At 42.2% G+C, this 72,089-nt stretch overlaps 2 protein-coding genes across 5 annotated transcripts; one reads left to right on the top strand and one right to left on the bottom strand.

The window, feature by feature from the left end:
• The first annotated feature begins 947 nt into the window (after window positions 1–947).
• LOC124205773 (GATA-binding factor 2-like) lies at window positions 948–21,251 on the top strand. 4 transcript variants are annotated; one of them, XM_046603285.1, is made up of 6 exons: window positions 948–1,659; window positions 4,363–5,112; window positions 7,111–7,256; window positions 9,857–9,982; window positions 19,386–19,877; window positions 20,113–21,251. In XM_046603285.1, the coding sequence occupies exons 1-6, from the start codon at window positions 1,341–1,343 to the stop codon at window positions 20,140–20,142; spliced, it is 1,863 nt and encodes a 620-aa protein (XP_046459241.1). In that variant the 5' UTR covers window positions 948–1,340; the 3' UTR covers window positions 20,143–21,251. The 4 variants fall into 4 exon arrangements, with proteins under 4 accessions (XP_046459241.1, XP_046459238.1, XP_046459239.1 ...); XM_046603282.1 differs by having other exon boundaries at window positions 949–1,659; window positions 4,363–5,553; window positions 7,111–7,262; XM_046603283.1 differs by having other exon boundaries at window positions 949–1,659; window positions 4,363–5,553.
• Window positions 21,252–41,833: 20,582 nt separating this feature from the next.
• On the bottom strand, window positions 41,834–43,762 carry LOC124205774 (O-glucosyltransferase rumi homolog). The gene is made up of 5 exons (XM_046603286.1): window positions 43,451–43,762; window positions 43,166–43,337; window positions 42,744–42,945; window positions 42,397–42,675; window positions 41,834–42,308 (listed from the first exon to the last, which is right to left on the bottom strand). The coding sequence occupies exons 1-5, from the start codon at window positions 43,623–43,625 to the stop codon at window positions 41,889–41,891; spliced, it is 1,248 nt and encodes a 415-aa protein (XP_046459242.1). The 5' UTR covers window positions 43,626–43,762; the 3' UTR covers window positions 41,834–41,888.
• Between the last annotated feature and the right edge of the window lie 28,327 nt (window positions 43,763–72,089).

Here is a 72,089-nt window from a genome sequence, read left to right on the forward strand (position 1 = left end):
AAGAGATCATCCCAAGATAGATATCCTTTTTTATTTCAGCTTGGAGTGTTTTGTCGACTGGAATCTCCAAACAGTTTTTTGTGTGCGGCTATATAGACTCCATAAAGCGGCTGTATATCCAGCACAGAGCGTACTGAAGGCTTTATTATCGAGCATTCAATCGGGCTCTGCTCTTGTTTGTGTGTGTGTTTGCTCTTCATATTGATCGACACATCGCGGGGGCTATAGGGCCGCGCACAGTGCAGTTCAGCGCATCAGAAGTCCACACGAAAGAGAAAAAAATAAATGGAAGAACCATCAGAATGAGAATGGAGAGAAGAAGAAGAAATCTGATGTGTTTGTATGAATCTTCCGGGAAAACCCGACGGAATCGAATGGCAGAATCTGTAACGATGCAGATAAGAATCGCTGCTGCTGCTGCTGCTGGTTCTCTTCTCCCCTCTCCATCTCTTCAGCTTTATATAGCAAAAGACTCGACTCGTCGTTCTTCTAGTTCTAAGCAGCACTGAAACTTCTTTTTTCCTATCCCTTTTCCAAGGGATGAAGGATGGATAATATCCGTCCCGCTCTGTAGGAAGAAGGAGAAGAAGAAAAGCACCAGCTACGAAAGGGGAAGTAGAGGAAGGAAAATAAAATAAAAAAAAAATAAAGAGAGAAAAGTATAACCAACATGATGGGTCCCTCTTGTGTATAACGGAGAAGGAAGGAAGGCAAAAAAAATAAAAAATAAAATAAAATAAAATAAGAAAAACAGTAGGGACGACGGAGCGTTGCCATTGGGTAGGAGCGAAGCGAGTGGGTGTGACTTGGAGACTGATTGGGAGCCGGAGTAGGATAGTGGGGTTGGTTGTCTAGCCAAATCAGCCCCGCCCGGTGGTCAGGGTTGGGGCCAATGGCGGGAGGGCCGTCCATGGCCGTGCCAGGAGGCCGACTTGGTCCGATGGAGGCTGATCTGAGCTGGTCTCATCAGTTCGGCCATCGCTTCCGACAGCCGAGGAACGCACCGAAAGGAGCTCTCCCCATATTCTATCTCTCTCGACATATCCCAACAACAACATCAGCGCACAGTTAACCCTCTTGTTATCTCTCTCATTGCCACTCTTTTTTCACATCGTTTGACTTGATTCCATCATCTCCACATCTTCGGAGCAGTTACTTGATTTTGTGGCTCATTTTCAAATCGCTGCAGTTTATTGACATCTCTCAAATCTGGTGACTTTACTCTGGTGACTCCCGACCGACAAAATCGTGGTGATTCGCGCGAATTTTGATTATACTCGACGATCGTTGGGTTTTGAGTTTGTTTTTTTGTTCCGACTCGCCCGTCACCGCGCGGCAATATGGAGATGAACGCTGTGGACCAGCGTTCGTGGTACGAATTGGCTGCCTCGCAGTCGCGCCACCAACAGCAACAGCAAGACAGCGGGGCCAACGGAGGTGCCGGCAGCCTCCAGTCGCAGCAGCAACAGCAACAGGAGCAGCAGGAAGTGCAGGATATGTTTTTCCCGGTTGCTCTCGATTCGTCCGGGGCGGTCGGCTCGTCCGGCGCCAACAACGGCTCGCCGCAGCAGCGCGCCCGCCAACAATACTACCAGCAGGTTCACCATCACGCCGCACAGATGCATTCCGCCTACAACTCGGCAGCGGCCGCTTCTCACGGTACGTTCGTTCCCCTCCAACCAGCCGACAGCCCATCTTGCGTCATATTTCCTTTAAAAAAAGAAAACTGAAATCATTTTTAAGGTTTTTTTGTTCATTCTCTCTCATATGATCGATGTGTCTTGACGTGACTGATGTGCGCAACATCCCCCCTTCTCCCCTCCCCCACTCTATATAACTCACGTATCTAATTATAATGGGTTACATATTGATATGTGGACCACATCAAAAAAAGGAAGAAGATGAGGAATTCAGGGGGAGTCATGACACTTTGCGTTCACGTTTTGTTTTTTTCCTCCCCTGAAGGATTTGGGGAAGACACACACATCACGGTTTAGTGTTACTAGGCATCTCCACTATATGTAAGGGCCTGCTAGACCAGTTCGGTTCGGTTTATATAGTGTATAGAGTAATATATAGCCTATGGTCTTCACCCGACTTTTTCATTAGTGAATGGTACAAAAATGAAATAGAATTTTGACGCTCTATAATATAAGGCAGTTGAGGGAATTATAGAGGTTGCGTGTCGTTCGACATTCAACGAATAAAATGCGAGAGGAAAACAGAAAAGAAAAGAAAAAAAAAATACCCTAACCGAATAACCGGGACTGCGTTTTTTGGGTTGATGTCCGCGAGCTTTCAGCAGCCCAACGTTGGGTATCACGCACTCATAAAACCATGGCACCGTGTCTCTTCTAGCTTCGACGTTAGCCCCATCGTCAGTATAGACGAGAGAGAGACCATCACCCCGTGGATGATGACCGGGAGTTAAAAATGGGGGGACGACGAGGAAAGAAACTCGACCAAACAGCAACGCAACAAAATATTATACAAGAAAATAAAATAGTGGGCATATATATAATATAAATGAAAAAGAAGAAGAAAATATCGAGAGCCAGAGGAGAGATGTCGTATAAGTGTTTTTGTTTTGTTCCCCCCCCCCCCCCCTTCTTATTCTTCTTCCGAAAAAAGGAAAAAATATTACGACGATGGCGGACGAGAGCAATTCCGTCGGAGCGCCGCCGGCCGGTTTTCTATATGTCCTTCTCTCGGTTGCGCGTTGAGTCCCCACACATCTCTAAAGCCTATAAAAACATTATAAAAATTCCCTGTGCACCGCCGCCGCGCGCTTATATTCTCCGCTGTATGACATGGGAGAGAGAGCCTCTTTTCCTCCTATAGCTAGAGAAATAAGAGAGAGGACAACGCGCGATCAGTTTATATTATAGGGTTCGTCTCCGTCCGTCTCTCTCTCTCTAGACCTCCTAATAGATTAGATCTAACAGTCTATCAAATTGAAATGACAATGGAATTGAAATGCTCGTTTCATTATTTATTTCTCACCATCAAACAATTTGGCAACGCAACCTTGAAACTGCTGAAACGCTCAATACACATCAATTACAAAATAACGTGAAACGCTGGACAGGGAAAACAAAAAACAACAAACAAAAAAAAAACAATACCAAAAAACCAGTTTTTTGTTTTTTTTTGTTTTTTTTAGCTCAACAACTTTAGACGATGGCCAAACGCGAGCAAAACATATATAGACTATAGGCTATACGTACAGTGTCACAGGGCTATAACGATGATGAATAATCCAATGTCGCCCATTGGTGTCCAGTCCATTCGTCAATTCGTGATACAAATCATCAGACCATAAACTGCAACATCTCCAATCCCTTTCTGGTGTTTCTATCCCAACAACAACAAACAAAACAAAACGAAACAAAACGAAAAATCAAGTTGAATGTTCGAGACTCGCCCCGGTTTTCTTTATTTCTTGTTTTTTTTCTTGTGAGACCAAAATGAATTGTAAAGAAGAAAAAAGTATTAGGCAACGTGTATATATAGGGCTAGGTTGCTCTAGTATAAGTGCTGGGAGAGGGAAACAAAATAGGAGAGAAATTGAGAGCGAGGGAAATGCGGGCGCCTGTTGGTTCCGGCGGCGTCGTCATCGTCCGCTGCCGCCGTCAGTGTGTCACACGTTGTGTGTGTGTGTGTGAGTGTTGTCTCCGGCAGCAGCATTTCACATCGTGCAAGTCTACATGCAAGTGAAAGGGGGGGGGGGGGGGGAGTGAGACTCTTTTCCGGATAGAAGGGTGGATTGTATATGCATGGGACTATGTGTGTGAAATAATAGCCCGGCTGTATAAATTGTTGTTCCTCTTACTGCCGTTCAAAAGTGCGGAACAAAAAACACAAAATAAATCAACCTTAGTTCTTTCTCTCCATCTATAATATATACCACACAATACATATGTATCAGTAGTATATATAGGACTCGCATCATATCTAATACACAGAGTAGATACGCGTTGAATATCACGAGGAAGTTGAGAGGAAATCAAACTTCATTCCCAGCCGGAGATTCCATTTCCGCTCACGTCTCAGGCGCGGGGCTTTATAGCAACGGCATCTCTTCCGTCTCAATCCTCATTCATTTCCAAAATGCCCAGCTCTCTCTCCCTCTCTCATTCAGAAAGATCAGATGATCTTGTATATAAACGGCCATTCGCCGGTATAGTTCAGTCAGTCGTTCAGATTAATCTTAAAACATTTATTTGCGATGCGATAGTCAATTGGTTATCTGTACCATATTTAGTTTTAAATCTTATCATCACTATTATGTGCTCTAATTATTGTGTGTGTGTGTGTGTGTGTCTATTTGTGATGTTCATCGTTTATTATCAACATATCCAGCCGCCCGGATGTCGAGCAGCCAGATGTGCCGGCCACACTTTGGCGTGCCGGTGCCGACCCTGCCGTGGCTCACGCCACACCCGTCGCAAGCCGACGCCAAGTCCATGATGGCGCCACACCATCCGCATCACGCCCACCATCACCACCACCATCCAGCCCACCATCCGTCGGCTTGGTCGCCGTTCGCGGCCAGCGCCGTGGCCGCTCAGGCCGCCCAGCAGCAGCAGCAGCAATCGTCGACCTCCGGCGGATCCTCCTCTTCGTCGTCGAGCGGAACAGCCAAGCATCCGCACTCTAGTCCACACTTGCTGACCTTCCCGCCGACTCCGCCCGAAGACGCGGCCACCGAGTCGGCGGCCGCCGCTGCCGCCGCCGCCGCAGCCGCCGCAACGGCCGCTGCCAACCAGGAATTCCAGCAGCAACAGCAGCAGCAGCAGCAGCAGCAAGAGCGAAACGGCAACCATTCCGGCGCCGTGGCCATGGACCTGGCCGGCGGATCGGCCAGCCCAGTGGACAACAAATCCTCGCTATCCAGCTCGTTCTCCTGTTTCTCGTCGCCCAGCGACTTGAAAATGATGAGCGGATTCAACAATTCCGGCAGCGGCGACAACCACAAGTCGTCGGGTCAGCACGGAAGCGGCGGAAGCGGAGCCAACGCCAGCAGCGTTTCGGGACTGATGTTCGCCGCGGCCGGATTCGCCGCCGGATCTTCCTTTCCGGCCTGCTCGGTGGCCGGAAAGCCCCGCGAAGGTAGCCACAGTCCGGTCAATAGTAACAACAACAACAACAACGGCAACGCGTTCGCTATCCCGGCGTCTGCCTCCCCGGCCTCGTCCACCTCATCCGCCTCCTCTTCCTCCTGTTCCACTCCCGCCTTGCCCACCTCTTCGGCCTACGGTAGTTTGCCGCCGCCTCCACTGACTCCGCACCAATCCGGCGGAGGTCAGCAGCAGGGCTCCGGCGGCGCCAATAGCGCCGGCTCGTACTCGTACGGCGGATCGACGCCGACGGCGGCCGATTACTCCGCCGCTGCGGTGGCGGCCTACGGCGCCGCCGGATTCCATTCGGCCGTCCATCACCACTCGCATGCACACCACCAACAGTCCGGCTCCGTGTTCAGCGCCAAATCGCTCCACCACCACCACCACCACCAGTCGGCCCGTCCAAGAACCAAAACGCGTTCGTCCGCCGGTAAAAAATCAAACCAAAATCAAAACCCAAAAGCTAACACAAAAGATGACCGCCAAAGTCAATCAAAAAAATTATTTTAACCAACCAACTAATTTCACTCACTCCCAGCAATAGGCCTATTAAAAAATAATAATACAATAACACACATGGGCTCGTTGGCTTATTGATTTGGCTGATTCCGGCTGTTATATATATTAGGCCTTTGATATTTGTCTATACATTCCTGGTGGTGGATCGGTGCATGATGGCCTAACTCTTTGCCTTTTTATTCCAGTAACTTTTATTTGTGCTCACATCACTCCACTGCTAACACATTTACACTTATATAGCATCTCATTTAGGCCAGCTTATATCCGGAATAGCTAGTTTCTTCTTTCTCGCGCTTCCGGGGAATTTTCTCTCTTTCTCTTTCCGTTTGAGTCACATCCATCGTTAACTTCCAGATGGATGACCGAGAATATATATATCTGCAGTATTTCTTTCTTTTTTTTCTTTCTTTTTTGTGATGTTATTATTCGTTCAGCCCAGCGAGACAGAGCAGAAAACGAAGGGAGGGAGGGGGAAGTCTGGCTTGCGCCTCGCTCAATCGAGCCGAACGCCCCTGTTTTTGTTTCAAGCTATTGCGCAGTGCACTAGACATTGTGTGTGTAAGATACACACATTCGAGAGAGAGAGAGACAATGAGAAAATACAAGACAGACAGGCAGAGAGGGTTTAACTTCTTCTCCTCCCCCTCTTTCCTTCACGTTGTATAAACATCCAGAAGAAAAAAGAGAGAAGCAAATCATCCGCATCTCCCGCACGAAAATCCGAGCTATGCGCGGCCCCGTTATATAATTCCATCTTAATACCTATTTATTCCTTCTCTTTCTTCTTTTGTTTTCCCTAAATATTCTCATCAAAAATTCCTATTTTCTATATAATCGCACAACCGCATCAGGCCTAATAGGAATGTTCGAACTCGAATCATTTGGCATAGAATGAATCGAATTTTGATTGGCGTCTTTTCAGCTTTCTTTCGACATAGATCTTAATTCTTAACTATACGTAGCTTTTTAGAAGATGGAAGTGCTTCATTGCGCAATTTCACCTGATATTCCGGGGTGGGCTAAGTCTAAAACAGAGCCGGATAATACTTGACAGCAGCAAGCTATAAGGCAAATTTGCGCACGCGAGAGTTAGCAGCAGTGGCTCTCCTCTAACCCTTGATCCCCTGAACTCTATCTTGTCTGCTCTTCTAACCTGAGAGTGTGTGTGCTGGGACCCTTTGGCCTCTCTCTCTCTCGTCTCTCTCCTAACTGTGATGGCATCATAACCTTCCGCTTTGTGCATGGCCTTTGGAGTGTGCGTCCTGTGTGCTGTGTGTGGTCTCGGCTGTGTGTCGTACATCGTCTCTTTACATCTCCTTCTTTTCTATTTTATTGCTGCGTCCGCGCCATCATTGAAAGTGGTTTCGTGTTTTCCTCTTCTGGCTCGCATTTCAATTCTCTTATGGATTTTAATTTGGTTTTCTTTTCTTGTTTTTTTTTTTTTCTTGTTTGGTTGGAAAAACAAAAGAGGGTCGCGAGTGTGTCAACTGCGGAGCGACGTCGACGCCCCTGTGGAGGAGAGACGGCACCGGCCACTACTTGTGCAACGCTTGCGGACTTTACTACAAGATGAACGGGCAGAATCGACCCCTCATCAAGCCCAAGCGCAGACTGGTAAGTGTAAGTCAAGTCCATTACTTATTCTCTTTTTTTTAGTTAATAGTTAAATAGTTAAGTTCATATCTTCTATCTGTCGCCTTCTTTTTTTCTTATAGTAGCCTATCTCCTCCTACTAGTGCTCCTATCTCTTGTCGTTGTTGTTCAATTCAATTCCTCTCTTTATACATCAGATCGCGCCCACTCCAAATGAATTGCGTCGACACTTTGGGTTTTCCATTCAATTCCAATGGCAATGCGACTGCTTAATGGGTCGAGCAAACCCACGAATGCAAATGGGCAAAATCTGTGCACGCACAGCTAGGAGAAGAAAAAAAAAGAAAATGAAATAAGCTAAAATATATGTAGAAAGACGAAGCAAGTAGTAGAAAAACAGCAAGGATATAGCAGCAGCCGGGGCCTGGGTGATCGTTTCGACTTGATAAGCACATCCGCCGTGACAAGGCAACCAAAACTCTCAATCCCCCTCCCCCCTCCATGTCTCTGTCGTTTTTAAGTCTTTGGCAACGTTGTCGTTCATTCCCGTTGCTGTAATTCACGACGCTACGTTTGCTCGAACCGAAAAAAAAGAGGAAATCAGATGAAATGGGAAAGAAGAAGAAAAAAAAAAAGAAAAAAAAAGAGAACGAGGTACAAGCCAAACTAGACAACGGGAATGAGAAATACAAAAAAAGCTTGGCTTGGTCACAGACATCAGCAGACAGCTCGAAAACCCCAGTTAGGAACTATTTTTTTTCTCTCCGACTATTTAGCTGTCTGTCCGGCAACAAAGCCACCATTAAGGGCCGAGAGTTTGTTTATATTCCTGATTCCATATTCTGCACCTTTATATAAAACCGCCCACCTTTTCTTTGGCCGTGTAACCACTTGGCCGGTCCATATAGCAGAGCCCAACAACTCGATACGTATATAGAGCCATCTGTTACGGACTTGTCAAATGCGTGATGGTCTCCTATAGTGGGAACGGGAGTTGCGCTGCCATGTTTGTCGCGTCTACCTTTAAAATTAAAAAAAAAAAAAAAAAAAAAAACTCAACCAAAGCCTTTAACATGACAAACGCCCAACATGTGCGTAGCTAGTTAACAAAAACCCAACCAAAAAATGTGTTTGGAAGGGGCGGAACGAGACAATTTAAATATATAAAAGAAAAACAAAAAACCTGGCACCCGGAAAAAAAAAACCAAATCCAAAATCATTGTCTCCTTTTTATTTTGAAATTTATTTGAAAGTTGCCGGGCGACCGTAGCGAAACTTGTCCAGTAGGAAGGCGAAGGTCGGAGCGATTGCCGAATGACGGGCGAGCAGACGTGGAAACCGGAAAATAAAAACAAGAGGGGGGTTTGGCTGCTGTGTCAATGTATATTATGCCGTTTGTGTTTCAGCGGGAGGTATAGGTCAGGGGTCAAGTGACGTTAACGATATGCCCAGGCTCCAACCCCCGTCTACCTCCCCCCCTCTCAGTGGCCTATGCGCGGAGTCAAATGTTTCAACTATTTTCTAGTAGTTCCAACCCGTCCAGCAGAAGTGACTACCTGTACGTATATATGCCAGCATAGCTCACTTCTTTGGCTGTTTACCATATAGTATAGCTCCTTTCTCGTACACCTTTCGGGTGAGATTTGTGGGGGGGATTTGCCACTCTAGGCCGGCTGGACCCAGTGAGTTGTGTCAATATTCTTCCAGGTGGGTGGCGCTTGACTCTCACAGCAGAGCCCCAAAAAACGACCCCCCATCATCTATACCAGCGCTTGAGACGTTTGTTCCATGACCCTCTTGCTTGTTGTTTCTATTATACAGTCTCAGGAGAAAAGTCAAATTCAAACGCATTGAAACACAGCAGAAATCGACACGAAAAAGCGATGGACGTAATAATAAAACGAAAATAAAACAGGGGAAATTTTTTAGATACATTGAAGAACACCGGGGATATGTGTGTCGAGTTTTCCCGACGGGTTCCAACGATCAGATACCCCCCTCCGAGCTAATATTATTATATTTTCTATTTCCACAACTGACTTGTTATGTTTATACAGCATTTGATTTCTTTTATTTGATATTCTATATATCGGTATTACCCAAAACAACATCTTTCCGTTATTATTTGGCAATTGATATCATTCCAAATGCTGTCGAAAAACATAACAGGGCAAACCACCAAACTACTAGTTTGAGCCTATATCCCATTCCAACTTATTCCAGCATCACCGTCATTGTTTTGACGAGGGCATCAAGCTTTTTATACTGGGATAATACTTTGCCGGGCAAGCGGTGCTAATTGGATCGACACTGGCGACGCTTAACATCCCCATTGTTCCCCCTCCAGGGTGGACCATTCAATTTCCCTCTAAACGCCTTTCGTGTTTTTATATCTAACATATGTGATTAAACTAATTCGTTTGAATCGATAACGACTATGACTGATGTGGAGAGGCTTCAGGCGTGACTCTATCGCGTTCGTCTTCTACGAACCGGACCCGCGCTCTCCTCCTCCTTCAGACCTTCACTGTCGTAATCGATTAGTTTTTGTGAGCGCAATCATCTATTTTTAACTAACTAGAAAATGTTTTTTCTTTTCCTATTTTTCCTTTTCATTATAGTCGGCGGCCAGGAGAGCGGGTACAACATGCGCTAACTGCAAGACGACCATGACGACGCTCTGGCGACGCAACCACAACGGCGAACCCGTCTGCAACGCCTGTGGACTCTACTACAAACTCCACAACGTGAGTCTCCTCCGCAATCATTTCGTCATATCTCTTTTATTCCTTTTTTTTCCTTTTTTCTTTTTCAAATTCTGTACGTACTGGTTTTATATAGAAGAGACACACAATCGGAATTCAATTGACAGTAGACAGTATAACTCGCTATAGAGTTATCGTTAATGCGCATTAGAGATAGCGGCTGGATATCGCAGTCTATAACATCTCGGTAGTAGTAGTCGAAAGAATAGTCTACACAGCAGCGCTACTCTTGTCAATGCTGTATTTATTTATTTATTTGTAGTTAGAAAAAAAAAGGACGAAAGAATTGTACACACAAGAGTAGCCTCTCTCTAACGTCCTTATCTCATTTCGATAGAGATCGAGAGGGGGGGGGGGGTTGCGCCCCATGTCGCATTGTGGTCGATTAATTGCTATACAACCTCCCGGTATTTGTTGAATGGCTATATACTATATGTATACGTGAATGTATCGAGAGCTTGTGAAACATTCACCAGCGCTATTCAATCTCTCCAGAGAAGAGAGACAGTAGACACACACGAACCCTGCGGATTTTAGATTCTTGTGCCATTCAGCAACATTTTAGCCTCATAGTGGTAGTGGTGATATAGAGAGAGGACTCGATGAAGGGCTATAATAAAAGCGATCTGCGACGACATGGGTGACAATCGGCGTTAGATACACAAACCCTCCCTTTTGGCTGGGTTCTTTTTTTCTTCAATTGAACTCGCTGAATGCGAGGCCTATACAGTAAATATATATCCATACATACTTTGGCTATGGTCAATGGACGCTAGGGCCAATCAAAAGCCGTATGCAGTGGGGGGTGAGCCGGATAGCTTTTCTTCCGAGGCCTTCTTTGTCATTGTTGTCCGTGTACACACAATTTCAAGTGCGCTCGCGCCGGCCGGATCAGTCTATATATATGTTGTATACATATTGCCTTATTCTCTTATATACTACTACTACAAGTAGTAGCGGATGGTATAAACGACACATAGTTTACTGTATATATCTCGACGGGCTACCAGCTACCTATACGTCCTATTGTATGTGCGACGACTGCGACGTATTTTTCGGTTCAACTCATTTCCCCCCGTTATTTTGATCGAAACATTCGATTGTTTGTGCAACAAGCTTCCGAAAAACGGCCCGAGTCGGGTGGGAAACTTGGAGAGAAAAAAATAAATATCAGATAGTACAAAAAATAAAACGGGAACTAGCAGCTGTTGTTTGTTTGTGAGGGTAACTGGATGATATGACAAATCCAAAGTCGACATTCTTTGGTCGTACATCAATTACCAATATAGGCTTATCCCTAAACTTTTGATAGAAATTCAAACCAAAGTCTGAAAGTGTTTTTTTTTCTTTTCCCCTTGAGATTTCAAATCATTTTATTTTATTCATCGATTTCCCCTTTTGAAAAAGAAGAATATTTTGTTTTGTTTCAACTCTTTGAAAAACCAAAAACTCAAAAAGGAATTGAAAAGAAGTTTCAAACTGCGCGGGGGCCCGCGAACTGGATTCCCTTGTAAGTTTTACCCGACAAATTTAAAACAAAACAAAAAGGGAAGAAGGAAAAAAACACAACAACAACAACAACAACAACAGCCAGAAAAATATGTTTGGAATAGATACAAAGTTGCATTTCATGCTACACACACATGTATATATACAGATACAGTGGGTCGCGGCCTCGGTTTTTTGGTGTATTTCTCCTCTCTATCGTCTTCTTCTTTTCTATACATTCTTAATCGGGAAAGCTGCGTGAATCGCTGCCGCCGCCACCGTCGCTTCTCAGCCGCCGTGTGGGCCTGATTTATTCCGGCGAAATAAACAGAAGAGAGAGAAAAAACAGAGAGACCTCCTGAGGATTTTCGGTTCTTCTCTTTTGATTTTTTTTTCTTTCTTTCTTACCTTCTCTCAGCCAAGAAGAAGAAGAAGGTGCGCTTGCGCGCATCTGCGTTCTGATTTATTATTATTCGCTTGTAATATCTTTGAGACGTGATTTATAATGTAGCGCGCGCTTGATAGGCAGATATTCTATATAGACGCGAGCGAGCGCGCGCGCGCGCACAAACACTCTGCGTGCGCTATATAACCAAGACACGGCGGAGCAAAGGGCAGCACAAAATCAACCAACAAAAAAAATGTAGAAATTGAGTAAGAAAAAATAAAAGAGAGCGCGAGCGCGCAATCAAAATGACGCGACGCATTCCACGGAATGGTATTTTTTTTCCACCGTTCTTTTTTTTTATTATTTTTTGGTTTGAAATTATAGAAAAAATAAAGTTATATTACTCTTTTTTTCCCTCTCTTCTGCTATATCTCGTTTGGTGTTTTTATTTTATTTACACGGAAAGGGTCAAACATCCAGCCGAGTCAAATAAATAGAGTAGTAAGGCGAAACTATGCAGAATCGAAATACCTTGTAAAATAAGTAAAAAAGAACGAACCCAGGAAATTCCTCAAATCATTCGACCGCTAACTCGGGGAGGAACGCGGTGTGCGCTGGGGAAATGCCGGCAACAATTTGTATTATATAAAGAAAAGAGAGAGAGAAATAGAGAGAAACAGAAGAAAGGCAGCCAATCAGAACGGTGACTGCGTGACGTGACCGTTGTGAATATCAAATAAAAAAATGGGAAAATATTATTACGTATACACAGAGTCCTATACTATAGTACCGGTAGTAGTACGGACTACTAAATTACAAGATAGATAGGATCGCCATCCGGTTTCCGGCTTCACTTAATCCTCTGAAAATTGGGTTTTTGTCTTGTCAAAGAGAAAATTTTAGAGAGAAAAGGGACACAGTGCTGGAAACTTGGAACATCATTATGATGTGTATAGGAAATATACCGGTGAAGAGCCGGATTAATCCACTTTCGACGGTCTATCACTAATCCCAGCCAAACAATCGTTAAGGAAAAAAGGAAAAAGAATTGTTGGTTTTCTACTTTATTTAACGTCTTTCAAACAAAGAATTTCCATTCTCTCTTTCCTTTTATCTTTTTTGGCAACAATAATAACAATAAGAACCTATATGTACCTTCTTCTCAAAACAAAACCTCCCAATCCCAGTGGAATGCGTGTTCAAAAGGGAAAAAAATAATAAGAGCATCAAAATCAAGAGTTTGGATGTATTGAGAATAAGAGAGATAAAAGAAAAAAGGTTGACAGAGGTGGACAACATGGCGAGAGGAGAGAAGAAAAACACGAAATTAGGACCACTCACCTGAAGCTTTTCTCTTTTTTTTTTTTTTCTTTCAGTCCATCCACTCTTCTTCTTCTTCTGTCTCTTTAACATTTTATATTGTACTGTCAGAGTGGGAGGTATATATGTATGTATGTAGAGAGAGAGAGGGGGGGTCTGAGAGAGAATATCAAAAAAAGCAACTTGGAAGTGGATTGGCGCCAGTTGATACTTTGACCCCATGTATATATGTGTGCTGCTGCTATAGCCCCCGTGCCGGAGAGACCTCGTATAGTGTATACATCTATACGGCGCCTGCTGCTGGCATGGTCGTCGTCGTCGTTCCTCCCCTATGATAGTGTGTATATATATATATATTTTATTATTATTTAAAGCAGCAATGTCTGAGTCTTTCCTTCTCTCGACTTGGTTTCTTACTACCTATTTTTTCCTTTCTTTTTATGAAGCGTCATTTTCGTGAGCTGGGCACAGCGCACACTGCTATACACACGGAGAAATGTCAATTCATGCTTCAGCTGCGCCGGCGCCGAGCTCAGATATTCCCCCCTTGGCCTCCTCCTCCTTTTTATTTTTTTCTCTCTGCTGCTCACAGTGCATATAGTCGCTGCTTTATATAATATGTCTAAATGTATAACAAGGAACAGCGGAGGTAAGAAAAAAAAAGCAGCCTGGCGCCCTCATCATTAGCATCAGAGAAACGCATTAGATCGTATTTTGAACAGACATTAAAAATTGATGGTTGGTTGTTTCCTTCTGATGGCCATATAGACATTAGATATTTATTTTTTCTGGTGGTTTTCCTAGATAGATGTATAGGCCTTGTGTGTGTGTGTGTGTACAAACATGCATATTGAGATGTCGCCATTCCGTCTTGTTTTTAATACGGAACGAGACGGACAGCAGAGAGAAAATAAAAAAAGAGGACAACCAGCAAACGACGGCTGTCTGGTCTGGAGACCTTATTGACCCCCACTGGACCCTTTCTCCCAAATATTTTTTTCTTTTACAAAAAAAAGGCTATGTAGTAAATATTTCTTGTTACTTTTTTTCGGTAGCCCCCCGTCTCCCCCCTTTTTTTCTCTCGGCATGTCACTCTTGCTTACCACTGCATATATAGACACATACAGACTTGTCGTATGTCCCCCTTCACATTCATCAAGAATATCTAGGCCTAATGTTCCAAGTAGCTCAGCGACAGTGGCGATAATTAGCGCGCAAGCGAATTCTCTCGTCTGGGAATTCGTCTGGCCAGTTTTATTTTATTTTTAATTTTGTTTTCAAGTGGTGGTCATGTCCATCAAATTCCGATGGGGGATTTAACGGGGTAATGCCTGCTCAGACGTGTGTCTGTTATATTCTTTAAGGTTCGATGTCTAGGCCTTTTATTTCTTTAAAAAATAAGGCCCGGCGCTTCTATTATAGTAGACGATATAGCGTGAGGATTTCGGAAGTTGTGTGTGTGAGCTTCATTATATCATCCTCTCGCCTTTTTTTTTGGATGTTGTGTTGTGTTTCATTTTTATATTGCAACGCTTTTTAAACGCATCACAATGTGATTACGACTAGCGCGCGCGCACTTTGGTCCAGTGGTTCTTTGGGAAAAAGGCGAGAGAGGGGGGGTCAAGCGCCATCCAATTAGCGGGCCCAGCGGGTTGCGAGCGCCCACGGTCCGGGGACCCCGAGAGAACCCCAAATCAAGTAGGAAGAAGAAGAAGAAAAAAAAAATGAAACGAAGGCAACAAAATGTGTATAGGCATCTATACAAGAATGAGTCGCCAGCACTTCTCTTTAAAAAAAAAAAACAACCTTGTATAGCCATCAGCGGCCGACGTTATATTTCGTTTCATTTTTTGATTTTTTTTCTTTGTTTTATTACGAGAAAAAATTCAAAACTCTGGACAACAAAGAACTTTTGAAAAAAAATAAAATAAAAACATTTTAAGAGTTGCCCAATAGCTTTTAGGGTTCGCTTCTCTCGTGTTATCGGCCGTGAGGCGCGCGTGCTCAAATTCAAAAATCCCTCCCGATTTGAGACTGATGACCCCCTTGGGTTTCTTCTTCTATTTTGGAAGGAAAGAAGAAAAAAGGAAAAAAGAAAAAAAACTTCTGATTTATACAGTGAATGTATAGATTCCTAAGCGTCTCTGGAAATTGCTCACACCTCTCCTCGTTTCCTTCCTTCTTTGTGTGTTAACACCTATTAAAACAAAATCCAATCAAAACGGGGGGGAAAGTGTTTCTACCACAATGCAGGTTCCCACACACAGCAAGAAATCAGAAATTAAAACCAAATTTCTTTCTGAAAATGTTCACCTCTTTTTTTCTTGATATTTCATCAACAAACACGTATAAAATTATTTTCAAAAAGAAGAAGGGGTTGGACCTGAGCGTGTCGTTAAAAAAATGGCCGTGTGTTGTGGTCACATCTTTATTTTGATAGAAACAAGTGCAGGCACGCACATCTTCGAAAAGGCGTTGACACCACATTTGGCTTTGTTGGCCTCGTCGGTCAGCAGCGTGTAGCATTCCACTCACGTCCCGCATGATTGAAACTCGTTCGCATCCTCAACGTCCTCTCAGTCCTTAAAAACCTTCTATTAAGTTGTTCAAATGTTTCTTCTTTTAATTTTCACGATGAAAGAATCCGCGCAAACAATTTTCTGCTTCTCTTACAAGCCTCTGAAAATCAGCAGCTTTTTTCAATTCTAATAGAATCGTTTTTCTTCACTATACAAATGGCCACATGATATAATAATGATCAAATGAATTAAAAAGAGGGTACCAAAAAAAAACGAAAGAAATAGTTTAGCGATGTGTTTATAACCCGGTTGGGTCACGGGTCGAGTCACGCTCTTCCAGATATTTATTTATTCATTATGATTATTTTTCTCATTTTTTGATGGAGAAAATTCTCTTTCCGTTGTTTTACCCGGTTTCCCGCACTTTTTTTGATTTATGATGATTCCCCCCTCACTGCTGGCGAGACTAGACACACACACACACGTTTCGTAAAAGAATAAGAAAACAAAAAACAAAAGAGAAAATCCCAACTGCCGATTAATCCGGATGACTGCTGAATTTCTGTTTTTTTTTCTCTCTCCCCAGTTGGAGTATAACGTAGAGCACACAGGAGAGTAGAGAGAGGCCCCAGCTAGCTCGTTTGAATGTGTGTTGTGGTTATGACCGCGCGGCCACTGGCTCCTGGCTCCTGCGCTCTGGGTATATTTCCATTAGTTTGAGCGGCGGGAGGTCGCCACTGCCAGCTTCTCCAGACTTGCATATGTATAAATATATATATCTAGCAGCTAGAGAAAAAAAAAGAGTAGGGAATACATAGAAAAACAGGGAAAAGATAAATTTCGAAGAAAAGTAAGCCTTTTCTAAGCCATTGTACGTACAGGCCAAATAGTACCGGGGCAATAATAATCGAATCTTTATTGATTTCGTTGTCTCTTTTTTTCTTATTTGTTACATGGCCGTATCTATATATATCGTCGCGAAACCCCGCGCTCTATGTAAAACGATCGAATGCTCTCGGTTTGTGCTGATCAGCGCTGGGATTCGACCCACATTTTGTTTACCAAATTTCACTCAGACGAGACAGAGGCCATTGAATTTACGAATTCAATGACCCAGCAAGATGAGCCTATCAAACGCGAGATTTCTAGACGTTCGACTCTCTGTATAACTTGAATCCGTCAGCTATCGACAAGCTCTACTACGCTAAACCTAAACCGTCTGACTTATGAGGAAATGATGTAGAAAATGAAAGGCATATTACGAATCAGAAATTTGAAAAATAATTCGACGATTTCGTTTTTTCTTCTCTTTCGTCTCAGCGGGAGAGAAAGGTGAGAGTGCCACAGGGATGGCCTCGTATCATATCGAACTCAAATTATTATGCCAACCATCGGGGGCCATTGGTCTCTCTCTCTTTCTCCTGCCACCAACGTTGATACCGTTAAAATACATCCGACCAACCTCCAACGTTGGCGGGCCATTGACATTCAATTCAAATCGCGCGCGCTTGCGCTACACCAGCCAGATTCTTTCCCATTCCCATCAACCGTATTCGGTGTGGAGCTGGTGGGTGTGTGCCACGCCTTGAAATGCAATCGGAGCCAGCCAGTCTCTACCTGCTGCTGGTCCATAGCTCCTTATCTATACTATACGGGTCTGGCTTTTGATCTGTTTGGTTATTCAACCGATGTTCACGGGCGAAAAATGCAATAAGGTAGAAAGTGGGCGGGCTGACACTGAATGTCATACATCGTCGTTAAGGGCAAATGTTCACGTTGCGAAAGACTTTTTTTTTCCAACTCTTCGAGTGTCACCATTGGAGCTGGACAGACCACACACGCGCGTCGATTTTTTGGCCTGTAAATCGTATAGATATTCAAATTAAAACTGACGAGAGAAAATCAACCCCCAAAATAAGCGCAACACGGTCACCGAGTTTTTGTGCAACAAATTCGACATGACGTGCAACAACTTGGCCACGACCCACACAGCAGTGTGTGTCCTTTTGTTCCCTTGTGTAAGGGCTCTAATTGGTCCTCATCTCCCAATCATCTTTTGGCCGGACGATTATGATGTTGAAAGAAACGAGTCAAGAGCAGACTGAAATTTAGAATACGAAATACGTCAGGTGGAAATACCCGGAGAAGACTGGTCAAACAAGGTGGCAATTACTGGCGACACAAAGGCAAAAAGCATGCGGGAACAACCCAAAAGTTTTTTCCTTCTTCTTCTTCTTCTTCTTCTTCGTCTTCTTCTTCCTTGACGTTTTCAATGGGGGACACAGGGCAGCAGACGCCGTCGGAGAGGAACGGCGGCGAGCACCCGAGCAATCAAATTGCCTCTCATTCCAATTTCTCTCTCTCTCCTTCAATTCATTCTTCTCCCCTTTTTTTTTGTTGTTGTTGTGTTCCCCTTTTTTCTTTCTTTTTCTTTCCCCTCCGCGTAGGTTTAAATTATTTTGTGAAGAGAAGAGAAATAACACAACAGAAATGACTCTACACTTCACACAAGTCTTTCTCTCTTTCTCTCGGCAGCTCGGCAAAAGGCATTGGACAGCGGGGGAGATATAAACAAGTTTTTCCTCTATTTTATTCTATTTTTTTTTTGTTTTGTTCGTATTGGTTGACCTTGTTAACGCTCGGTTGAACCAATTAAGGGTTTTCATTCGTGTGGTGTATGGTGGGGGCGCAGCGTATATAGTGCGCCATATTCGTGTGTTACTCTTATTATATTCGTCGTGTTTTTGTTGTTGTTTCTTTTTAAACCTTTTATCCTCTCTCTCTCTATGCTCTTTGATATTTTTTTGTGTGCATTGTCTGCCAGCGGTTGGCAGTTGGTTTGTCGGCCATTTGGTTGACAAGTTCCAGTCGTGTGATTTCCAGTTCTAAAGCCCTCCCCTTTTTCGCTCCAACAGAAAAATCTTTGTGTAGATTTTATTATCGTTTTTTTCTCTCTCTCTTTCGGGGGGGAAAGGAGCCGGGGAACCATTTTTATTTCTCTTATCCCATTTTGCGTGCGTCTGGATTGTTGGCTGCTGTTCCCGTTGAACGACAGTCACGCCGCTGTCGGCTCCACCACGAGCCGTCGCTCTAACGCAGCCGACGCCCGCCGCAAGAGAACAAAAGAACCGATAGATACAAAACGATTAATTGATTTTTCAAGGGATCGCATTCATCTTACTCGTGCACAGCTCTTTTTTTTTTACATTATTCTCTCACGTTGGTTGTCCAGTTTTTTTGTTTTTTTTTTATCTTCCTTTTGACTTGTTATTTTCCAGCTGGGGCATTCCGGCAACCTTCTAAATGCTATTATATATTTATTTTTTCTTCTTCTTCTTTTCTTTCTTGACAACATAAAACAATGTGGATTCGACTCCAGTTGCCACGGCTTTTTATAGGTCACGCCGACTTTTCACGCATCAATGCATTCGGAATGGCTCCGACGTTGGGAAAAAAATGTCGACCACTTTTTTATTGTCAAAGAGAATTTTCTCTCTCAATTCTCATTGTTATTATCGGTGACATTCTACTAGATGGAATTTTATAAGAACAACTTCTTTATTAGGCGTCGATCTTTTTCCTTTCGTTGCTATACATCTCATTTTTGTATTTTGTTTTCATTTTCACGATGAATTGAAATTTAACGGTTGAATTTCTTCGAATCCCACAGGTCAATCGCCCGTTGACGATGAAGAAGGAAGGAATCCAAACTCGCAACCGGAAATTATCTTCCAAATCCAAGAAGAAGAAGGGATCGATCTCGTCTTCGGCCTCGGCCTCGGCTGGGTGTCACTTGAGCAGTTACCAGGACGTCATGTCCATGGGAGCGGGAAGCGCATTGGACAAGGCGGCCGTGGCGGCTGCCGCCGCCGCTGCCGCCGGATTTCCGGGATTCGCCGCGGCCGCGGCCGTCGCTTCGGCGGCTGGCGCCTCGTCGGCCATGTCGCACTACGCCGTCTACGCCGGCAACGGTCAGATGCACCACCCTGCCCACCACCATCCGCATCACGCCGGTCTGAACCACTCGGCGGCTGCGCAGATGGGAGGCTTCCATCATCACGGCAGCCCATCAGGTCCGCCTCCGGGATCCATGGCCATCCACCACTCGATGGGCGGCATTTCCTCCTCCGCCCTCGGCCTGGGCTCTACCTTTAATTCAATGGTACGTTGTAATCAAATGCGATTGCTCGTCACGCTCCCCCCCCCCCCCCTTAGTTTGATGTCTCCATTCAAACCAACCAGATTGCATAACGATATAAGTCTGTTGTCCAACATACAGCAGTTGTCCGATGTCGAAATTGGAGAGATGAAACCCTTTTTAATTAGAGTTCTATTGATTTTGAAACTATCGAACCTTTTCGATTAACCATTTCATTTTCTCTCTGTTGCAATTTTAGGCTTCCTGGCGGACGGATTTCAGCACTTAATTGCCCGGTGGATAACGCAACTCTCTGCTGTCAGCACTATGAAACCCACCAACCATTTTACTGGACGGACGGACGGACGGACGACGTCGCCCACAAAAAGAAACCTCCACCCTTTTTTTTTATTTTGATCGAATAATTCGCACATACCATAAATATAATGTTACTTTTTATTCCATTACACTACACACCGTATTCATCACGAGATTCGTCCTCCTCCTCTCTATACAAACAATAATGAAATAATAATAAAAAGAAATTAGAGTAATAACAAGCATTATCGATCGATGACTTAAAATGTCCTTCCTCCCCCGCGTGTAGAATTGTGCATAATATAATTCAATTAGTCCATCAGATTCGAAACAGACAAAAAAAAATTGAAAAAAAGATTAATGATGAGAACCATATACTATATAGTGGTCGGCTGTTTACAAAAAAAAAATCAACATGTAAAACAAAAACACACACACACAGACAAATGAAAGAAATACCAATTAAAAAATTTCAATCGTTTTAAATATATCCCGAATGTTTTTGGTTTCCTTTTTTTAGTTTGATGGAAAAATAATTGGTTTCGAAAAATCTTGCTGCGGTGTTAAAATCTTCCTCTTATTTGAAATTTGGCCTCCTCCGAAAAAAAATTTGTTTAATTTGATTGGCTTTATTTTATTTTATTTTTGGCTTTCCCATTTACTCCCCCATCCCCCTCCTTCACATATATATTATGATATATTCTTCATTTGTATACGTCACACCACGACATCGGCATCATCCTTCGGAGGACTCTGCTGCCGGTGCGCTCCTCTCTCTTATTCCTTTTTACCATCAACCATTATATTATTATTATGAATAAAGCCGTGTGTATGTACGTGTGTGTGTGTGTGTATCTCTGTGTGTATGCCTGTGCATATGTGTGTGTAATATAAACGTCAAGAGCTTATCGTTAGTGTCTGTTCGGATCCATCATTGTCGAATTAAATTCAATAACACTCAAATTATCAGCTGGTATAGTGTCGCAATTTTCGGCGTGACTGGGCAATCAACTTTGGGAGAAAGTGGAACGGACCAGGTGGGCACAATCGCAAATAAACGAAGGGAATGAAAAAAAAAAAGAAGTTGACAAAGAACTAACACGAAAGCTTGTCGAAACAAAAGAAATTGAAACCAAACAAAAAAGAAAAACCCATAGCTGATCATTATTTAATGGTAATCATTCGCTGGCACATACAGTATGCAGTATGCACGTTTGTTCTTTTAAAAGTGTGGCCGTGTGTGCATGATTTCCCCAAGGAGCCGCGCCCTTATGCCGTGCCCCACAGATGCAGAGTGGCAGCAGTACATAACTGCACGAACTTATTCACGTATAGCATTGCATTATAGATCAATACATATTCTGCGTGAATAGCAATGGTCATTCTTACACGTCGACGTTATTAATTTATAAGCCCGCATGTATATCGGTTTTTGGTTTCTATTCTTCGAATGCTATTATTACATTTTGATATTTCAACAGCTGCGACAAAATCTAATAACTTATTAGTAGGTTGCATATTAATAATATAAGAAACTCGACTTATTATGCAAATGCCAGAAGAAAAGGGGCGATGCCACCTGTTTGACTTTTTTAAAAAGTAGTCTCGTTAGAAGAGAATCATTCGTCATTCTGGATCAGCTGACGAACCAATTTAATATGTTACGACATTCCAACATGTTGCTGCAGTTGTCCCACCTACATAAACAGTTACAATCTAATTCATTCATACTTCTTCTTCTCCGTTCTTCTCATTTAAAAGCAACAATTTGAATACGGAATGAATATACGTCTGCACCTGCAAGTCCGCTTGTCGCTTTGTTAGCATACAAAAGAGCCAAAAAATCAGATAACCGATTGTGTGTGTGACTTTAAAATGTTCAGGGCTGATGTTCGTATAGTATATATCTCCGTGTATAGAGAGAGTACTTGAACGAGTGAAACGGCGACAGTTGACACCATCAACGACGCCATAGCTCAGCTCATAGCCGCTATCCAAACATACCATCGCCCAGCAAACCTCTCGATAATGGAAGTTTTCCAAGCTCTCGCAGACGTGAGTCACGGGCTTATTGTGACCAAAAAAAAAAAAAAAACTCGGGGGGGATAAAGAATCGATGGTGCCACATAGTATGCAATGCGACAATGACGATGTAAATACACTTGTCCCCGTGCCGCATGATTATGTAGAGAGCCGCTCTCACATTACACGGCACTGCGGGTATAGTTCCATTGGGTTTGGGAGAGAAAATGGAGATGGGCCGATGTTGTGCGGACACACCGACAGTTCATTACTCGTCGAGGGCTGTGCAAAGAAAAAGGAACGAAAAGAATTCCAATAGCAACAATAATACATCATACGACACATTTGGAATAATAAAAGAAAAGCAGCAGCGAAACGGTGCACCATTCAGAAGGGAAATAATAAAGAGTCGGCCGTGCATTATGTAAGCCAAGTTGACAATACGTCAGAGAGGCGCCTGTTTTCTCCACAAAGAAAATGTGTCTATAAAAACCCTCGAACGTCTAGTGTATGTAGATATCCTTATTCTCCACACATGAATATCTACCATAAGAAGGTGATTCCTCAAGTGCCATCGAGCAACAGGTCTTCGACGTCTTCGAGGAGGAATATATGCCATTCAAATGTAAATGTCGTCCGCTTTTATATTCTTCCCTTTTCTTTTCTTATACATATTTTCCCCACTTGTGCGTTGCTGTGGCTGTTTTTGTGGGTTGCTGGTACTATATATATAAATCGAATGGAACACGACCGCTGTGTTTTCTCCGAAAAACCTTTATTGTAACCAAAAGGGAGGAAGAAAGGAAAAATAAAGAAGTTCGGGTTCACTTTGGCTTTTGTAAAATGCAAAGGGTCTTCCAGTTATTTCACACAATGCACAGTCCATTATTTGGCGAGACATTACTTATGATCAGCAGGAGATGTATACAGCACCGCGAGCACCAACCTGTCACCCGGTGCCATTATGATACATTTTCTCGCCCTTTTTCGACATTGTTGTTGCTGTTGTTGTTGTTAGTGCGCGGCTTGCGGCGCACAGTTCCATTGTTTGCTGCGTTTCTTTTCTTATTTTCCGATCCGATATAGAAGTCCGACACACACACAAACCCACAACACGGAGCGCGACAGCGTCGATATAATCCGCTCTCTCCCTTATTTTGATTTAGATTTGAGAAGAAGAAAAATGAAGTGATGGAGACAAGAAATCGAAATGGAGATGTTATAAACTGATTTGGTGGAAAATACCAAAATAAAAATTTAGAAAAAGAACCCGGCGCGCTTAGAGATCTTTTCTCTCTTTTGGGTCGGGTCCCAATGCGCGTCATCTCGCGGCTCCTTCGTCGACATTCAAAGGAATGAGAGTTACGAGAGTTGCTTTTTCCCCCGAGATTCTAATCGACGTCGAAATGGTGTTGGAAATGGAAAGCAGTTGTTACACATTTATTCACACCTTGTAGGGCCCAACAGACTAAAGCGGCGCGCGGTTTGATAAACTCCCACACACCCCGTACGGTCTGGCCTGTGCTCTGTGTTGTATTTACAGACAGAGCGGAATCTGACACAATTTGGCGATGAATGAGCGAGATAGCAGATAACAAATGTACAGGTTCGAATTGTATAGAATACATTCCCGTAATCTTTAATGACCTGTTTTGTTGCGCGAAACTCAATCGCGATGCCAGGGCGATGCGGCTTATCTTATAAATTTTTCGAGTTCCCAACTTGGACGCAGAGGAAACAAGGGAAAGAAGAAGAAGAAGAATGAAAGCGGAAGTTGTTATTCTTCAAAGAAACTTTCTTCAACTTTTTTCGGCGACAGATTGAATGTCATCGCACTCCCGTTCTCCCCCCCCCCCTTCTTGGCCGTCTTCTGACAAGCAAATCCAACGCAACACAAGGCACCCGCCGTCCAAACGTATACAATATGGGCGACATATAAAAATAGAAAAGACGAGATGTCGCCATGTATTACTCGCCAGCAAGAAAAGCGCTGGTGCTGGTACTGTTTGGAAACGAGAGGAATTGTCACCGTCAAGAGCGAGTGCGTTATCTCTGCGGGTAGACGGCGACGACGTTCAATACAAGAAAGAAAAGAGGGAAATTGTATTGAGGGCCGGTTGGGTTGGTGTATATTGAAGACGGCGCCACAATCTTGAAATCTCTTCTTTATTTGGTGCTGAATCGACGCCAAGATCGCGGTAAATCGGTTACTACGCATATTTCGTCAATCCACCTTATTGCGCTTAACATTTAATCGATAAAATTAGGAGTGGAGACAAAGTATCAAAGTAATGAGATAAAATTGTAGGAAGATTTTCAAAGAGTCAGTTTGTTTTTTTGTCTTCTTTTTTAACCATTCATTAGTTTTTATCGCGATGAAATACTATAAAATGCATTATAATTTGGACAAATTTAATAAAATTGTCCTTAAAAAAAAAATAATCGTCACGTGCGTGTGCGTTATCTCCGTGGGTAGACGACGGACACAGAATCTCAGAAAGAAAAAAAAAAAAGTAAATTGAGAGTCGCGGTTGTTATTGAAGACGGCGCCAGCAATTTCTTCCCCTTTTGGCTTTCTTTTATTTGGTGGTAGTGCACAGCAGCGCACCGACGCCGTCATTTCTTCTCGGCTTCATCTTCATCTACTTGTTCTTCTTTTCTTATCGCATGTCGACCATACAGCAGCAGCAGCAGCAGCGGCAGAGGAAATTCGACACGAAGTGCTCCCCCTTTTTCCCTCCTCGTATCTTTACTTGTCTCGTCCTCTACACTCTTTTCATCATTTCTTTTCAATAGGTGCTGACTGCTGCTGGTTATAGCCCGTCTCCGTCCGTCCGTCCGCTGTGTCTCCTTGTGCTGAGCTCTTCGGGTCCCGGCCATTTGTTTCCAAACAAACACTGTGGCGCCATCAGCAAGTGTATACAGCTAAACAAGAATAACACACTGGCCCTCGTTATGACTTGTTGCGGGGGCTTTTTTTAAACAACATTTTTCGCCCTTCTTATTCTTTCCTTTATCATTTTTTTTCCATTTTCCTTTTTCCTTTTCTATTCGACCTCTTTGAGTCCATCTCAAATTCATTTCTCCACTTTGTGTTTAGCGAAGAAAGTCAGATAGAATATAGAACGGAATTGTGTATAGTCTATTTTCGACCGGCACGAGATGACAACACGACGCCAGTGTCCAAACAAGTGCGCCAGACGCCATAGTGTCGACGTCGTTTTGCGCCCATCCATTCACAGCATTTAGCACCACGCCGGCCTCTTCTTTTTTATTATTAACATCCCGCTGATGGCCCTACTACTCACTTTATATTATGGGCCACTATACAAAAGTAGCAGCAGCAGCAGCAGTCTGTTTGTGTTCCCAAAATATGACGCGCGCGTACCCGTCGACACGGATGCGTCAATTCTCCGATTAACTCCTCCTCTTTAGTCGTGCTCAATTAACTCGATTGATCCTCCTCCTACCGAATTTCGCAGACTGGCATGCGCTATAGAGTCCTTGTTAATGTATTATTTGTTATAGTGGCGTTGTTGTGTTACTTTTTCCTCGGCCATTATCGTCAGTCCCGATCAAAACACAACCTTTTTGAACGGACGAGCCTAAAATGGCCAGGAAAGATGATAAAATGGTATTATAATAAAAACGGAGAATAGTACGTGTATATACACACACACAAGCTAGACACAAAGCAAGTAATAGAGGGAAATCTGATGTCTCATTCACTTTAATGGCGATAACCGCATCATCGTCTTATATTTCTCGTGTGCTGTTCGGAGCGTCAAGAGCAGCGCTCTCTAGCACGACTTGGCCTTTTTTTTGTGTGTGTGTGTTGTGGCTGTGTTACCAAAGTTGAAAAGATATCTAATTATCTATCGATTATCGTGCCCAATTCATTCTCGCCCCGTCCATTCGTCCAAATCTACTGTATGCGCATAATTTTGGTTATTTCTATTTTTGAATTTTATTTAGCTTCCCTTTTTTTGTGTTGTGTTACATTTCGTGAGTAAACGTGAATGAAATAAATATTTTTCCAACCTATGGCGCCGTCCAATTTTTTAAAAAATTCTTTTTTCAAATCATGACTATGGCGGATTCATGCTGCGTAGTAATTCATTTTTTTTTCTTCTATACTTGTCGTAAATTTGAAAAAAAAAATTCTCGCGCAAGTTGTTGGCCAATCGTCCTCGGTAATCAAGACACGCGCGCGTCTCATCCAACTTAGATTTTGCAATAAATCTTTTTCTCGCCATTCTCTTGTTTCAACTTGAACTTGATTCATTTCGATTAGAGTGAGGGGGGGGGGCTGTACATATGTGCCTGTCACAACTTTATCGTGCGTGGAATGCGTCATCCGGTAATAAGATGCAGACCGATTGGGTGGCCGTGAGACCCCATCAGTTTTATTATTCGGCGCAGCCATGAAACTTTACAAAAAATTTAAAAATAAAACGGGATAATATGTACAACAGCCCAAAAAGAAATGAAATAATGGACGATGCGGTGTAGTAATAATCATCTTGTGTGTAGTAGACCAAAGGCTAGGCAGGTGGGCCCCCGTTCGGTCCAGAGGTCCCGACAGTTTGGGTCGTATTTTCCAACACGATCGTGGGGAGTTAAACGACCGATGGTACATATAACATACGGTTCCGATCGACACTATAGAAGGGGTGAGTATCCCATATTGAGAAGTGATTTGCATCATCCGAAAAAAAATACGAGGCTTCGAAAAGAGGTGTTATTTGTAACGAGCGAAGCCCACCACTGTGACGTTGATTGGGACTCTAATACATTAAGTGTGTCTTATTATTGCCTCCCCGTATATACATATATAACCAATCGTTTCCTTATTTTTCCCGGCTGGAAGAAGCTGCTGGCGTAATAGAAGGATATAACGACGCTCCGGGAATGTTTTTATTTAGGTTTGGCTATTTTGTCTTCCTTTTTCTAGCCTCAATCGAAATCCCGCGGTTTTCGGACGCGCACATCTCCTTTGCAGTAAACATAAAGCATAGCGCGTTGGTATGCAATAAATCTACGGAGGGAATAAACAGGAAAAATAATATCAGGTCAATCAACATCGTTCGTGAGAAACGTGTTGAGAAAGAAAAATCCGGCATCAGAAATTCCTCAATTTTGATTACGATGATCAGAATGAAATGTATAAAATAATCGCATAGTTGAGCTCCCAAAAACAAACAAAAACATCCCCGGAACATTTTTTTTTTTTTTCTTAAGTAGAGATGAAAATCACAGAGTAATCGTTTCACAAAGAATTATGGACAGAATAAATTGAAGTGATGAGAAAAAAAAAATAAAAAGTTCTTAAAATGAAAAAAAAATTAAACACAACTTGTAACCATTCATGTATCCTGCCGTGCTGGACAAGCGGAGGAGGAGACGGATTGTTGGACAAGCGAAGGGGGGATGGAGCGTGTGTCGCGCAGGCGGAGTCAGCCATCCGAAAACTGACTGATGAGGTGAGCCAAGGAACCCACCGACAAGTCCGATGGAAAAATAATAAAAAATCTTGGGAGAAGAAAAAGAAAAAAAACATACAGAAACCAGTAACATAACATTCGAAAAACATCATATTTGAAGAAGACGGTAAACAGAAATAACGACACACAAATCAAAATGGGAGAGAGAGAATAAGATACGAGGCAGCCAACAAGACGACAAGAAATAAGGCGAAAAGACAAGAGAAAAAAGAAGGGAAAAAAAAGGGAAAAATGTCCACGAAATGTCAAAAAAAGTAGGTAGTAGTAAAGGAAAAAAAAATAAGAAAAAGACAGAGAGAGTAGCCCCCGACTCCCGCTGATAGGGAAGCCATCAAAAGGAATATACGTAGCTGAGCGTCAACCGTATAAGGCACATATAGACAGACGCACACATAGGTTACAAGGTTCTTGGTTGGAGTCGATTTTTTTTTTGTTTTTAAGAGAGAGAGAGAGAGGCACATCGACACGAAAACGGACTTCCATCATCGGAGCGACCGGTCAATTAAGGTTAAGGGCGTGAGAAAAGATGGGCCCAACACGCCAACCCCCTACAACTACTATACACGGTAAACGAAAGGGCAGTGTACCCCCCTTTTTTTTCTCTTCTTTAGCCTCCCATTTTCTGTATGTACGTTCCATCGGTCCAACAACAACAACACGGGGCGAAACAAGAGGGAGAGAGAGAAAAGTCTGAAATACGTAGCACATGTATATTAGAACCTCCCGTTGTTCCAGCCCACCCCCGTGCTCCTATGGCTCCTAGATAGCTGCCGAGGCTACCTATAAGGTAGGCAGCAGCTAGACAAGCTCGGCCAGAGGTCTGCTCCGTCCCTTTCTCCTTCTTTCTTCTTCTTAGCCCTTCTCGCGCTGTGTGTGTTTTGATTTCGAAAGAAAAAATAAAACATTTTGGCTCTTTATTTCGCTGCGGAATTTCCATTAAAAACGCACAGAAGAGCAGACAAAAAAAAAAGACCTTTCTCTCTATGTTTTCCGTTTTATTTTATTGCTACTTGAAGACTGCACGCTGTTGTCCTTCTGGGCCCCCTCAAAGACGTTTTGGCTGCGCAGTTATTATTGTCGTTTCTGCTTCTATATGGGCGCTGGGGGGAGGTGAGAAGGGGCGACATTTTGCCAATAATATGTGTCTAGTGTGTAGATATCCCCCCCAACAGGCCAAAACCATCCATCATTCTGGGTTTTTATTTTTATAGTACGTCATTAATTCCCCCCTCCGCTTAACCATCGCTGATGAATCATCATTTCGGATAAGTGCGCTAGCTAGCTGCTGCTATAGAGCGCTCAGCTCGGAAAGAATTCCGGCCGCCTGGAATGCGTGGGCAGCCCGCCGTTTATGATGTCTCCGCGTTGGTATAAACATGTAACGCTGCAAAGTTTGAAACTCTCTCGTCGCGCATATAAAAACCTGCCTGGTGCCTATACAGACGACTTTTGGTGATCTTTCGCTTGTAAAACACGACAATAACAAAACACAAGTCACAGAGTGCTGCTGCTGCTGCAACTGTTTTGGGTTTTCTCATTGGATTTGGACTTTTTTTTTTCAAACGGCATTCAGTTAAAATTCTCGGGACAATAACAAAACCCAAGTCGCAATGCTGCAACGATTTTCTCATTTGGATTCTTTTCTTTTTCAACTCGGGGAAAAACTAACAAGGTAAAATTATGAATGTTTTCGGGGATGGATAAAACTGGTATAACACAGAAAGAAAAATAAAGGGCAGGTGCCAAATTACCTGGAGAATTTGGAAAGCGAATATTATTCAAAACTAGAAAGAGGGGAAAAAAAAGAAAAAATGATGGAAAAAGAAATAAATGTGCGCGGCTGCCGCCCAGCAGGTCAGTGCTGTGGTAAAGAAAACAAAAAGAGCCAGCGCGCTTCTATATACAAACATCATATCGGCGCATGATTGGATTGAGCGCATCCCCTCCATTCCATGTTAACCTGCCGCCTCATTAGTCGGCCGCTTTCGCTCCGACTCAACAAACAGATGAACACGCAGGATATGATTGCAGTTGCAGAGCCTATAGCCCAGCACTACGCTGGTTATATTGTACACAGCACAGTCTATTTACCACTATAGACTGTACGAGAGAGAGAGAGAATAAATAAATTTTTTAGGTTTCCTTTTTTTGCATGCGGCCATAATTCGCCTACATAGAAGCCCCGGCGCCCCCCGTTACTGTGTGTAGTACTAGAGGTGCTGGAACACTGTTGAACATGGCCGGCGCTGGGGCGCTAGCGAACTGATGGGCGGGCGGCGTCGCCGATGATGAATTGCTCTTAATCACACGTTGCGACCGGCTAACAAGGTTTTCCTGAAAAAAAGAAAAAGAAAAAAACCGCTTGACCTCTTCTGCATCACCTCTCCAATGCTGGGGGTAGAGTATAGACGAGAGTCCTCCTGGATGCTATAAGGGATAGAAGGAGGAAAAAACATAACGAACTGACCATTTTCTTCTTTTTCTCGGCCGGGCGGTACGCCCACTAAACGGCATATACCCCGCCGGGTAGAGTGTGTGTGTACCCATCATCATCAAATAGCATTGTTTTGTAATCATCTTTTTTTTTCCCCATTGCTTTTTATTTGTTTCTTTTCTTTTCGGTTTTCTGACTTTTCTCCCCTTTTTTTACGTGGCCACTTGTTTGCTCAACTTATATATTTGTATAATGGAAATGGACGAATCTTTTTCACCGCAAAAGTTGATTATTCTCATATAGAAAAATATAAGAAAACAAGTTTTCCCGTCTGTCAAATATAAGTGTACACAGATATTTTCAGCAGAGTCATCGATATACTGTTGCTCCGATATATTTGGCCGTGAGGTGAAAAGGGGCGAACGTATCATTTTTGGGTTATTTCTCCTTTTTTTTCTTTTCTTTTTTTTTAACCAATTGATTTGCATATCAAAAGATGGTGGTGGAATGCTCCGATCACCTTTGGTGGTGGTGAGGAAACTATCCAGTGTGAGAAACTGAAAAAAAGGAGAGAAAGAACGAAAAGAGAGATAGATATATAGAATATGAAGAAATGATAATATGGACGGGCCAGCCCGGCTTTTGTGCTGTGTTTTCTCGTCTGTGTTTGCATACGTGTTTGTGCGTGTTGGGCGGGGTGTCCGGCTATTTTCATCTGTGTATATTCCCGCATTTTCCGTTTCACAACGGTCACGAAAACTGAAAAGAAATCTATCGGCGTCTATCGGTTTCGGACCGGGGCGAAAAAGACGGACACTTCTCCCCGACACATATAAATAAATATACATACACACATACTTTTCTCCTTAGAATAGATACACTCATACACACATGCTGGCGGACGGAATTCTTGGCCGGCTTATATGTGTCTGTTCACCATTCAACAATAGACGACAGAGAAAGGGCAAAAAAGGAAAGAAAAGAACAGAAAAGATTTATCATGGGCTGTGTATAAGAATGGAGAAGGGGGCAAACAACAAACAAACATTCAGGATAACAATGCCACTCGTACCATTTGATTTCTTATATATATATATATATATATAGATATAGTATATTTTTCTCGCTGTTCTTTTCTTGTTTGTAGTGTTATTCGTTTTTGTGTGTCTCTCTTTTTTCTTTCCAAACCAGATTTGAAAAAATAAAAAAAACATACGCCCGACCGTTTAATTGGCCCCTCTCTCAATGTGCATTGCTAACATTCCAGAGGACCTTTTCGAGTCCCGTTGACAGTTGGCCAATGCAATCATATACGTATACAGAGGATGACAGTCGCTGATAAACACACGACCGGGATGATGCGAGCAAGTGTGACACAGCCAAAGAGAACTCGTCACACGCTCTGATGGGTTTCGATCGATCCGATAATTGCCGGAATCGAAATCGAGAGTGAAACAAAAATATAATCTTGTACATCTCGGCATATAGTTCTAGTAATACTCTAAGCTATAATCTGTACTCTGTCGGCCAGAAACTATGAGCGTTTTGTTCTTCTTTTTTTTCCAAAGTGGGGGCATAATTTAGCCATTCATTAGAGGGCCAGCAGGTAATAGACTGTAGGCGCATGCAGCCCATCTGTGCTCTCCCGCTTATATCCATTGTAATCCTTTGGCGACGCGACCTGGGAGCATATCTAACATAAAAGAATAGATTTTCCTAAAAAGAAAACGCCAGGCGCGCGGGTAGGAAAGGAAAAAACGCGCACACAACAAACTAGGCGATTAATATGAACAACTTCTTTTCCCCCCGCCGTTGATGGTATGCCGCGTACGCGCGCTATATAGCTGTTAAATTCTTTATTTATTGGAGGTGTGTTGTGCAGCTCTGCGGCTGCTCCTGCTGCTGGCCTTGTGTATTTATTCCGTCCTGCGCACAGGATGCTGCCGCTGCTGCTGCTGCTCACGGTATAGCAGAGGTTAAAAAAAAATAAGAAAATGAGATTTTTGGTTTCTTTTTCTAATTTTTTTCCCCCGTGCGTTATAATAGTATTACTTTTTTTTTTCTTTTCCGTCCCGGCCATTTTTGCAGCTCGTTATGAAGCAAGTATTTTTATATCTATACATTATTCGGTATATGGCAGCAGGTTTTTATTGGAGACTGCAAGTGCTGGCGTTGCAAGTGGCTGGTCCTTCGTGTGTGCGTACACTCTATAGCAAACGCGAGTGACTTATATGTCAAGTCGTCTCTCCTCATTACGGATTCAAGGCAGGTGCGCTGCTGCTCATTGTTATACCTCTCTTATATTCCTCATTTTCTTTTTTTTTTTCCCGTTTCTCTTTTCTATATTATTTTTTCGTTATTCTTTCGTAGACTGGGCGCTGTATAGACGTGCTTTCCAGTCGTTTTTTTTTCTCGGGATAAAAATAAAAGAGAGAAGAATAACCGGGTGAAGAAAAAAGCGGCGGGATAAATCCGAATGGTGTAGGCGTTGCGCGTAACACACAGGTATACAACATGCAAACAAGCGGACGCGTCTTTCATCAGGTCGCAGCTCTGATAATTGGATCCGTTGGCTGGACCTCTGAGAAATCACTGGACCTCTGGTCGACTAACAAAAAAAGAAAGACGGAGAATAATATTCATTTCTAAATTTCGTGGAACGTGGTGAGCTGGCAGGGAAAAGAGAGAGGGTGAGGAAAGAATATTTATTCACATAGTCCTGCAGAAGTGAGCGGGTTTATGTAATAAAAAGAGAAAAAAAAAACAGAATTGATAATTAGCTTTGGAGTTCATTAATCGTTGCCGGACCCTGATGCTGGCTGCTGCTGCTGCGACGCGCTCGATCGTGAAATTCACTAATGAACTTGAATAATTGCATCGGGTATAATTATGGCGCATAGATTATGATTCTAAGAAAGCGGTTAGCGCGGTGCCTATAGGCCTATTACAAAGTTGGGTGCAAGGTATGCGCTTGACCCTGTTTGTTGACTGGCAACAGTAAATCCAAGCGCCAGAAGAGAAAAAAAAAACACTTACACATAATGCGGAGAAAAGGCCACAGCCAACAACCAACTATCGTCTAATATATTGTTTTAATCAGGGCCTATAGGCCAGCGGTCCGGTAACGAACGGAGCCCAGCATTGCATCAAATACGAACGCGCAGGACATTTCCGTGTATGCATATTCCATGAAAAAAAAAATGGGTTGTAAATTTCCAGAAGAATCGACTAGCTAGGTATATTATATAAGATGCCGATGGTGGGAAACCTGTGCATTGAGCAATAATAAACCTGATGAACGAAAATATGCGGCCATCGTTTTTTTCGTGCTGAAGGTGCCGAGTGAACGAGCTGATTGAAATCAGGGAAATTTTTCTCTCCTTTTCAAACTGTCGCTTCAAAAAAACATAACACATAAACAAGAAATAAAAGTAAAAGGAAAAAACAAAAAAAGATTAATCGATATACCTGTATAACTGGCATTTATTCTGAATGACACCACAACAGCTTTTCTATATCGTGGCTAACATTTTGTATAATAATACAAATTCGGCTTTAAATCGGATATAATTAATTTGCCTGTTTAGCGGTGTGATCCATCGCTGTTAGTTCTTCAGTGAAACTTTTCTGTATAATAGTCCACTCAGCGACGAGTGACGCAATTCGGTCGCCCGACGTTCCCCAGTCTTCCTTATGGCGCTATACAGTGATGATGAAGCACGAATAGAAAAAAGGCAAGATGAAGATTAACGGCAGTGTTTGTCTTGTGTGTGTACACAGCATTCAACAGCCATAAATTACGCCGAAGAGAGAAAGAAGAAAAAAAAAATAACGCCATAAGACAAGTGGAGAGGGGGGGGGGGAAACCCTCTCGATCAGGAGAGCCACGCCTACCGGCCGTCCTCCTCCTCTTAGAGCCCGTGAACATATTCCATCTTTCTTTGCTGGGTCCCTTTTCATATTCTTTGCCTTTTTTATTTTATTTTATGACTCTATACTTTCTGTACGCACGGGCCTATAGACGTCGTCCGTTCCGTCCCGGAGAAGACACACAATATACATGCTGCAGACCCAGCCAAAACGTAGGAGTTGTAAGTCACGAAAATTGTACAGGATTGGCGTGACATCGAATCGCGCACGCTAACGCGCACTATTTGCATGCGAGTGCAGACATCACACGGCAGAAAATGAATGTTGAAAGTCAAAGAGAATGATGAAGAATATACACAACAACACATCAGAAATATGAAATGAGAATTAAAAAAACAAATAAATGAGCGAGAGAGAGAAGGAGAGAGAGAAGGAGGAGGGATAGCAGCACGAAATGGGCTCGAAGCGTTTCTGCGGCCGGCATTCGATCAAGCGTAATGGACGGGCAACGACGTTCTAATGACAGCCTCGTTCCAATTGGATTATTATTGATACATTTCATCATTGAAATGGACCGTGTTTGTGGTCGTTGGGCCCCTTTTGAGTTTTTCGTTCGTCTTCTTTGCCAGCAGCCACGGCGCACGCAGCCGAGCTCGTTGGTTGTACATCTTAAATGCAACGGACGGACAACTAGAAGAGGCGAGACCCAGTCGGAGAGTCACGAACAGGTATTAACGTGAAATTAACCATTGTTTCCCACACCCAAACAGCAGGTCAAAAGTAAAGAAAGAAAAAAAAAAAGGGAACAACCCCTGGACGTTTACACAGTTTACACAGAGGAGAAACCTATAGCCAAAAGTTATAATCATCTCTGACGTGTAACCATCCTTCCTCCTCATAGCCTTCTTATTCTTCATTCCGTTTTTTTTCTTTTAACTTTTTTTTCTTACTTTCATTTCGGGAATGCCATTTATTCGTCAATGAGGAAAACATGATGGGATTAATGAAAGAACCCATCATGACGTGCATTATCTGACTTTTTACTAGCCTAATTCATTTATGAATTGAGTTTTAATCATCTTATAATAGCCCCACTATATACCCCAAGATGATTATTATATTGACGAAAATACACTGATCTAAAAATCGATAACGCCGATCGATATCAAGGCCTATAAAACACAAAAATTTTTGATACGAAATAAAATGTCGAAGCTTTTTGAAAAGATTGGCGTGTCTTCATCAACGGCGCGCGCGCTCCAATTAACCGCCGATAAGAGCCGGTAAATAATTGGCGACTACACGTCCGCCCTTATCAAAGAAAGGTATATGTAAGATGCAAACTAGATGATTCGAAACGTAGTGCTGCTCACGGGATCTAATCAAGCCATAAAAGAAAAAGGGGGAAGATGTGGAAGGCGCTATACAAGTATCAAAACCGAAATCTCGATAAAAGATGAGGAGAGAGAGAAATTTTCCAACTGCTGCTGACCGTCGTCGCCATGATCTTTCGCTTTTCTTCTTTTTTCCACTCGCTTAATCTCTTTTTTCTTTCATTTTTTGAGGTTTTGTTTTATTTTATTTTCCCCTCCCTCCAATGCTATCGTCCCGACCGGGTGATGGTGTAATGATATGCCAAGTTGCGGTCCATTCTTTAGTGCGCGGGATTGCCGTATAGACACACACAACAGCGCGCGGTCTCTATCTCTTTTCCAATTGTTTTTCTTTTCTTCTTTTTCTTCTGTTTCATCCACTTCTTTCATTTTTTTCTCACACCAACCCCTCGCGCACGAACGAAAAGTGTTGCTGGCGCGCGGGAACGTGCTCTTATAACAATCACGACAAGCTCTTTATTATTATTATCATTTCTCTATAGTCTTTATACAGCGCTCCTTCCAGCACTACCGATTCTCTCATCGCAGAGAGTCCATTTATTTTAATTCCTCTTCTTCTTCTTCTTCTTCTTCTTCCCATTTTTTTTTCTAGATGAGAGGGGGGGGGGGTTATTTGCTGGCCCGTTTGTGGCGAGGGGCTGTTAGTGCTGCGGACTGTGCGGGAACAATGTCCTCAATCCTCATATAATACGGTTGGATTGTTCTTCACTTTTTTTTTTTCTTTTTTTCTTTCTGTTCTGTTCTGTTCCTTTTCTTTTTTCCTCCCCGTCAAGAAAAACAGAGACTGTTCATTATTCAAACGACCGGCACGTTTCTTGTTTCTTTTCTTTTTGGTTTTTTTCCTCATCACAAAACGCGCACGCAACACTTGTCCAGCTCAGTCCCCAATAACCGCTCTATCGCGCTCTATTCAGTTGCCATGAGACGGCCATTGGCTTGACGCCTTGACCACAGCATCAAAAACCAAAAACCAAAAAACCAAAAAAAACTAGAAAAACAAGAAAAATGTTCAAAATCACTTTTGAAGGAAACTCGAAATTCTCGGTGCCAAACTTTTATGTATACATTTCACATCTTGGACATAGCCTTGTCGATGCTTTCTACGAGAGGACAGTTGTACGTGGATGGAAACAACATTCCAATCTTTTTGTTTCAGGGTTCTTCTTCATCATCATCAATTGTGTGCAGTGCCTTTGTTACTTTTGATTCCTCTTCTCCAATCCGAAACGCGGGTGTCCAAAAACTGTCCACCTTGCCAGCATAAGGCCAACAACACTCGGAACGGGCGAAAAAAAAAAAAATAAATGGAAAGGAAGAAAAAACTGAAGATGCATCGAGTTGGACATGCAGTAATCTTGTCTGAGCGCCATCGCCAGCCCATCGATCACGATTGGAAAACTGAAAGGAGAGTAAAAAAGAAGAAGAAGAGGCGGATTATGGGGTGGAGGAGTTCTTAAAGACAACAGGGAACGTGTGGAATATAACGAGAGAGGAGAAAATTGGGCTCTCCCAGTCAGAGGAGAAGGATATGTCGTGCTATGGATCAGAGCGTTAGATATAACGAAAAGGAAAATAAGAAACAAAAAAAAAGAAAAAAAAAAAGCTATAGCACGGAAACAAGTTCGAAGACCCGGCGACATTCTCCAGCTCTTTGGCCATCATCGATCATCGTGCAACTTGCACATGACCACACACACCAGCGACCGAGCCCTATACGCGCGTATATTCACAGTGCGACCGTCTCTCTATATGCAGCGTGACATCTATACCTTCTGTCTTTTTCTATATTTTTTTGTCCCTTTTTTTTTTCTTCTCCCCCTGATGTCGTTCTTCTCTCTCGCTCTGCGTTCTTTTTCAGATGTTTATCTCACCTGGGCACAGGAATTATATGCACTCTCCACGCCATAGTGCCATCGCCGAGCGCTATTCTCTTGAGGCCATTGGCTGTGCCTGATGTCAATTCTCTTTTTTTTCTTTCCTTTTCTACGTTATGTTGTCTCCGTATTCTTTTTTTTCCTCCTCCTTAAAGACAGCAGCAGCAGCAGCAGCCAACAGCAGTTTTTCTGGGGGTAAAAGAAAGCCAAAGCAAATGTCTCTTTTTGATGTTTTTCTTTCGCCATGAAACAAGCCAACAAGCTTGCGCGCATAAAAGCAGAAAAATGGATAGAAAACAGGTTGCTGTGTGCGCGCGTTTTCGTTTTCTTCGTTATATGTTTGAGAGATGAGAGAGACCACCTCTCTCTCTCTCTCTGCCCACATTTGAATATATAGCAGACCGTAGAGTGAGGAGCGAGGAGGTATATAGTCTCTCTCTCTCTCTCTATATGCGCGTCGTATAATTTTTTTTTTGTTTGTTTCTTTTTATGATTATTTTAACTGCTCCGCTGGGCTGTCAACCCGACATTCTGCGCGCCCGACTTCACCGCCCCAAAAAAACTTTGGCAATACTCGGTCCTCTGCAATTCTCTCTCCTTTCCAGTTTTCTCTCTAGCTCTATCCCTATATATTATATTAATATTATATACCTATAGGGCGCTGGGCCAACGTACCTTTTTTTGCGCTAGAGTGTCGACCGGAGAGTCCCCTGGTCGCCTACAGCGTCCACTCTTGTATAAATGGCACTGTTTTGGCACGGCCCAAAAAAATAGACTATATTCCGCAGTCATCTTCTTTTAGACTTGTGAAAACAAACAACAGGAAAATTCAGAGACCAAGACTCCAAGAGGGAGAAGAGGGAACCTGGAACCTGTCTGGTCGACTATTTCGTTTCCTGTTTTTCCCTTAATGAACCAGCGCAAAGAGCGAGCGAGAGAGAGAATGAAAAGTGTCGTTTTTTCTCAACGTACGGTCCAGCAGCCTTGACAAGCCAAACCCAGACAGTAACTTGGGCTATTCCGTGCCACTGGCTTTGCAACAGTTCAGGTCAAAACTCAAAAGGAAACGTTGAGCATCAGAAAACAAAACAAAAAAAAGAAATAAGAAAAGAAAGAAAAATCAATGAAAAACATCAAGGGGAAAAAAGAAGAAGAAGAAAGAATATAAAAGATGACGAGCCAAAGAGAAACACGAAAAAATGGCGTGCACAACACGCATGCACACTCACACTCTGGTATATAGAGGGGGGAAAAATATATATGTATATCTATAAGGCTAAGTGAGTGTGTGGCGATATAGCCTTTCTGCTCTTGGACTCCTAATGGGCGAAAACAGGAGACAGAAAATGTCACGCAAAGAGAGATAGGAGAGGTGAAACAGTCGTGGAACCCGCCCTCATTATCTTTTTGAGCGAAAGACAACCAACCGGAACTAGTTTTTGTTTTCTTCTTCGTCCTTGTTTTTTTTTTGTTTGTCCTTCTTTGTTTTGTTTGCCTTTTTTTTTTGAATTATTATTCCCTTGATATTTTCCTCCTTTACAGAAAAACCACTTCGGGCTCCATCTCTCGTCTAACTCGGCCACGTTCTCGATTTTTTTTTAAATTATTCAAACTGAATTTCACACGTTTGACGCAATCGAAACAAGTGCCGGTTTACAGACGAGACCCATTATACTGTTGGTAATTGCCCGTTTTTTGTTTGTTTTCACTATAAAAGTGACATTTCTCCACCTGTTTTATTTTGTTCTCCATGTTTGTTTTTCTGAAAATTTTGTTCTTAATTTGAATGGACGATTTGTTTTTTCCGCTTTCCAGCCCTTTTTGGATCCCACTAGTTACGCGGTTCCAATCAGGCTATATGCTAATGAAATATTGATTATGCTTTGTTGCTATTATAACTTTCGGTTTTGGTTCTCTCGGGGTCCTCTTGATCATGTGGATATATGCATGTGTGTGTGTGTGTGTTCAGAAATTTTCGCTTCTCTCTCAGACTCTCACAAAGTTTTCCCTTTTTTTTTCTTTTCTTTTCTTTTCCAATTACTTGTAATTGCGGCTCGTTACCACTCCGGCGCCAGTATTGCCTGCGCCTAATCCATCCCCACGGACCCTGGCCTGGCAGCAGAGAGGCAAAGGTATATACATACATACACGTAGAAATGGTAGGTATATAGAGGAAACCTTTTGGAATAGAGTGAGAAAGAAATCCATTAGGACTGCACAGGCCTATATAGAGAAGAGTAGTCCATTTCCACCATGCATATAGTGTTGTGTATGTACTTTCCCAGCTTCACACACACGTATGGGTCCCAGTAAATATCTCCGAGGATGCAGTGGTAGAGTCGAGTCAGTCGACCTTTCGGACCTCATCTATGTATACCTTTAGTCCGTCTTTTGGTTCAAGACAGGCCCAAGACTAGAGGAGAAAAGAATAATGTCGTGCTCCAGACTGGCTTTGCGACGGGGCTCGAAGATGAGCAGCAGTAGAGATGCAGGTAATCAGACACGGCGCCCTAGTCAATTGTGTCTGAGAGCTTGCAATGAGTCTCTCTCTTTCCCCATTTCTTTCCTTCCATCTCTCTCTCTCTCTCTCTGCTCACTCGCGAAAAAAGGGGCAACATAAATAATCGTAAAAATATAAAAAAAAAATGTTTCAAGAGTCCGACTACATGGGAATCTGTACCCCAGTTGACCCCCTAACGCATGTAGGTAGACTTATTGTTCTACCTTCTGTCACAATTAGAATGGTGACCAACTTTGGCAATATTTATATGAACAGCTAAAAGAAGAGATATCGTTCCAAAGCGGTTGGCAAACTTTGGGAAATTTAGGAACATTCTTCTTCGCATTTATGCGTTAATATTCAAATTTTCGATTCCGAAGGTAGACCCGAGGCGATACTTGATGAATAAAAAGGAGGTGCTACTTGCCGGCACGGTCTCTATCTCGTTGCGACGGGGTTTCATTTTGTGTGTGTGTGTTTCTCCCCTCTTCAGTATTTCATTTATTATTTTTTTTTCTTTTTCGTTTTCGCTTTTCTGTTTTATTTTTTGCTCTTTCTAAACAAGAAGAAAATGGAGCGCCGGGTTGCATCCCACCTTTTGACGTATGGAGGTGGAGGAGAGAGAATACATAACGATGTCTACGCCTCTTTATCACGAGCGCTAAGTGGGCTCTGTTGTGGCCGTACGCCTCTCTCTCTCTCTCTCTCTTCTTCATCGGCTCTTCTCCAGCTCTTTTGTCTCGAACACGTTTCCCGTTGTCCGGATATTTCAGAAACGGACCGTCAGAAGAGTTCGAAGGATCGCGCGCCAGAACATTTTTGTCTATGACAGAAACGGCCGGTACCACCTCTTCTTTCCCATCATCTTTTTTTTTTCTTTTTCAAAAAATTCCAAACTAATCCAATTCCATAGCAAAATCATTTTTTAAACAAATCGAATTAAACTAAACAGAAGAGAAAACACAATATGATCATTTCTCTCGCCGAGATAAAAGCGCGTATAGGCATTTCTGACCTATCGGAGGAATCAGAGATGATGGCAAAGTTGAACAGGATAAAGCAAAACACCAACGGAAAATAAAAGTATGCTTGTTTAAAGAGTCGTAAAACAATCGTTACGATAGGAGATCAATCAATTCAATAAGCATCTGGCTTGGTTTAACTCGTAACATCTTTTTCTTTTCGAGTTTGTTATATCTTGTATGCCGTATACACAGCCAGGCAGCAGCCAGTCTTCTTTATATACAATATTTATTTGTCTTTTTCTTTTTCGTTTTATCAGGTGTGGGTCTCAACGATCTAATCAATTATGGTTGCGCGAGCGCGTGCGTGTCGGTGGCTAAAGAAACGTTACAGCGTGAGAGAGCCGTGGAGAAGGAAAAAAAAAAGGAAAAGAAAAAAAGAAAAACAAGAACGAAAAGAAGAAGAAACTTGAAACGTCGATGAGAAAAAGCGATTGGGGCGCTCGATTTCTCTGGAAACTGCTGCCGCTTATTATGAACGCTTTAAAGATTTGTCGTCTTCCCGTTTTCTCATTGCCCGTGCGTCTTCATCGGAGTGACAATGCCTCCGGCTCACATAATAAGCCTTCCCTACTTCTTATTCTTGTCTTTTTTTTTTTTTTTTTTTTTATCTTGGCCCCTCTTCATTTCTCTTTTTTTTTCTCTCTCTCCTTATTCCTCCTCATGCCCGATTGTTTTTTGTTTTTATCTCGACATGACACTCCCAAAGTCACAGACCACTCCATAGACGGACGACTCTATCGTTGGCACGCCGTCCGTCGACCAGCTTGTAGATTGACGCAACTCGACGTCTTCGCTGGGCCGACACGACACGACAAAAGAACAAAGACGACACACAAATAATAGACGAAAGAAAAGCTAGGCCACGAATTAGATCGACACTCTGTGAGTCTCAGGACGAAAAAGCACAAATTAAGGGAAAAAACAAACTTACGTGAATTGTGGTTGGTTGACGCAACTCTTTTTGTTAGACATCTTAATAGTTGGGGTTCTATGGTTCATAATAAAACTTGCACGTATATAGAAAAAAAAACGACGTTAGTTCAAGTTAATTACTAAGTGTATTGTACAATGAGGACGGAAATAAAAGAATCAGATCAAATGGTAATGAGTTGCCGATCTAATTGAGGCTTAAATCGTAGAAGTTTGGCGTATTCGGTCAGTAAAAACTTCCAATAGCACTCGACGTCGCTCAGTTTCAAATGATTCCAGACCAGCTGATGCCCCCTGGTGGCGATTTTAGAAACTAGGCTGTCGTTCTCCTTGGCAAAGCGGATCAGCCGGGCTAAATCACGCTGCGTAGCGGCACTCGAGACGGGGATGTAATGCACCCATGGTTTTAGCGCTGGATAGAAGAATTCAATCCACTCGTCACCGACGTGAAATACGAGTGATTTGCACAAGAAGAGATGTTTGAAACGGAAGCTTGCTGCCACACCCCTGTAGTTGAACAAGTATTTGTAGGAGCAGTGGCTTTCTAAACTTACTTCTTCAGCCGGCGGAGCACCAAGAGTATCCTTTAAAGTTTGGAATAAATACAAATAAAACAAAAGTTATATGTAGAAAAGTAGAAAAAACCCTGAATAAACATTATTCTCAACATACTGAGTCTGACTTCCAGGCCTGATTTTTCGTATACTGAGCATCGACCAAGTTCAGGTTTCCTCTAGAAAGTAAAATCAATGGATCTCTTTCAGAGCTGGTCCTGGATCCTCTAAAAAAGGCCTTTGATTGTTTTTCATTCCAGGGATAAGTAGCAGCCACTTTATCTATTGAGATTCTGTGCTGGTCCCAGCGCCCCAAGCCTCTAGGATACAAATTTATGGCAGGACCTCCTTCCCAAAATGTCCATGCAGGATATGTTATGTCCAAGTATTCTTTTGTCTGTGAAAGTAGATGAAACGTTTATAGAATATTTACAATCAAAAACTGAATTTGTCTACTGTTGTTACCTTACTGAACGAAAGAATCGGCAAAACTTCCCCAAAATGACGACTAACTTGAGGCCAGTCCCTGTTATTAATAATCAACTCCATATCAGGCAATTCCTTTATGACTTTCAGTATGAAGTGTTCAATGCCTGCACATCTTGAAGGAAATAAACAGAAAGATTCCCTGTAAAGCTTCTGTCCAATGATTTGGTATTTTGTACCCCTGTATATTTTTAAAAGAAAAAGCTAACTATTAGTATTCAAAAAATCATATTATAAATGGAGCAGCTGAATATTGAGAAAGTGTCATGGTCAATTGTAACTCAACCATTAATACACATTTTTGGACTAACAACAAAGAGATGAAGTATAATATAGCTAGAGTATTTTAACATTATTAACAATATCCTTACAATTATGAATGTATGAGTGGATTAACTGACCTGTCTTTTGCTTTATCCAACATACTCTTGGTTATTCCAACGTCTTTAAAAGCCTTCAAGTCTTCAATAACAAGATTAGTAAAGCAGGAACAATTTTTGAACAAACACGGTTTATAGTCTAACAATGATTGGGATATATGTCCTTTGAACTCAACCCAGTTTTCATTATTTTCTGTATGGAAGTTAAGTAAAAAATTAAAATAAAAGAAATGATTTATAAAGATAAAACAATAAAAAACCTTTTAAAGAATATTCTATTATTAGCAGTGATTTTACCGATTTTACCTTGAGTGTACATATTTTCTTCCACCTCATTTTGGTTGCAGCCATTCAGTTTGGTGCAATATCCAAATTCTTCGACTGTGCCTGTGCATTTCACTCCGAATATGAAAACCAACAGGCCAATATAGAATTGCAAACATAATTTAAAATCAACAACAATTTGACACAAGCATTCCATTGTTTTGAAAATCTTTGTCCAGGTCCAGTCGAAGTGTCACAATTTCTTTACTTATGCAGTGTTGCCAGATAGGGATCTATAAAAAAAATTACAAAAATCAGAGCAGTCAGCAGAGCTGCAGAGCCATGGCAGAGTTAGTCAAATTGGGCCCAACAAAATGGTTAACCCCAAACAAATTATACAGGGCTGTTCGACCAGGGGTATGGAGAGGTGGTTCCCAATGACAGTGTTAAATTTCCCATAAGGGGATTCGACGGGAAGCTACTTTTTTACTAACGAGTAACGACTTTTACATGGAGGCATAGGGAGGTCTCTCCGACGGTGGCGCTATCTAGGCTCTCGCGGCATATGGACATACCGAGAGACCTTTTAGTAAAAAAAGCGGACAACCTCTTATGAGAAATTTAACATGGAGACTGGAAACCATCTCTCCCTGCCACAGGTTCGACATCTTTTTTGACATTTGTTGCCATCGTGGCAACGCAGCAACTCATGTATTTTTTCGTCTGCTACGAGTGACTTGTGTATTCTGTGAAAGATGAAAAGTTAGTATTCAGATGTAAACATCCACCAAATTTTAAATTATCTAATTGAAAGGTATTCTGCGTAATTTGGTGGATGTTTAAATCTGAATACTAACTTTTCATAATTTCATATTTCACAGAATACACAAGTCACTCGTAGCAGACGAAAAAAATACATGAGTTGCTTTTTTTAAAGACATAAAACCTAACCTGCACTCTCTGTGAGCGGCATATGGACCTGCATTTTACCTACCAACCTACACGCCGCACCCTGCACTCGGGACTCCGCACTTTCCTCACGCGTCCACCGATACCCTTTTTTTCAGCGCTAAAAAGTGTTTCTGTTTTTTTTACACAGCGGCTTATGGGAAATTTTTTTTTTATTTTTATTTTTTTTTTAACATTATTTCCATTACATCTTAGCACATAGAAATCTCCCCTTGGGTTCATTCAATAGCTAAATAATCATTCTATCACTATCATTCGTATTTTTTAAAAGGGGACATTCGTTTAGAAGTTATAACCGATATTCTAGGCCCCAATTTTGCATATTTTCCCAAGTGTTTTGCATTAGTGAGTAACACTATTTTTAAAATATCGTTCGTTTCGTTAAAATATCGTTTCCCCACCCCTTCAAATCCAAAACCGACCTCTTCAAAAACCGTCGAGCTCCTCCCTTCTAGTCTTTGTTCGAAATCCCCTGTGGTGGTTTTTCTCAACAGGGAAAACGGTTTTTGAAGAGGCTGGTTTTGGATTTGAACCAATTTTCACAACAAAAGTTTGTTTAAAAAATGGCCTTACCAGTAGATGATGAACATGTTACTTGCGTATTGAGAGAGTCCAACCGACTCTAAAATCAAGGATAACGAACAATTCAGAACGATCTCGGAGGAAGAAGAATTTTTTTATGGAGTCTTGCATGTGTCTCATATAGGGGGGAGGGCCTGAAAAAATAAAGAGCTCGGTTAAAAATTTAAATGAATGAATTAAATAAAAATGACAAAATTACTTATGGGCTCTCACTCCATTTGGTGCGAATCAGCGGGAGGAAATCAGTGACGTGGAGTATAGCAAATCCAGAAACGCGAACGCCTTTCAAAATTTTTATAGCCGCAGGCACGGCACAATCAATCCACAATAATTGGCACAATAATTTTTAATTTAATAAATTAAATCAAACCACCTTCTATGGCGCGCCCGCCCTTCAATAACCCCAGTGCTGACGGATTCAGTGTCAAAAGTTCTCCAAAATCTTTTGCATTCGATGAATTTGACACATTAAAACAAAATTATGGAAGAGGCGTGAATCATTACAATTTTTCAATATTACAAAGTTTCAAAACTACTTCAAATATAGTTGGTTTGACACGGCGAATACAAAATGAAATACCCAACAAACACACAATTTGCCTCCACAAAAGTTTTGAAGATGGCAACCGTAGTTCCGACAAAAAAAGACAATACAAGCATCTGGGCCCCTACGGAGGGGGTTGGAAATAATAAAAAAAAAAACATTTTTAAAATTTTAATTAAATACAGGTATCAATATTTGAAACTTACTTCTATCTTTATCCATGGCTTCCACATTTCTTCCGGAGAAACAAGTGGTGCAGGTTGGGTTTTTTATCGGTTACAAAATGCGCGATTCGCAAAATTTTTAGTCCCACATCCAAATTTCTGACTGGTGTCTTAAGGGGCGAGGGAGAAAAGACTTCTCACAATTGTTGGTTTTGAGAGAGATTGTTGAGCGGCAAACCCACACCCGTCAGATGGGATGTTGTTTACCATCACAGCTGAGTTTTTCTTCTGTTTTGTCAAGTCTGCTGCTAGCTTTCTTCGTCTGTGTGTCCCCGTCAACAAGGTATCATGAGTAATCTTGTGTAATAGAATGGGATGTATGTTGTATTAAATTGCCGAGCATGTTAAATTGCTGAGCATATTAAATTTCTGATTATGATTATGTTACAGTACCTTGCAAAACACTTTGAAACTCACTCAATGTGATTCAAAATATCCAGAAATGTTTCTTGAAGTTGCTATCCCAAGAAAGAAAGAGCAGATGGTGAATATTTTTGGATCTGGGCAGTACGAAGCTTCTGCGTGATTGGCAAGATTTGATGAATGAGTGTACGGAAAGTTTTTTTTAGATTCGCTGAAGTTTCTTGATGAGTAAGTTTGCAAAGCAGGTTTTCATTGCCAAAGTAGCTCTAGATAATTTTGGTCTCCACTGCATCCGCGCCATTAAAATTGTGAAATTTTTAGTATTCCAAAATTGAGAGATCAAAACCTAATCGAAACACAACTCTTAATTTTTAAACCTTTTTTTTCTTTTTTTTTGTTAAATGACAGTACAGTCAAAGCAAGGAGTAAAGGTGAGAATAATCACATGTATCAGTTGTTGTTAAGAATCTTGATATACTAAAGAGCAGTTTTTCTACTTATACGCGATACATACATTTGAGTAGAAAACACGATACGTATAATACAATAAAGATATAGATACCACTTTGATCGACATTCGCTATTCATTTATGATTTTTCCACGCCGAAGGGCTTCACTAAAAATTCGGGTGAACCTAAAAAGTCTCTTGACCACTCTACACTAAAATAAGTGGCATAATGGATTTAGCTCATACTTTTTCTCTGTTGGATTCGACTGCGATATCTGAGACTGATACTCCAGTTTTTGGCGGAGAATGGTGATAACAATTACCTTCACCTTCGGGATTTCACATGGCTGGAATAAGTTGACGGTTATGTTGCTGTAGCAACTCGCCACGAAAGATGAAGTTATTTCTTCTTCTCAATCCGGTTTACCGAAGTTTTCTTAATCTGAAAACAAAAAAATTATATGCTTTGATTTTTTCATTTTCATACCTTTTTTGTCTTGATATCCTTCTGGCCAGTCCTGAGAAACCGAGGATGATATTTCTTTTTCTAGTCTAGTGATGGAGACTGGTGTCTCAATTCCTTCTGTCTGGATATTTCATTTCGACTGCGATAAATAAATGTTTAGAAAACTAAAGCATTTTGTCGCAAGAGACGCACGACTAGTAGAGTCGGGTATGAAATGGATACTGCTGCTAGCTGAAACGTTGTTGCAGGGGTTGACATGAGCGGTTTTGTTTGAGGAGCTTCTGGCAGTGGGTTGAAAACTCCAGGGTCGGTGGGTGCTGAAATGGCTGATGATTTGGTGGCAATGCATCACTGTAATACTGCTGTACATTTTTAGAGTGCTGCTTCACTTCAATGTTGGAGGATATTTATAAATATGTTTTCCACGTTGTCCTTCTCCCTGCGCCATTCTGCTTCGTCAGCTTCTTTTTACTTCAAAGAAGATAGCCACTGCTGGCGGTTTAAGTTCGATGACCTTCTTGGTGACTTTGACATCTTCCCGAATTTGAATTATGACTTACTTGGGCCGTCATACTCTGCTTGACTACATCTTCCACGTCTATTTCTTGTATTTTTTGGAAGACTTCTCTGAAAGATTCGTAGAACCCCAACGCTGTTGGAAGTAAAAAATTACCAACATTTACTGCCGAAAGTCACCCGCCCAAGAACTAGATCGTCCTTACATGATTCCAATTCTTATAGATTTGGCAATAGTCTGTATTACAGACTTGTTCCAAATTTTTTCAGAACTATTTTGCCTTGTGAAGCCGAAAATAAAATCATTACGGGAAAAGAAAATCAGGGAAAAACAACCTTGTCTCAAATCTGAAATACAGCAACCCTTTACTAGAAGTAACCTCAAGGGACGAGACTGTGGGTTCAGGGGTGGGTTAAGTGGCGGCTAATGACGCTACAGTAGCCCGGTAAACCCAAAACTTTAAAGTCGATTCACTCAGAGATGCGTTAATTTGCACAAACTTTCCCTTATGTCATTCGAATCGGCTTGACAAGTTCTATTGAATGGCGCTAAGATTAGATTGGAGATTTCGTGTCACTGTAGGCCACTGCCCAACAATCCTTTAAATTTGATGACATTGTAAATCGTTTATTTTTCTTTTATAGACTGGACAAATTTTGAAACATCCGCCTAGGTTTCTGCAACAATTTTTAATTATCTTAATTATTACCTAAATTGGTCGTGACAGACTTTCATGGCAAAAGTCTTTTTTTTCCGTGAGTTGGTAAAGGGCGAAAAATTTCAAATGAAATCAAAAGAATAAATAAATGCTATTCTTTATTAGTCCGGGATCAATTATATACTAACTACCGAATTTACCATAGGAAAAAAGGATAGTACTGTATGGTAGTCGTCGTACAGAGAGAGGTTTTCCTCCACGGGGTTTTACGGAATGAGGGTTTTCATTTGTGACTTCATTGGAAGGAATAAATAATATGGGTCTATACCAATTTTTTCACGCAATTTTTTTCGATGTCAAAGCAAATTCCAACTTTTTAAGATTTTTGAAGACGTTTGGTTAGCTTTGACTTAGAAGGGCAAGCGAACCACGAAATGGCAAGTCTGATGAGTTTGAATGGTAGGGTTTACGAGTAATTCATTCATGGAGTTGGCGTGATTCGGAAAATCATAACAGTTTATGAGAAGAAATTTCATAACTTTTATTATTAGCAAACGGATTGTTGCAGGGGCTGGTGCAAGTACTTCTCTTTCCGAAACGAGTGGGGGAGGTTTTACTCTTACATAAACTTTCCATCAGCTTTGAAGATTGACGTTAATATGTGAACGGACCAAGTTGAAAAATTTGTCTTTTATGTAGTTGCTTCCATTGACTGATGCGTAAAGCTACTTTTGCTAGAGCCAATTTGCAGGTTTAAGGCTGCCAACGATGCAGTTTTTACTGAAGCCAAATTGAACCGAATCTTTGTGGAATTTGCAGAATAAGATGATTCGCAAACAGTTTTGGTTCTTTAACGGGCTAGTCGAAAATTTTGTAACTCGAACTGAACCATTTAATCTAGAGGCATATTGTATTTAATTGAAAAATATCCCCTGTTTTTCATTTATTTGTTTCTTTTTTGGTTAGGGGTTTATGCAAGAAAATGTATTCATAGGCATAGAACGTATATTTCATTGTTGCAAGCCGTTTTTTTATTATTATGATATAGTTCTGAAATAATAAATGGTTACATATCCATATTTTTAAAATAAGTTTTAGAAAATTATTTTTTTTCCGAATCGTAAAACTTATTTGCATGATGGAAACCATTAGAGAATCTGCAAATTGGTTTCGTTGGATTTGGAGGAGAGATTAAGGGAGAATTTGGAGATCGAGCCACTTGCTTTCCTTTTTCTTTTTTAAATAAAAATAATTGTTAGAGAGCTAAAGACACGAAGCAAAGAAAATAATACTATTATAAAAAATACTTAATTCTTTTTTGGGGAGCTTTAGCATTGTTATCTTTATTTATAACACAATTACTATTTCAGTGGAGAAAAAATGTTCGGTTAATGATTCGTAGGCGCGACTTTTACTTTGTAAGTTTTTTAATGAAATATCAAAACTTTTTTTCCAAAAAATATTCTCAAAACCCTTTCTTCTTTTAGCCAGATGACCAGTGTAGCAGTCTTGTTAAACAACATGAAAAGCAAGTCCCACATTGACAGTTGTAAGGGGTATGAGTGTAAGGGGTATAAAGGAGTCGTATGGTTAAAACATTTTTAACTTTGATAGAACAAAAAAATTGCTTTCTGCTGTTGAATTCTCGTGCGACCATTTTACGAATTTAAATTGTTTGTCAGTCACTGCTTTACCTCAAACCATTAATATTTCTAGTGGCCAGCAGTCAATTATTTTCAAAATGAAAACTTATATAGAGGCAATTTATTTCGTGGTTTCGCTTGTCAATTGTTTAAAGAGTCCATTATTTTGTATTGTTGTTTACATTTTTGTGTCTTATAGAGGTGTTGGCTAATAGCACGATAGTTTAAAAAAGTTTTAATATCACCTCTGCGGCACTGTGTCAGCACTGTGAAACCCACCAAATATATTACTGAACGGAAGAACGACACTAATAAATGTCGTATTTATCTCGAGATTCGTTACACATGTAGGGATTCATGTGAACCTAAGGAACACATTTTTTAAAGGGGAGCCTCTTAACGGGAATTTCCCCCTTGTTCCGTGATCTGTCCGGGCGTTCACGTCCTGGACTACAGCCGTAGTCAACACACACTGTTAAATCCCCGCCCTTTGGATTTTCATCATCAATTTAATGTTTTTTTTTAATATTTCGGACAAAATGTCTTCCTCACCGTCTCCAATCCCAATCCATCACTGGAGCTTGTAATGCTTCTTTTACTTTGGTGCAGTTTGGATGTCTCACAGGATCATATCCAGTATCTGCAACTATATCTGAAAATAAAATTTTTTGAAACACCAACCGGTGAAAATCTGGCTTCTGAGCCAGTCATGGAACCAGCACAGCCAGTGAAATAAGCAGCAAATTCTTCCTACTGTAATTCCATGGGACATCAAAGAAAGATCTCTTTCTAAATACTGCAGTACCAAATTAAACACGCTTCAGCATAAAGAAAACGTTAGAAAATTCACCGAAGCCCTAGTTAGTCGGGTATCCGAAACTCTGAAAGACGAAAATCAAGACTTTATCGGAATTCCGCAGTGTCAAATTTTGACCGAACGTTTTGAAACAAGCCCAAAGTATTATTATCTAAGGCTCAACAATTGATTCCCTCATCGGAAAAATCGATAAGGATTTTTTTTTATTTGGCAAGCATTTTCGTCGCTTCATGAAAAGAAAACTGGACATTTATCAGCAAGACAAAATTCAGGATAAAGCTCACAACCACCGTACCAAATCTCATATTGATACCGACATGGTCAATTTAGAATTTTACCTGAGAGTAATGGCCATCCAGGCCATTTTTTTTAAAACCCAAGACTGTTAGCGTTCTACTGGGTTCCGATAAACAACTATCATTCCACCAGTCGAAAGCTGGAGGATGGAGGAGCAAAAAGGAAAACAGGCGGATTATTGCGTTTGCTTTGGGTTGCATAATATGATATGTTTTCGTTTTAAAACGGAATTATTGGCAGCACTGTTCTTAGTATGTAATCCTGCACGCCTACATAATTCGAATTTGATTAGTGTTGATCTCTCAGGGAATTAAATCGGTCTTGTCCTGCAACTTAGCTCGATCACCAAATCCCTTTTCGTCGTTGAATGTAACTATGTAAGTCTTTTCGCATACTTAAACAAAAGACTAATTTTCTAATAATTTTTTTGCACAAACCAGAGATTCTAGTGAAGATGCTATTTGAAATTAACGCAAATCGACCAATCTCATCGTAGCCTTCAAGGGCCGTGCCTGTATTTTTGGGGTGCCTCACATAAAAAAGCCTCCGTATGAAAAATAGCATTCAACACACGAATAAAAAGTTGGAAGTAATGTCCCCATTTAAAAAAAAAGATGAACTGGATACTAAAAAATTGTACTTTGTATCTATAGACAATGAGTGACATCGATCCAGAGTCCCTGATCTGAAACTGAGTGAAGCTTCTGGAAAAGTATTGATCATGGGAAATTATGCGCTATTAACTTATCTCTTATACGCACTGTTGATTTAACTTAAACTCAAGCATGCATCAGCATGCATTCACCTCTTAGCCACTAAATTCATCCTGACTAACGTACGTGGTTGAACCTCGGAGACCTGTCTCTAGAAGCCAATGTAGTAGGGCGACTATTGATTTTTGAAAGAAGAATTTAGACAAAAAACATACAGCGTTGGCTAAACATACAGCGCATTAGTTAAGCAATTTCTGTTTTGTTTTACCCAATGAATTACTTTAAATGTTGGTTGTGTTTAATTGAAACTTGAATTTAGTGAAATTATGTTTTGAAAGATAAAAAGTATTCAAGAATTTAGCTTGAAAAGGAATTCAATAATTGTTACGACAACGGCAAAATTGTCTAATTTTCCCTAAGCGTCGGGGCACATTTTGCGCTGATCAACCTAAATTTTGAACGGCAAAGGCAAGTTTTTTTTAAATAATCGATACAAAAATGGTTATAAAGATTTCTGATAAACGAACGTTGTGTCTAAGAAGCACAACACAAAAATTAAGTTGATAGTTAGTAAAGAAAATCAAACCAAATGGCCTTTAGCAACTAGGATACTCGAAGCATTTCACAAAGCTATTTGTCATAGAGGCCAGAAAAAAAAGATACTTCATTTTATGAATAAACTTTGATAGTCATATCATCTGCTAATAGTGGTACATTCCCATATCGTTGCACATGCCAAGGAGTAAAGGAGTTTGCACTCTTATACAGCCTCATGGGACAACGAGGGGACAATCGTCTATTCGCTTGGCTAAAAAACGGTAAAAACTTCTATGGGAATACACCCCTTTTCTCAAGGCAATTGAGTTGAACGCCAGATCCCTCACCATCTGGTGGGATAGCCAATGGCAATATAATTGAAGAGTACACAAATTTAGGTTTGGCATCTGTTTTCCCACATAAACCGGTATTTGTGAAATCGTTTGAGATCTAAATTAATATTGCTATTAGCAGAAGAATATTCTTTAGCTTTAGCAGACATTTTCACCTAGTGGTTTTTGGCGCGAAATTCATTTACCGAGCTAGCGTGAATCCATCAACACACACTGTTAATTTCCTACCCAGGTATTCCAGCATTTTGGGTAAACTACAGGAACTATTTAAATTAGCCTTATTAATTGAATTATCTACCTTATATATTACTATATAGCTGGTCAGATAAATACAAGTCAGAAAGATTTTCATCCGGAACGATTAAATTGGTCTCTTATTTTTTTAAGGAGAAGTGTTAAAAAAAGCACGGAATTTATCAACAATGCTGTCAGAAGTAAAAGAACGTCAGTGTATCTACCAATACTGCTGGTCCGACTGAAATGATCACCAGTGTTTCTAACAACACTTTGGGCCCAAGTGGAAGGAACACCCGCGTATCTATCAACACTGCTGGCCCAAGTGGAAGGCACGTCAGGGTTTCTCCCATCACGAATAGCCCAAGTCAGAGGGGAAAAAGTGAAATAAGCGGATTTTAATGAAGATAAGAATATTGACATATACGAAGATCCATCATTTACTCACCAGGGAATTTTATTGCTTCTTACTACTTAGAAAATATAAGGTGAAATGGAGAATAGGTGAAACAAAGAAATACAACGTTCGGAGAATATATTACGCATTAGATTAGTATTCAAGTCCACTCACGGGAAAGCTTTTTATTCCTCTACTGCCCGATAGTTCGCCGTGCCAAAAAAGCAAAAGCTACCTGTTAGTTGTTGTTGTACATTGAAACTTGGACAGCCGCTAGGGGTTCTACACAGGATACTCGTAAGAACCACCTAGCGGTTGTCCCAGTTTCCATGCAAGATACTGTACGTAGTGCGTCGGAAAATTCAAAATAACCGACATGGTTTTTTAAAGTTGTTTTCACCTTCACTAGAGTGCGCTGATCTCGATAAGAACTTCACTTAAAAAGAGGTGGAGACTGCGTAAAGACGAAAGCACGGGAGAGATGGGGAAGCTCTAGGCTTGAACTGTTCAATCAAGTAGGCTATTAGAATGAAGTCTGAAAGAGGCTGAATTCGAGAGCGATACGGGCGTGTATTCACTCTACCAACGAGACGAGACCAACTGACGCTGTGATCAGAGGGAGGGGAGGGGGGCGACGTTGCCGAGTCACAGCATGTCTTTTTCCCCGTACATGAATGGAGAAAAAAAAAAATTTCTGAATTATAATGTGGAACACCCACGGCAAGAAAACACTCCCAGGGACAAAACACAGGAAGCAAAAAAAGGGGTAATTGCTGAATTAGGAAAAGAGCGGGTGTCCAAGCTGAAGTAATAGGGGATGGACTCAAATGAGCACGGACGAGAGAGACAGACAAACAAACAGACAAAATATTAATTCACGAAGCGATCTTGGCGGCCAGGCGACGCGAACGACGGAGAGTGGATGAAGGCGCTGTCGGAGGGGCCGGACCAGGCAGCTGGACGGGGGAAGTCGTAGTTGAAGTGCTCGCTGGTGGCTGTGGCCGCGGAATTTGGGGGGAGATGACACGAAGAAAACGCCGATTGCGGCGGAACAGCCGACCAGCTGGCGTTTTGACGAGGTAATCCCGGAATGGCCCCACCTCAACGATGACTCCAATAGTGGACCAACGTTTTGACTTGTGGTCTTGAATGAGAACGCTGTCGCCAATCACCAGGGGTGGGAGGGGGTGCGCGGTACGGTTGAAGTGCTGGATTTGAAGATCCTTTGCACGTTGAGCACGCTTTTCCAATAACTCAGCGGCTTGCTGCCATTCCGGAGCAAATGAACGCCTGTGTGCGGGAAGGAGATCGCGCGTTGGGCGGCTGAAGACAATTTGCGAAGGTGATGCTCCGCCCGACATAGGCGCGTTGCGGAAGAGAAGCAAAGCCTTGCCAAACGTGTCTGGGTCGAACGACCCTGATGACCAAGAGCCTGCGATGAGCTTCTTCATCGATTTGACGGCTGATTCCGCGTAGCCATTGGACTGGGGATGGTGGGGCGATGAACGGCCGTTACTAATATCCCAGTCGCGAAGGAAGGCGAGAAATTCGTCGGACTTGAACTGCGGGCCTCCATCCGACCACAGTTTCACCGGGGCGCCAGCTCCACACGTGAAAAATGAACGAAGGGCGTCGATGACCCGTCGCGTTGACGTGTTGGTGTCTGGGAACGGGAAGACTTGAGGCCAACCGCTGAATTGATCTGCCACAATTAAAAAATCACGTCCGCGGTATGCGCCGAGATCGACGAATACAAACTCGAATGGGCGGGAAGCCGGAGCATGGGGAAGGAGAGGCTCCGCCGGATGTGATGGAAGACGCTCTGTGCAAGATGGACAGGACTTTGCGGCCACGACGATATCATTGTCCATTGAGGGCCAGTAGATCGAGAGACGGGCGCGCTGACGGAGTTTAGTGGCTCCTTGGTGCATTTGAAGTAAGCGCCTGATAATCCCCTGACGCAAGGAAGTCGGAATGACTACTCGGGGGCCTACAAGGATGAGACCCTCCGCGTCGTCGACGGACAGCTGGCTCCGCACCTGCCAGAATGGACGGAGCTCCAGGGGAAGATTACACTTCTCGTTCGGGAATCCGTCAAGGATCATTTGGCGGAGGGACAGCATAATCGGATCGGCAGATGTAGCCGCTGCTACGGAGGTCAGCAAAATGTCAGGATTGGCGTCGTCGGATCCCTCCATCGTATCTAGTAAACTGATGCGGGCTGAAAACGACTGCGGGCCCTCCGCGATCTCGTCGGATTCGGAGGGACGATCAACTGGGGAGCGCGACAGGGCATCCGCCATCACGTTGTTCTTCCCAGGCACCCAAACAGCGACAAAAGAGTAGCGCTGCATGGAAAGGCGAAGGCGCAAAATTCTGGGATTATCCAGCTTGTCCAGGTGGTAATCGTTGAGGATCGGAATCAAAGGGCGATGATCTGTAACGAGCTGGAAGGAGGGCAGGCCTTCGAGAAACTGGCGGCATTTGCGCATTGCCCAAGCCGCGGCCAGGCACTCCAGCTCAATCATCGCGTACCGGGACTCTGCATCAGATAGGAAACGTGATCCCGCCTGCACGACATTCCAGCTGCCATCGGCTTTTTGTTGTCGGAGGATGAAACCGAGGCCCCGGAGGCGGGATGCATCGACGTGAAGTGAGGTTGGGGCAGCCGAGTCATAAAACGATAATTCGGAAGATGAAGATAGGGACTCACGGGCTGCTTTGAAGTCCTTCTCGTGTTGCATCGTCCACTCCCATACAAACTCCTTTCGAAGTAGAGGCGCCAGAGGGCGAAGAACGGGGGCCAAGTCGTCCGAAAAATTCCCAACCTGCTGGCAGAGCCCGTGGAAGGCCCGCATCTCTGACACACAAGTGGGAGCCGGGAATTCACGGATGGCCCTCAGTAAATCCGGGCTGGGTCGGAAGCCACTCTCGCCTACCACGTAGCCACCGAACAACACTGACGGTTGAGCAAAAACAACCTTGCGAACGTTAATGGCGATCTGGTGATCAGCGGCGAGGCGGAAAAGGCGACGGACGAGGTCCACATGTTCTTCCCAAGTGGGAGAGAAAACCAGGATATCCTCGACTACACGGCGACAGTTCGGCAAATCGTCGAAAATATTTGCGAGACGTCTGCCGTAGTCGTCGCCGGCTAACGAGACGCCAAACGGGAGACGGTTGTACTTGAAGCGGCCAAACGGAGTGGAGAACGTCGTCATGGCACTGGACTCCTCATCCAGCTCCACCTGGTGATAGCCCTTGAGGGCGTCAATAACTGTGAAGAATTTCATTCCCGTTGGGATGGTCCGGACCGCCTGGAACGGAGTCGGGGAATCAAAGGTGGGCCGGATGATGCAGCGGTTGAGCGACGTAAAGTCGCCGCATATGCGGATTCCGCCGTCGTCCTTTGGGACAATAACGATTGGGTGGACCCACAACGTCGGCTCAGGCACCTGGCTGATGATACCTTGTTCTTCCAGCGAGTCCAGCTCCTGTTTGACCCTTGGCATAAGAGGCACTGCAATGGGACGGGATCCACGGATGGCAGAAGGGATTGCGCCCTCCTTTAGTTGAAAGTGGCATGGAGGACCACGCATGGGCCGGCACACTCCATCGAAAATCAAAGGGCACTCCGCCATAAGAACGCGCAATGTAGCCATGACGTCATCCATTGGGGTTGAAGCTGGCAAAAGCGGAGGCATAACCGCAGCTAGCACACAGGAATGCGGGTATTGAGCCGGTAGCATGCCGAATTGTTTTTGTGTCGCCTTTGAGAGCACCGGCTGTTGAAGGTCCCGGAGGACATGGATGGTTGTGGTCACGGGATGAAGTGATCCGCCGGACCATGACAACGTGGCTGAGAAGTGGCCAAGTGAAGAAATAGCCGCCCCGGTGGCCGTGACTGCGTTTGGTCCGCCATCAATTAGTTGAACGTGCTTGAAGTGGCTCCAGAACATGGCGGCCGGGATCGCATCAATCGACGCACCGGAGTCAGGGAGCACACGGATGACAATAGAAGAGTTGCTGGAAGCCGGGACGACACCAAGCTCGACCATGTCATCAGGGACGATGGACTGGATCGTGATGCTGCCAGCCGTCTCAGGTTTCGGGGTTGAACTGCCGCCTTGGGTACATACGGCCTGGAAGTGGCCCGTTTTGTGGCACCCAAGACATTCCTTGCCGAAGGCGGGGCAATCTTCTTTAGCGTGACGTGAGGCTGATCCGCAATTCCAACACCCATATGGCTTAGTTCCAGGCGGATGCCAACGAGCTGCTGGACGTCCGCGATGCTGATCCCGGTGTTGAATGGCCGGCTTGCCCATAGGTGGTTTGGCCGCCGGAGTCTTCAGCTGGTGGACGGGGGCTGCACCACCCTGTTTGATGGTGGACGCCTGAAGCCGGGTGGCCTCAGCTGTACGGAGCGTTGTTAGCGCCATATCCAGGGTTAAAGTGGCGCCCTGTTCCAGTAGCTTGCGGCGGACCTCATCGTCGAAAACGCCAAAGACGACTTGGCCCAAAATGCGCGTGTTCTGGCAGGCCGCACAGCAATCTTTTTCGAATTCACATTTGCGCGCGAGATCACGCAAGTCGCTGAGCCAAGAATCGGCCGATTCGGTGTCACGCTGGACGCGGGATGAGAACTTCTGGCGCCACACATGACAATTGCGGCCAGCATTACACCTCTCCTGCAGCTTCCCGATAATGATGTCTGCATCTTTTAGCTCAAGCGGCGCCAAACCCATGGTGAGCACAGCCTTCAGCGTCGCGTTGGAGAGGCAGGACAGCAAGATGTTGGCAATATATTCTGGTCGGTCGTGTTGCGGAAGTGCAGTGTTGATGGTCGACAGAGCAAGGAATATATTCCACTGCTGGTGCCAGATCTCGAAGGAGTCTTTGAATTCCTCGATGTCTAGTGGAGGTGGCACGCCGTACGGCTTGAATGGCTTAGGAGGCATGGCGGGGCACTGATTAACCCAAGACCTGGGTGACACAAGGGGACCACTGAATCACTGCACGAAGGGTGGCACCGGCGTAGGATGAACACGGCAGCGGAATGAAAATGAATGGAGGAATGAAACCCCGTGGGGTGGGAGAATTGAAAACACGCAGATGAACGTTAAAGAAACGAGGAGCAGAAAACACCAGAGAAAAAATAATGAATTGAATGGGGAGAGCGTGTGAGGTTGAATTGGCAATATGAGTGGTCGAAACGAGGGTGTGAATCAAGAAAACAGCACACTTGAAAACAGAATGAACGGCAATGTGGAAATATATGACGATAGGGGGATGAATAGTGGGAGAAACTAAACCGCGGGATGAAATCCGCGTGGAACGGGTGGACGTGGGGTAATTACGGCCAACAAACAAACAATAAACGCATATATGACGATAGGGGGCTGAATGGTGGGAGAGACTAAACCGCGGGATGAAATCCACGTGGAACGAGTGGACGCGGAGTAATTACGGCCAACAAAGAAAAAAACGACAAACGGATTCTCGGCAAGAGAGACGGCCAAGAGAGAAACGAAGCCAGAGAGAGAAAAAAAATGGTGGGCACGCAACATGTGGGCCCCTCACTATAGACAGAAAATGCGTATGGGCCGAATAGAAAAGAGAAATAAAAAATGGCGGGCACGCAACATGTGGGCCCCTCAATATAGACACGACAGTGAATCACCAAAAAAATTTTTTAAAAAAACACATGAAATATGAAAAACAGTGGGTGAATGTGTGCCAAAAGTCCCAAATATGATCGGCGGATAGGATAACTCGCAGGACCACAAACGAACAGCATAAGCACCACACGAGACAAAGGAAAACAAGATGGCGGCCCCCACAAACCACGCTGGTTGCTGGGAGGAGGGGGGTTAGCAGCAATGGGCGCACCCAAGGGCCGGGGAAATCAACACGAAACAAAATAAAACTGAACAAAAAAAAAAACACTAGGGATCGAGTGATGAGAGCAGGGGGAATGAATTGGATCGAAAACACAATCAACTGCGCCATAGAATGAAGTCTGAAAGAGGCTGAATTCGAGAGCGATACGGGCGTGTATTCACTCTACCAACGAGACGAGACCAACTGACGCTGTGATCAGAGGGAGGGGAGGGGGGCGACGTTGCCGAGTCACAGCAGCTATGTTTAGACACGCTGCAGAATTTGGAATGGAACAACTTATTAAGGCAGCGTTGCAGAAGAAAAATATATTGATTATTAAAAGTCGTGTTTTTATATTCATATTTGACATTGGCATTGCTGTATATTCAGCCTGCGATCCTGTATCTCAGTCAATGAGGCGACAGCGTCGTGAGCAGATAGTTGCCAACAGATAAATGCAAAGAATTGAATCCCATTTTTTCGTCGTTGTAGGGGAGGGATTCACAAACTCAAATGCATATAAATATTATTTCTTATCAAATTCTGAATAGCAGAGTTTTCAGCGGACCTGCCTGAGCTACCGGAGCTACCGGAGAAAAATAATTTTTTTTACTGACCGTTTTCAAAAATGTATCAGGGAATTTAGATCATTCCGTTGAAATTTGGATTAATTTCCTCCCTGGCATCATCGGCATAGAAGCAAGTGAGAACAAGTCTCGCAACGTTGAGCAGCCACTGTTTCTGGAGGGGTTTGAAATGAAAAAGAACATTATTAAATGTAAATTTAAAAAAAATATTCTAATCTTAGCCTACTAATGTTTCGCCACTCTATCGGCTCAGTGGGAGACGAGTTGATGGATGGATACGAGGCCACGGCAGAAGGAGAAGCACCAGAAGAGACAGCAGCAGCAGGAGTAGAAGTAGTAGCAGCAGAAACACCAGGAAAGCAGTAGCTGTAATATCGGTGGAGAACCTGCAGCTAAAGCTGCCACCAAAGCTGCGGATAGTCCTGTGGATAGTGCTGTGGACAGCGCTGTTTTTCATCTTCCTCTCCCTTTCCTTCTTCTTTATGACTTTTAAAATTTGTTTCTCCATGGTTGTGAATTTTTGTGCTTACTTGCACATTTGGCAGATCCAGCGTCCAAATGGGGGGGGGGGCACGGAACAGAGGACAGGAAATCGCACGGGTTTGCACTATACACCAAACATCTCGCGGAGCACTAATAAAAAAATATATTATTAAAAATAAAAAGAAAAAAGGGGAAAAAAAATTACCTAAAATAGCATCCATAACGATACTTCTCGCCCCAAGCGAGTGGATGCCTATTGCGGTTAAGTTCTCTTCATTGAGGGTGAGGAACATTTTGGTATCAATATGGTTTCTTGAAAAAATTTCTAAGAAAGAAGAATTAATGTATAAATGGGACTTTCGTAATAGAGCAAACCAATAACGCGTACCCCAGCCATGGCAACCTCGCGGCGGCCCATAAGAGCTGAGAGAAAAAGTATACCCAACATGGCCGCACGCGTTATTGGTTTGCTCTATAACCAATTTTTTAAATATAAAAAAATTTTGCTTACCAGAAAATTCTCCAAGTCCGACCGCATCGAGAACGTTGGTCAGGATTCCCGAAGATTCAATGTTAAATCTTGAGCGGAAATAGACCGTTTGAGTAATGCATAGTGATTCGGCCCCCGAAGAGACCTCTCATGTTTCTAGCTGTGGGGTTGGAACTGAAGATGGAAAGGACGTAGACGTTTGCCAATCCATGCAATCTTCATCAGAAGCATTCCGGCATGCTCCGCAGTTGAAGCAAACCGTGCGCCGGACGAAATTCCATGTGTTACAAAGAACACACAACCAGTCATTAACTGTAAAAAAAAAATTATTATTTAAAATTATTATACGATAATTAATTAAAAATTACCTCTTTTTACTCTTCTGCCTCTTCTACCGCCGCCCCCGCCGCAGCCACCATGTATAAAAAAAATGGAAAAAAAAATACCTCTAATGGCATCAACTAAAATTCTTCTGGCCCCGAATGAGTGTACTCCAAGGAAGTGTAATTCCTCTTCGGAAAGCGTCATAAACATTTCGACGCCAACGTGATTCCTCGAAAATAAGTCTAAGAAAGAGGAAAATTAACGTATAAATGGAAGTCCCTAATTTGCGCGCGCGCGTACTCTAATTGCGCTTTGCGCGAAATATTATATTTCGCGCAAATTAGAGTACGCGCGCGCGCAAATTAGGGACTTTCGTAATAACTAATTTTAAATTTAAATATAAAATAATTTTGCTTACCCGTATATTCTACAAGCCCTACTGTTTCCAGAACGTCAGTCAGAATTCTAGAAGATTCAACGGTGTACCTCGTGGGGAAAAGGACGCTTCGGAGGATAGTTTGAGTTTCGGGCCCCGAAGAGACCTCTGCTGTTTCTTGCTGTGGGGTTGGATCTGAAGATGGAAAGGACGTAGACGTTTGCTAATCCATGCAATCTTCATCAGAAGCATTCCGGCATGCTCCGCAGTTGAAGCAAACCGCGCGCCGGACGAAATTCCATGTGTTACAAAGAACACACAACCAGTAGGTATCTGTAAAAAAAAAAAAAAAATTATTATTTAAAATTAAAACCTCTGCCAGGTTATGTGACGATTCAATGCTGAATCTTGTGGGGAAAAATAACCTTCGGGCGATAGTTGGAGCTTCGGGCCCCGAAGATACCTCTGATGGGTCTGCATCGGTCGTTTCCCACTCCATCCAGTCGTCGTCGGAAACGCCCCGGGGTGCTCCGCACTTGTGGCATACAGTGCGCCACACGAAGTTCCATATGCGGCACGGAACACACAACCAGTCTCCAACTAAAAAATAAAAAAAAATAATTATTTAAAATTTTATGGTAATTAATTATAAATTACCGCGTCCCCCATTCGTCTGGCCCCGAAGGACTGAACGCCAAGGAAGAAAAGTTCTTCTGCAGATAAAGTCATGAACATTTCGACATCGATGTGGTTACTAGAAAACAAAGCTAAGAAAAAGGAAAGTTAATGTGGCAGTCCTTATTACTTTCATAACAACTAATTTTAAATTTTGATATAAAAATTTTTTGCTTACCCGAGTATTCTCCCAGACCTACGGCCTCCAGAACGTTGGTGAGGTTTTGAGAAGATTCAATATTGTACCGCGTGCGGAAAAATACTGTTCGGAAGGTTGTTGGAGCTTCGGCCCCTGATGAGGCCTCTGATGGATAGGAACTCGTTTCCCACTCCATCGTATTATTTTCGGAAACGTTCCGTGGTGCTAAGCACTTATGGCATACAGTGCGCCACACAAAATTCCATACATCGCAAGGAACACAGAGCCAATCACCAACTAAAAAATAAAAAAAAATAATTATTTAAAATTTTATGGTAATTAATTATAAATTACCGCGTCCCCCTCTACGCCCACCACCACCGCCCCCACCACCGCCCCCACCGCCGCCGGCACCGCCATCTAAGCAGTCACGGCCGGCACCGCCATCCTCTTCATTAAGGGTCAAAAACATATCGAGATCCACATGGTTTTCCGAAAAAAATTCTAAGAAAGAGGAAAATTAATGTATAAATGGATATAAATGCATTTTTCTTACACCGTCGAGCGAAAACGCGCCCATAAAAAAAGTAAGAAACGTATACATTAAAAAGGAACAAGGTGCACACAGAAAAACAAAAATATAGGGATCTCGCCAGTGACGAGGAATAAAGAAAAAACTTTCTTACACCGTTTCATCTATACATCATTAAACACAAATGAGGAGGAGCTTGAATGTCCGGACTGGCGGAATAAAAGAGTGTGATGAACTTGAGTGAGAGAATAAGATGCGGAATTAAATTGTGATTGCCTCCCTCGCAAAATGTGCAAGGGCGAGAACAATTCTCACAGCGTGGGGCTACTGGAGGCGCTGAAAATAAAAAAAAAAAATTATAAAAATGTTAATTTTTAAAAAAGTTCAAATTTTAGCATACTTATTTCCATCGGCGTCGGCGAGTGGAATGATGACGAGGATTCAACAAAATCATAAGCAGGTAGGGCTGCAGCAGGAGCAGGAGCAGGTAGGGCTGCAGCAGCAGAAGCAACAGCCGTAGCTGCAACAGCAGCAGTGGGAGATACTGCAACCATAGCTGTAACTATAGCAGTTGTCAAGGCGGTAGTGGCATTCAAAATTTTTTTTATTCCTTTTTTTCTGTTTGATGACCTTGAACACCTTCTTCTCTTCCTTTGTGAATTCCCTTGTTTATTTTGCAGAATGCTCGATCCGCCCATGCATGTTTTGCCTATTAAAATATGGAAATCTTCAGTCAGTCTGCTCATCAGCCCCGCCTCCACTTCCCCCATGGTTTTGTCCCCCGCCTCCACTTCCACCTATTCCTTAAAATAATTAAATAACTAAATAAACACAAAATTATGAAAATATATATTACCTTTTGATACAACTGCCGGTACGTCTTTCTAGGCCCTTTGGGAAGCAGAAATTGCTTGCAGATAAGGTCTGTAGATAAGTCCCTAAATAAAGCATCAGCATTTGAGACTATAAATCGAAAACTAATAAAATAATTGAATGGGTTCATGTTTAGCATTGCTCTGAGAAAATGGAATGACAAATTGTTTTCTAGAAAATGTAGTTTTAATGTTAAACAATAGCTATTCAATATTTGTCAATACATAAAAAAACAATTGAATTCGAATAGAGTTATTTAAAAAAAACAAATCAATAGTGTTCGATGTATCCAAAAATTGAATTCTATTGAAAAATATTTACCTCATTAGTTGTGTTAATTAGTGTATAGTATAATTTAAATAATTGTTTGTTAAAGTGTAAAAAGAAACTCGTCTGCTTGTTTATATGTAAATTTAAAATCTCGAGTTTGTGCAGAGGTGTCTGCTTTATTGTTGCATTTATTTTAGTAAGAAGCGTTCTCATTTTCCCTTTTATTTTTCTAAGTCTAGTAAAAAGAAAAGTCTTGTTATGTGTTGTTTTCTTAAATGTAGCAGTTTTGGTTAGGTTGGGTTAGGTTTTAGTTCGGAATCGAACTTAATAATAGTTTTTGAAAAAAAAAAAATACTTTGGGTTGCTTTAAGACTAAATTTGAACTCAAGGAAACTTACACTAATTGACTTGATGATATGAATTTTCAATGAGTCGTATTCTTCTCTTTTTTCCTTTGTGGGGTGTTGACCAGGATCGAGATCCAAACGTAGGGTTTTTTTAAAACTGATCTCTTATCCGGCAATGATCGGCTTCTCTTTCGGAATGCAGTGGAATTAAGTTTTTTAGATTTTTCATTCCTCACACCAATGAGAGTTTCTCAAGCAAGCACATAATTGCAACGGCCGCACAGGAGCGATACCTTTTAGGAAACTGCTGTACCAAATAGTTTCTTAAATGACCCTGTACGATAATTACCGGATTCTATGCCAAAAGACACTTTTTTCTTTTTATTTTATCCATGGCTTGAGTATATGTTGTTAGATGATGTTCTGTGTAAGCCGTGCTTTCAGTAGAAACAATTGTTTTCTTCCCATTTTCGCTTGTCCAAAAATGCTTCCTTCCTCAAATTTGCATTTTTTAGATTGTTAACAATTTTATCAACAACCACGGATCTCTGATCAAAATTGGATTCGTCAAATTAAGAACTCCGCTCTTGACGCAAAGTTTAATCAAATAGACCATTCCTGAAATATCTGCCTCTCATTATTTCCCTGTTGTAAAGGTTGGAAGTTCAAAGAGACTATGTGCCATGACGTCAATTCATTCTCGTAGTCATTCGGCGTAGCTTCCTTCAATTCATTTATTATATTCAAAACAGCATTCAAACTTTCTGACTAATAAAAGTGGTGATTTCGCTGTCACCATAACAGGCTCAAAACCCCAATTTGTCGATGACGACATGGATGCTTTTGTGATAATAAGAAGATAATTGCGAAGTCCGATTTATTTGAAACCTAGTAGGTTCTCTAAGTACACCCGTCTCCATAAATATGTGACCCACTCGAATGGCGGGAATTTTTTTAATATTGCTGCAACTAGTCTTAACGCTGAATATCATTGTAGCGGCATCTCAAAATTTTTTTTTTGTATTCTTTGTCTTGTATAATGGGGTGGGAGAGAAAACAGGCAAGAAAGAATATATCGATATCGCCGATGAAAACTTTGTCTTGTAGAGCTAAAATGTCAAATCTGAGGTCTGCGAGTAGAAAGAGAAAGTGTTCGAAATTACCGGGTTCGCCCTTTTCACCTCTCAATCCCGGCTCAGCACGAAAATTGAGCAATTTTATGGAATTTGAGCTTTACTTTATGATTCATGGGCTTTTCAAAAGGTTTGTTGATTTTCAATGGATTTTTACTGTTTCCTCCATCACCCCCGCCCCTCCAAAAAATGCAGCTGATCTTTTTTCAATAAATTAAAAAAAAAAATTACACTCTTGTTTCTCGATAGGGGAAGGGTTTTTCTACAAAAATAAATAAAAAAGGGTTGTGTTTTACTGTTTTCTACACTCCGCCCCCCCCCAAAAGGCAGCCGATCTTTTTTCAATAAATTAAAAAAAAACACTAACACTCTTGTTTCTCGATAGGGTAAGAGTTTTCTAAAAAAATAGTTTTAATTTTGAAGGATATGTCTTGCAAACCGTCACCTTGATCTGCCAAGAAGCTTCGTCAACATACTGATTGTATGGACTAAAAAGGAATGTTTATGCTTTGTCCCAAAATATTTACTCATTAATTCAAAAGACATCATTCCCTATCATTCTCTGATTTTAATTTGTTTTGCTCTATTTGGTTTATTCAGTTATGCAATTGTTCTTCCTTTTTTTTTAAGTTTTCTTTCGTTCCCCAACTATCCTCAAGGACAACTATGTCTTTAGAATAGTATCCATACCTCTCTTGTCTTTTTTTTCGAAAATTCTAGTCTATCCTGGTTTTTCTAAGGATGGCTACGCGTTTGAGCCATGGCCCTTTTTTATTTATCTCATTTGTAAACGTGTGTGTATTCCCCATACATTTTTCGTAGTTTATGGGCGGCTATATCTAGAGGGTATAACTTTTTTTATTCTTGGTTACAACTTTGTCCACTTTTCCCCTTAATTTCAGAGCGTTTATATTTTATTTTTGTGTGTCATCCCTTATTGGGCATTCGAACACTTGTAATGCAACTTTCTTTTCCCTGAGTTACGTTACTTCAATGACCCTACACTTATAAAGTTAAAAACAAATTGTCTCATTTTAGTTAGACCTCACTCAACAACCATTGAAGGCGTCTTTGGGTTCTGTGTAAAAATTGCTTGTCTTACACATTTTTTTCGATGTCATTGGCCCTGATCATTTATTCCCTATTCAAAGCATAGATGGTTAGGTCTATTGCACCGTCAGTCTGAAGGTGCTCGAATGAAGTTTTGCACTTTTTCACCATCAGGCCGCTAGTGAGCGCTCTGACGGCTGACGGTTACTTTAAATACAACGGCTACCGTACCTTCCCCTTTCCTGCCGGCTTGGGGTATCCTCCTTTTTTTACAGCTGTGTCATAGCCTACTTTATGGTTAAGAGACTTGTTTCTTCTACCATGAAGGCGAGAGGTTTGGCCAAATTCTCTATCACTTCTCCTATACATAGGATTGGGTTATTAAATAGCTGATCCGATGAAAAATGGAGGTTGCAACTTCGTCATCTGGCGTTTGAAGTTACCACCCAGTTGGTAAGTAAATAAACAATGCTGAATTGTCAGCTACCTGCGTTACCAAGATACCCAAAGCAGTGTTTCCTATCTTTATTAAAATAACGCCTCATTTAAAGAAATTTGGCGGAAAATCCATCTGCGTTAACAATAAAATAAAGCGCCAAGCTAGTAGACTTTCCGCCAAAAAGAGGCGTTATTCTCAAAAAGATACTATCTTTTTAAAAAGATAGATAACACTGACACAAAGGGAAGCTTTTTATTTTTTTCTATTGAAAAAAATTCAAATAGTATATCTGACCTATCAAATTTAATAACAAATTTAATTAAACATACAAGTCGTAGTAATCGTAGTGATCGTAATCGTATCGTATCAAGTAGTTCAGTCATTACCTCACCAAGCGTGTTCAGCGTCTGCAAACATTTTTGTCGACGACATACTCTGAAAAGCGCCCTTCTCGCAACACGTCCCCAAACAAGATAAACATCCTTCCCAGCATGTGTTTACGTCATCATATGTGCCAATCCATTTTTTAGTGAACAGGTTTCACGTTTCTGGCAATAAAATTTTCGAGCGTAACAGGCGACTATCTGTGCTGCTTTGGTAAACGCCCTCCGTCCTCTTCCTATACACTTGCTTTTAGTCTCAAGGATCTTTTTCACGAGATCGTAATTGTCTCGTTGTTTCGTCGGTGGTATAATTATAATCACTCAGCAATGGTTCGAGTGGTTCTTGGAAGCATCGCTCACAAATTTCGAAAAGTCCCGGAATTCTTCCGCATTTGGACGGTAAGTGACGACGTTGTCATTCATCATCAAATTTATAAATTTTATAAAATAATAAAAAAAATAAGTCAACAACCAGTGAACAATTGATGGTCGCTGACTGACAGCAACCATGTGAAAAATAAAAACAATGCTCACAGATTTTTTGTAGCTGCTCACGCTCGCCCATATCCTTGGTCAAATCCCGCCATTTTTTTCGGGATTATTAGACACTGAACTGGTGACTGTCCGTGTTGCAAAAGCTACACAATTTCTGGGTGGGCGGAGGAATTATTTTACGTAAAGCAGTCTGCTGCTTTTGGGCGTTTGACCAGTGCCTGCTGTATTTACGATAAGCAGTTACAATTTTAACGACCAAGAGCCCCCAAAAAGAAATTCTCCCTAACCTAACCTTTCAATTGAGCACAACTACACACATACCGGCTTTGTTACTTGTTAAATAATGAGTGGCGCTGTAAGATGGTGAAGAGGGCCATCGTCAATCGCACCGGCAGCAACGGAGGATACCTCGACGTGCGCGGTAGAATATTTTTGGTCCCTTTTGAACATTATTTTGCGATTTGCGTTACATTATTTGCGTTTTACATCGATTATGGTAGATGGCAGCAAAACTTAGGGGTAAGAGCCAACATCGGCTGCAACGGTCGCAGCAACTGATTGGCCAGATCCTGAGAACATGAGCACAAAAGTTATTGACATTGAAATGGAAAAATGAAAATCTTTACACACATTTCCACTCCACCAGAAAAAACACGTTAAAAAAATATTTCTTTACCCTGGCCAGCGGTAGCTGTCGAGTCAGTTTTTGATGAGCATCTTCGGTAATTAGAGAGGATGGACATCGAAGTCCACATTGACTTCGGAAATGGATGTGCCAACGTCGGTTGCAACGGCCGCAGCAACCGATTCGGGGAAACCTGAGAACACGAGCATAAAAGCCATAAACATAGAATTGGAGAGAAAAAACTTTTTTTGCTTTGTTAAACTATCGATTCAACGTTGGCCAGGTAAATTACCTGAGGTAATTGTGAACTGCAAGATTTGCATGTCGTTAGAGGCTTTAACCCACAACATCCAGAAAACCGTAATGCAATTCACTACAGCTGAAAGGTAACAAAACATGAAATAAAAAAGAAACTAAGAAGTTATTCAAGCCATGAAGAATATGATTGTACAACCAATTGGAAAACGCTACGGTTACTACAGCTAATCGAGACAACGACCCTCTGCCCTTGTATAAGCATCAACACGTCTGAGCGTAAGAAAAATGTTAGATTGGTTGCAATCAAGTCCTTCGACTCTAACACCAATAAAAAAAGAAATGAGCAAAAGGAAAAAAAAAGAGAGAGTGGTCGGCCCATAAATAAAAAAAACATGAGGAATAATAATATTTTTATTATTAAGAAAATTAATACTCATTTTTTTTTCTAACAACCCCAACACTTCTGGAACACTGAGAAAAGATGCTATCCTGGGAAAAAAGCCAGGCCGGCTACTCCGGCCGCAAAGGCTTCACCGTCTGGGATATTAATTGTTTTCATAACAGCTAAAGAAAAGTAAAAAAACTTTATATTACAAATATAAAAACAAGGTGTATGAAAAAAGCTAAGGGAATTCAAAGATAGAATCCGGCCAAGTTTATTTAAAGATTTCGAGAGAGAAAATCTACGGGTGAATTGATGAGGCCTTCAAGTTCTTTATAACTATTTTTACGAAACGCTATTGGAAAGATTTGTTCGACCACTTGAGCGACAAAACTATTCAGAAAATACAGGCTTTCTGATTGACAAGGCTTTCTAAACTCAATGCGGAAAATGTAGAAGTCGTGAAAGAGCTACTCGCGGTCAATGATAAACAAGGGCATGGTGCCATCATCATTCTGGCTGCACATTAGAGGAGAGAAGAGTTCGTTAAAAAGATTTGCGCCTCTTCGGATTTCTTTTACAACGCCTAGGATTTTTTCTTACTAGCTAGCGGAGCTTCCGGAGCCGGCGCTGCTGCTTTGAGAGCTGCTACGAATATTTTCTCTAAAGCTGCTACTGCCTCATCTAGTGTTACCGGCGATCCTACTTCAGATGCTGGCGATGATGCTCCTACCAGAGCTGCTGCGAAATTTTGCACCAGATCTGCCGAAGCTGCTGCGAATAAATCTAAAAAAATTTGCAATAATCATATTTTAATTATTTTAAAAAATTTATACTCACCTTTATCCACATCCAAATTGAAAAATTCCGATCAAGACAAGGCCTAGCATTGATGGCTTAAAGATCTTCTTTTTTGTCTTGATTACATCCAGGAGACATCGGTCAGGTCATCGTTTTTTTTTTAATTAATTAATTTATTTTTTGCCCTCATCACCAAATCACATAATCAACGCCCAGACTATCACAGAGTTTCCCGTAAAAAACAGTGGTCGCAAACACGAAGCAATCACTAGGTTTCCCCATACCCCATTGCTATTAGTCCATGGTGTAGTGGTTACAGTATTCGACTATTGATTACGTGGACGACAGCGTAAATCCAAAGTCAGTCAAAATGATTTATGTAACACAAAATTTAATTCGTCTGTCTTCGACGTGTAGTCTTCAGTAGGGGAGACTGGAGTGTGCCGGGACACTATTTTCTATCTACTTGTTGACGCTCTAATCCACTACACCCAACATCCCACATCTTGGCGTGAGTGACGATAAGAGATATTTATGAGAGATCCATAGGATGTCCATAGGATGTCCTATAGACTAAAAACTTACGACTTGGTATGAATGTGTAAATTGGATGTCCAAAAAACATCCATAAGACATCATTTATTGGGATAAGCCTAAGACCATGGATGGACATCCACAGACCATCGTGTGCCACTAGGGCATTAACCATGAGTTTCACTTCAGCGTCCCCTACTCTATGGATGCATGAACATGGATGGATGCATGAACTAGAAGGAACTTTCTTATCCCCAGTATTCCCTTATATGATAACGTGGCGTCATCACCTCATCAACCCTCACACAACGGCCACACCATCGAAGAAACGGCCTACACCTGAGCCGGGAACGGTGGCAACTTATTGAGTGGAACGACGGCAATCAAACTTGGTTTGATGTGCATGGCTCAACATACATAAAATGTTCCCTTGGCTCAACAAACATCAAAATTCCTTAGTGACGCCAGTAACGTCTTCAAGAAAATCTCAAAATTCTACCGCTGGAAGTTACCTAGGAAAAAGTCAACATTCCAATGGACCCTCATCAGCTTGTCCGTGTGTTGCGTGTGGCGAAGCCAAACAACAATTGAGCAACAGTAAACAGTCTTCCAACTGTACAAATCTGTGACTCTGGAAAACGCTGCTCGAGCCTCTCCAACACCTGCTTCGAAATCACCCTCTGCCGGATGCTGTCGTCACGTTCCATGGAAACATTGCTGAGCAGAGTCGACACCACAAGACGGAGCTGATTTCCACTGAAGGCCGAAAGCTGAAATGATATCTCCCACAATACACAAAATAGAGTCACTAAACGCCGACGACTACCCTCCTCTCCCGCCCGATGAAGACGAAGACGAACTGAAAAAAGCTAACCCAGAGCGTCGTGGACCGCAACCAAAAGATGTCAGGACTCTTTTAACTGTGAGGGGAAGGGCGCATACAGAAAGAAGAAACTCAGTAACAAATTTAGTATTCCCTTAAATGACAACGTCAACCCACTAGCCTCTGGCTGAGGGCAGTTGGAATATAGCCAGCCAGGAATAAACAAGCTGAAGTTATCTTTCCCCATCGTCTAAGTTTTAACCTTAATTCATAACATAGCACCTGAGTTAAGATACTACAGTAGTTTCATCAAATTCTGTCCTTATTTCTTTCTCCTTTGCCCTTTTCACGCAATCTGCTTTTACTGCTGCCTCCTGTCCATCATGGCGGCATTGGATGGGCTCATAAACGACTGTCCCACCACGCGCAGCTTTCTTCACCATCTCCCCGCAATTTGTTGACACGAGACCAAAAAGTCATACATAACGGGAGCTTTTTAAAACGTATTTCCATACTTTTTCGGGATTTGACGTGACTAGCTGTCCCCCTATCTCTTTCCCCTCCCTCCCAGGATATATTCAGTTGGCCCCCAATATTTCAATTAAAGTGCCTACCATGACCTTAAAAATGCGAAAAACTTCCAATATAGCGTGCTTAGAGAGGCAATATACACAAAGTAGACCTCAAAATATATCTAGATAAAGCCCGGGCTAAAGAAAAATTTTGGTTTCAACAACTGTTGTGTGAATGCAACGTTAACGACGGAAAACAAGTTGTTTTCCGTCGTTAATATGCCGTCGCTGAAACCAAAAAGATTGTATAAAAAATTCTCTAGTGTAGCCCAGGATTAGGGAATAGCCGGGGAACAGCAGAGCTAGAAGGTTCAAAGAGAATAAGCGTCGTCTTTATGTATTCTAGAAATTTTTTCACCTTATGAATAGTGGCTCGACTCTGTCCCAGTTAAAAGTCTGTTTTAATTGAGACAATAAACCTCAGTAATGGCTTAAACTTACTACAAG

The sequence above is a fragment of the Daphnia pulex genome, chromosome 10, assembly GCF_021134715.1.
Source record: "Daphnia pulex isolate KAP4 chromosome 10, ASM2113471v1".
NCBI classification, from domain to species: Eukaryota; Metazoa; Arthropoda; class Branchiopoda; order Diplostraca; family Daphniidae; genus Daphnia; species Daphnia pulex.

Coding starts and splice junctions, on each gene's coding strand:
- LOC124205773 (XM_046603282.1), top strand. CDS start 1,341: ATGGAGATGAACGCTGTGGACCAGCGTTCGTGGTACGAATTGGCTGCC. Junction 1,660..4,362: donor GGCAGCGGCCGCTTCTCACG/GTACGTTCGTTC, acceptor CAACATATCCAG/CCGCCCGGATGTCGAGCAGC. Junction 19,878..20,112: donor GCTCTACCTTTAATTCAATG/GTACGTTGTAAT, acceptor TTGCAATTTTAG/GCTTCCTGGCGGACGGATTT.
- LOC124205774 (XM_046603286.1), bottom strand. CDS start 43,625: ATGGAATGCTTGTGTCAAATTGTTGTTGATTTTAAATTATGTTTGCAA. Junction 43,338..43,450: donor AGAAAATATGTACACTCAAG/GTAAAATCGGTA, acceptor ACTTCCATACAG/AAAATAATGAAAACTGGGTT. Junction 42,946..43,165: donor TTGGATAAAGCAAAAGACAG/GTCAGTTAATCC, acceptor AAAAATATACAG/GGGTACAAAATACCAAATCA.